Raw genomic sequence first — 72,089 nt, 5'->3', positions numbered from 1 at the left:
TTTATTTATTTTAAATGTTATATACATTTTTCTACAAGTTTTCTATACCTTACATAATACATAACATTTGTTTAGAAGCCATTTCTTTCCAGCCAAGTAAATACATATGGGACCAGTGAGATTTCAATAGTGGCACAAAAAAAAAAATCTAAATTAGTCACACTGGTGTACAGGGCACTGCATCAATAAGGAGTGCTACAGAGGACCATTGAATGGGAGCCCATTTGCCTCTTAATCCATATGAATAATTAATGATAATTATCATGCTTCCGTTATTATATGTGATAACAATATATCCTTAAGGTGAATAAATTCAATCTGTTTTCATCCGGAAACTGCAGTTCATAATACTGGCAAAAATATTGATATAATTATTCGCAATAATGGTCAGGAAAAGCTTTAACAGTGAAATGGAAATTCAGAAATGTGGAGGAATGAGGATACATTTCACTGTATCATATAATAATTGCTTTGTCCTTGTGTTAGAGTACATTGTTACACATTTATTAGAATTTGCGAGATATAATAGCAACAGTTTTATCATGTTCTTTTATGAGAATAAAACAACTCAGTAGTGAAGCTGCTACTAAGCTAGTGACTACATATGTTTACATAGACACTGATCAGCAATAACATTAAACACCATATTATAATATGGTTCTATAACCACAATATTGTGCATATACCTTTATGCCACCAAAGCAGCCTTGACCAATTGAGTGGGGAACTCCATAACCTCTGAAGGAGTGCTTGTGGTATCTGTCATCAAGATGTTAGCAGCAGAGTCATGTAAGTTGCAAGGTGGGTTCTATATGGATTGGGGGCCACAGAAGTTCAACTGATATCTGGGGAATTTAGAGATCTAGCAAACACCTTGAACTGTTTATCATGTTCATCAAACTATTGGTGAAAGAGGCACTGCCATGGAGGGGTGTACTAAGTGTTGTGAACAGTGTTTAGGTTGGTGTTAAATAGTGAAAAAAAAAAAAATTGATGCCAGGACCCAAGATTTCTCAGCAGAACAGTGCCTAGAATATTAGGCAGTACTGGGTTGTCTTCTTCTAAAAGTGCTTTCTTATTCCATTTCTTCCCCATGATGTAAAAGAAAACATATTTCATCCAACCAGGGTGCCTTCTGCCATAGCTCCATGATCCAGTTTTGATATTCACATTCTCACCATAGGCTTTTACAGCAGTAAACAGGGATCTGAATGGATACGCTAAACAATTTGAGGTTACACAGCTCCATAAGCACATGTGTTTGGACCCCCTACTATTATAGTTAGAGATGAGCGAATTTTTTAAAAATTCAAATCGGCCGATTTGCCGAATCTCCTGAAAATTTGCTGCAAATTGCTATTAAAAACGGCTATTTCTGAGCAATAGAGAGCCTCAATAGGGATGTAGAACACTTTTCTTTGTCGAGATGCATAGGGAGTGTGCTGTGTTAGTGAAATAATACTGTTATTCAGTATGACATGCAGATTGTTTTGGAAATGTCCTTCATGCAATGAGAACGTATTGACAAGCGGTACCTTACATTTAGTACTTTTTATCTGGCTTTAATGTATCAAAATTATTTATTTAAATTCTATTACATTAATTTAACATTTTACAAGTCACTTTTCATCAATTATAAAACAAAAATGTTTTTAACCCCTTAAGGACTCCGCAAATTTTATTTGTACATTTTCTTTTGTCTTCTAAAAATCATAACTCTTTTATATTTTCATCCACAGACGAGTGTAAGGGCTTGTTTTTTTTGCGTGGCCAGTTGTTCTTTGTAATGGCATTACTCGTTTTACCATAAAATGTATGGCGCAACAGAAAAAAATACTATTTGTGTGGGGAAATTGAAAAGAAAACCGCAATTTTGCTAATGTTTGAGGAGACCATATAGTGGCTGAATGACATAGCATGGAGGTGGCGGCAGCATGAGGAGAGCATATAGTGGCTGAATGACATAGCCTGGAGGTGGCAGAAGCATGTGGAGACCATATAGGGGCTAAATGACACAGCGTGGAGGTGCAGAGGTATAGGAGAAAAAAGCTGCGATGGCGCGCCCAAGGAAATAACCCGAAGTCGTGGGCATTGGTGAAAAATAAATAAATAATTAATTCTTACAGTATAAGAAATCAAAGAAAATAATAAATATAAAGCAAGACGCGTTTCGGGAGTCACAGCTCCCTTTTTCAGTTGCAGGTGTCAAACAGCAACCACCTGCAATTGAAAAAGGGAGCTGTGACTCCCGAAACGCGTCTTGCTTTATATTTATTATTTTCTTTGATTTCTTATGCTGTAAGAATAAATGTATTTATTTTTCACCAATACCCACGACTTCGGGTTATTTCCTTGGGAGCGCCATAGCAGCTTTTTTCTCCTATACCTCTGCATTACTCTACGGACTCTACTTTGGGCTCCGTCCTCACGCTACTGGCCTGCACACCAAGCTACCATCAACGGCAAGGAATACGCTACCCCCAACTGGGTACCCACCTACACCGGCTAAAGACCTACACCGCACCCGGCGCTACCTCCGCTTTTTTCCTCCATTTACAGCGTGGAGGTGGCGGCAGCATGAGGAGACCATATAGTGGCTGAATGACACAGCATGGAGGTGGCGGCAGTATGAGGAGAGCATATAGTTGCTGAATGACATAGCCTGGAGATGGCGGAAGCATGAGGAGACCATATAGTGGCTTAGTGACACAGCCTGGAGGTGGCAGAATCATGAGGAGACCATATAGTCGCTGAATGACACCACGTGGAGGTAGCGGCAACATGAGGAGACCATATAGTGTCTGAATGACACAGCGTGGAGGTGGCGGCAGCATGAGGAGACCATACAGTGGCTGAATGACACAGAGTGGAGTTGGCGGCAACATGAGGAGACCATATAGTGGCTGAGTGACACAGCCTGGAGGTGACGGAAGCATGGGGAGACCATAGAGTGACTAAATGACACAGCATGGAGGTGTGGAAGTATGAGGAGACCATATAGTGGCTGAATGACACAGCCTGGGTGTGGCATCAGCATGAGAACATATGGTGGCAGAATGAGAGCCTGGTGGTGACATCAGCATGAGGAGAACATATGGTGGCAGAATGAGACAGCCTTGAGGTGGCATCAGCATGAGGAGAACATATGGTGGCAGAATGAGACCGCCTGAAGGTGGCATCAACATGAAAAGAACATATGGTGTAAGAATGAGACAGCCTGGAGGTGGCATGAGCATGAGGAGAACATATGGTGGCAGAATGACACAGCCTGAAGGTGGCATCAGCAGCATCAGGATTCCTGAAAGTGACCCAGTGACAGAGTGGGGCGGTGGTTGGCAATACCAGTACCCAGTGATGAAGGTGGGTGAAAGAAGGAGAACTTGGCATCAGATGTGTACATCAGGCGGGTGGCAGGATCAGAATAGTAGCTGACTAGGCAGAAGGCAGGTAGGCAGAAGAAAACGGTCTCGTTTGTCAAAGTGTTGGTGTGCACAAGTAAGTATTGAGGATATGCATTACGTAAAACTTAACTTTTAATATTATTCTTAGGATAAAATATATGGACCCTAACAAAAGGAAAGGTGTGCACAAAACACCATGTGCCACCTACACCACCAAGTATTGATGTGATGCAAAGACCTCTAAAAGGGAACAACGTTTTGTCCATTGTAGCGGGGAGGGGTGGAAAAACTTCCCCTGTAAGGCCCTACTCTCGCATTATTAATTCCCTTCTTGGCAACTGTTACTCTCCCTAAAAAGGGTGGCCCTACACAGGAACCTCTCCCTATTTCCACCTAATAACACTGCAATTTCCCAGGGATACTTGGTGGTGTAGGTGGCTCTTGGTGTTTTTTGCACACCTTTTACAATTGACCATACGTTGTTCCCTTCCACATTTTAGATGTCTCTGCATCACATTAATACTTGGGGGTGTAGATGGCACATGGTGTTTTTTGCACACCTTTCCTTTTCTTAGATATAAAAAAAAATTTGGGTCCATATATTTTATGCTAAGAAAAGTTAAGATTTAGCTAATGCATATACTCAATACTTACTTGTGGTCTGATGCGGATGAATTTCTGTAACTGGGGAGCAGCACCTTAACCCCTTATTTCCGTCTGTGGCCGGCTCCCGACCTGTGAAGCGCGCTCAGAAGCTGAGCGCGCTTCGCACCTGCGGGGACCCGTGGCTAATACCGGACATCGCTGATTGGGCTGATGTCTGGTATTAACCCATGAGACAACACAATCAAAGTTGATCACGGTGTCTAAAATGGGAGAATATGCTGCCAGTTAGCTCAGCGGAGCTGTTCGGGGCGTCCCCAACAGCTGAGAGGACAGCTGGAGGCTAACTACCTGGCTCCACGCTGTCTAATCAGCGTTTTATTGCTCCAAGCCTGAGATCCAGGTTTAAGCAATCAAGCACAGATAACACTCATCAATGCTATGCTATGGCATATGTAATGCATGTTTTACCTATGCAGGCTATAATATTGCAAAAAAAAAAAAAAAAAAAAGTGTAAAAAAAAGAGTTCATAGATGTGATTTAACCCCTTCCTAATAAAAGTTTGAATCACCCCCCTTTATCCATTAAAAAAAAAAAATTGTAAAAAAATAAAATCAACATATGTGGTATCACCGCGTGCGTAAATGTCCAAACTATAAAAATGTTGAGTAAATTAAACCAAAATCCAAAATAGCATATTTTTGGTCACTTTTAATACCATATAACAATGAATAAAATGCAATCAAAAAGTCTGATCTAAACAAAAATGGTACCGATAAAAACTTCAGATCACGGCGCACAACAAGGTGGAGAGACAGAAGTCAACCCGCTGCCGAATGGGCACAATTCGGCAGTCACTATTTGGCAGTCACAAGTGAGCATGCATCGTGTCATTTGTGCAAGTGACTCGGAGAGACTCCCTGCCTCCATCTCCACTGCATACTGCTACGGTGTGTAGCTACACAGCCTGCTACTGCTCCTCCTCTCCTGTGAGATGAATAGAAAAACCACCCATCTCGCGAAACCTAAACTGTTGTCCACTGTGCCCCTCCCCCTCCTCCTCCAGTTCATGTGGCCGCGGGATGTAGGCGCCATGTCTCCAGTTTGTAAGAAATGAAGCAGTGGAACAATGTTGTTTATCCCGTAATCCTGGCAACTGACTAATAATGTGGCTTTCTCAAAGGGCCGGAGCAAACGGCATGTGTCACGTATGAGCAGCCACTGGTTGACATTGAAGTTACAGAGGGGAGTCCCCCTATCCACTTGGATCATCAAGAAATCGGTTATGGCTTTTTTCTGTTCGTATAGTCGTTCCAACATATGGAGGGTGGAATTCCAATGTGTGGAAACGTTGCAAATCAGACTATGTTGGGGGATGCCATTCTGACGCTGCATCTCAAGGAGGGTGTGCTTTGCTGTGTTCGAGAGGCTGAAGTGCATGCAATCTTCCTTCCCATTGTTAGGATGTCTTGCAGATGGGGGGAACACTTCAGGAGCCGCTTGACAACCAGATTGAACATGTGTGCCATGCAGGGCGCATGTCTCAGGCTTCCTTGTCGCAGCACAGTCAAGATGTTCTTCCCGTTCTCAGTCACGTTGGTTCCCATTTCCAGTTTTCATGGAGTAAGCCATGATTCTATTTCTTGATGAATGGCTTTTATCAGTTCCTCCCCTGTGTGACTCCGTTCACCAAGGCAAACCATGTGAAGAACAGCATGCCTCTGCCGTTCCCTTCACACATGGTATGCTTGAGGGGCACTGAGATTTGTCCTTGCAGTGGAGGCTGAGAACACCGTGGAGGATGAGGCGGAGCCGCACAATGTCACAGGACCAACGGCCTGAGAGCATGGAGGCTTAGTCGGGGTGACCTGTCCAAGTTGTCGCTGTGCAGGAACCACATTCACCCCGTGGGCCATAAAAGACATGTATTGTCCCTGACCATAGCTACAGCACCACACCTTTTCGCTGCCGTGCACTTTGGTACACACCAACAGGCTATAGGACTGGCCAACCTTCTGTTCCCCATAATTGTGCAGGGCTAGTACTTCCTTTTTCACAAAGAAATGATGGCTTGGGACTCTCCACTTCGGCTCGGCACAAGCCATCAGTTCTCTGAAAGGTGCAGAGTCCATTACTTGAAAAGGGGAGGGACTGCAGCACCAGCAACTTGGACAGGAGCATACTGTTGTCTCTTGGACATGGCTTCGCTTATGGATTGCTGGCGGAATGACTGACTTGAAGTAGAAGGAGAAGGAACATCTGGACCGACAGAAGATGGGTATGACAGACAGCTCCCCTTGGCTGAGGTGGTGGAGCCTTGGCTGACTGAAACAGGTAGCAGCATGCCACTGGGTGATGCAGCAAGCTAGACCACCACGTCAGAGCCATAGTTTTCCCAGGCCGCTTTATGGAGATGCTGCAAATGTTGACGCAGGGTAGAGATGAGCAAATTTTAGAAAATTCGATTCGGTTGATTCGACAAATTTTTTGAAAAAATTAGATTGGATCTGAATAAGTTCATGCTTCTAAACTGGGCGGTTCCCGTGACACGTGTCATCAGAGAGAAAGAAAAGAACTCAACTTCATACGCTCATTACTTCTATTAAAAATCTTAATCCTTTCAGTAGTTATGAGCTATAACTACTGAAAGGATTAAGATTTTTAATAGAAGTAATTTACAAATCTGTTTAACTTTCTGGAGCCAGTTGATATATAAAATATAGTTTTTTCCTGGATAACCCCTTTAATGCAGGTACTTCAGCTCCCAGCATGGAGCTGAGTGTGCTCCGTGTTGGGAACAGTAGTACCCTCAGTTAAGCAAAGATCACAGAGGGTGTCACTCCTGACACCCACTGAAATCGTCAGGTATAATGTATAGATGCGGGGCACACACACACTTTATTGAACACATAATAAAAAACATTACTAATAAAAGGTTTAACAAAATGTATTCAAAAAAATATATTGTTTTTACATTTAACCCCTTAAGGACGCAGCCCATTTGGGCCTTAACGACGCAGACAATTAGATTTTTAGATTTTCGTTTTTCCTCCTCGCCTTCAAAAAATCATTACTCTTTTATATTTTCATCAACAGACTATTATGATGGCTTGTTTTTTGCGTGACCAGTTGTCCGTTGTAATGCCATCACTCACTTTACCATTAAATGTATGGCACAACCAAAAAAATACTATTTTTGTGGTGAAATTAACCCCTTCAGGACCAAGCCCATTTTGGCCTTAAGGACAGGAGCGTTTTTTGCACATCTGACCACTGTCACTTTAAACATTAATAACTCTGGGATGCTTTTAGTTATCATTCTGATTCCGAGATTGTTTTTTCGTGACATATTCTACTTTAACATAGTGGTAAATTTTTGTCGATACTTGCATCCTTTCTTGGTGAAAAATCCGTAAATTTGATGAAAAATTTTTAAATTTTGCATTTTTCTAACTTTGAAGCTTTCTGCTTGTAAGGAAAATGGATATTACGAATACATTTTTTTTTTGGTTCACATATACAATATGTCTACTTTATGTTTGCATCATAAAATTGATGAGTTTTTACTTTTGGAAGACACCAGAGGGCTTCAAAGTTCAGCAGAAATTTTCCGATTTTTCACAAAATTTTCAAACTCGATATTTTTCAGGGACCAGTTCAGGTATGAAGTGGATTTGAAGGGTCTTCATATTAGAAATATATGAATAACCCCATTATAAAAACTACACCCCCCAAAGTATTCAAAATGACATTCAGTCAGTGTTTTAACCCTTTAGGTGTTTCACACGAATAGCAGCAAAGTGAAGGAGAAAATTCACTATCTTCATTTTTTACACTCGCATTTTCTTGTAGACCCAATTTTTGAATTTTTACAAGGGGTAAAAGGAGAAAATTTTTACTTATATTTGTAGCCCAATTTCTCTCGAGTAAGCACATACCTCATATGTCTATGTAAAGTGTTCGGCGGGCGCAGTAGAGGGCTCAGAATGGAAGGAGCGACAAGGGGATTTTGAAGAGTACGTTTTTCTGAAATGGTTTTTGGGGGGCATGTTGCATTTAGGAAGCCCTTCTGGTGCCAGAACAGCTAAAAACCCCCACATGGCATACCATTTTGGAAACTAGACCCCTTGGGGAATGTAACATGGGATAAAGTGAGCCTTTATACCCCACAGGTGTTTCACGACTTTTGCAAATGTAAAACAAAATAATAATTTTTACCTAAAATGCTTGTTTTCCCAAAAATTTAACATTTTTAAAAAGAGTAATAGCAGAAAATACCCCTAAAAATTTGAAGCCCAATTTCTCCTGATTCAGAAAACACCCCATATGGAGGTGAAAAGTGCTCTGCTGGCGCACTACAGGTCTCAGAAGAGGAGTAGTCACATTTGGCTTTTTGCCGCCCACATAAATTGGTCCCAGTTTAAAAATTTAAATAGAAAATAAAAATTTCATTAAATACATTTTTTTACTTCAAAAACTCAATGAAATTGTAGCCTTAGAGTAATAACAAAATGGAGTGAATGAAGAAATTTGTTATTTCGAATCAAGTGGAAATTCGGATTCGGTCAGAAACGAATTTTTCATGAAATTCGGATTCATCCGTTTCGCTCATCTCTAACGCAGGGCCGTGGTGCCAACATTGGGACCCTGGCCACGCTTCACCTTCTGCCGACACTTCTTGCATGTGGCCAGGTTAACATCTCCAGGATGCTTGATGAAAAACTGCCACACCGCCGAGTAGCTGATTTTTCCACCAACAGTTCGCACTGATTGACTTTTACTGCCGCCGACTCCAGGAACCACTGTTCCACTACCTCCTCGGGAGGTAGGCTGCTGCAAAGCAGGTGGTCTACCCCGGGCACGTTTGGCTCCAGACTTCCCACTTCTGCCACCATGCTGACTGCCAACCATGCTATCACCCTGCTGGCTCAGCTGCTGCCTCACGGGCAACCTGCAACCCTCTTCTCCTGATGTGATGAAGCCCCTTGTGCACCTGGCTCCCAAATGCGAGCGGCTTCATCATCATCAAGTTGTGTCTGCACATTACTGATGTCCTCCTCAGGTTCCTCAACAGTGTCTGCTTCAGGAGCCTGAACATTACCTCCCACGCCACTCTCCTCATCACTACTTGCCTGCCTAGTGGAGGAAGCGGCGGATGTCTCCTTCACTTTTTGGCTAGGCAGTAGCTGCTGACTGTCCTCTAGTAGATCGTCCTTCCTAAATAATGGAGCTGAACCCACAGCATAAGATACTTCTGTGGGGGAGGGAACATCATAGGAGAGAGGCAATGGGAGGACAGGGACTGCTCCCGGGTCATGCCAACTGAGGATTGTATCTGAGGAACCCACCGACTGTTCACTGGGGGTGTCAGATGTCACTTGTGATGAACTGGATGACCGAGTTAACCAATAAATGATGACAGATGGGTTGCTGGTCGAGACACGACCGCTAGCTGATATTGGGACCTCAGGCCTCTCGCTGCGACTTCTGCTGCCACTCGCCCTTAGTCTGCTGCAACCTCTGCCTGATAAATTCAGGCCTCTGCCCCACCTCTGTACACGTTCTGGCACTACTCTGCCTAACATACTTATACACCAGCTGAGTGCTGATATGTTACACTTATGAGAGGAGAACAACATTCTCCACTACGCTTAAAACTGTATTTGGCTAAAAAAGCAGGTGTGTAGTTTTGACTGGCCTTTCAGATTATTTAGGCCCTTATGACTTTAACAGGAATAAAATTGTACACCACGTAGGTGTACGTACAGTTTACACTTATGAGAGGAGGACTATGCGCTCTGCTACAAACTGTGTAAGACTACAAAAAAGTGTTTAGCTTGGGGTGGCCTTTCACAGTAACTAGGCCCAAATGATTTTAACAGGAAAAATATAAAGGACACTATGTAGGTGTACATACAGTTTACACTTATGAGAGGAGGACTATGCGCTCTGCTACAAACTGTGTAAGACTACAAAAAAAGTGTTTAGCTTGGGGTGGCCTTTCACAGTAACTAGGCCCAAATTATTTTAACAGGAAAAATATAAAGGACACTATGTAGGTGTACATACAGTTTACACTTATGAGAGGAGGACTATGGGCTCCAAAACTGTATTAGACTACAAAAACAAGTGTTAAGCTTTGGCTGGCCTTTCACAGTATCTAGGCCCAAATTAGTTTAACAGGAAAAATATAAAGGACACCACGTGGGTGTACGTACAGTTTACACTTATAAGAGGAGGACTATGTGCTCCACTACAAACTGAATAAGGCTACAAAAAAAGTGTGTAGCTTTGGCTGGCCTTTCACAGTAACTAGGCCTAAATTATTTTAACAGGAAAAATATAAAGGACACCACGTAGGTGTACGTACAGATTACACTTACGAGAGGAGGACTATATGCTCCACTACGCTTAAAACTGTATTAGACTACAGAAACAAGTGTGTAGCTTTGGCTGGCCTTTCACAGTAAGTAGGCCCAAATTATTTTAACAAGAAAAATCTAAAGGACACCAGGTAGGTGTACGTACAGTTTACACTTATGAGAGAAGGACTATACGCTCTGCTACAAACTGTATAAGGCTACAAAAAAAAGTGTGTAGCTTTGGCTGGCCTTTCACAGTAACTAGGTCCATATTAGTTTAACAGGAAAAATATAAAGGACACCACGTAGGTGTACGTACAGTTTACACTTATGAGAGGAGGACAATACGCTCCGATACAAACTGCATAAGGCTACAATAAAAAGTCTGTAGCTTTGGCTGGCCTTTCACAGTAACTAGGCCCAAATTATTTTAACAGCAAAAATATAAAGGACACCACATAGTTTACACTTATGAGAGAAGGACTATGTGCTCCACTATGCTTAATACTGTATTAGACTACAGAAACAAGTGTGTAGCTTTGGCTGGTCTTTCACAGTAAGTAGGCTCAAATTAGTTTGACAGGAAAAAAAAAAAAACGTACACCACCTATTAATGCACAGGTTCCACTTATGAGAGGACAATACGCTCGCTACGCAACCTGTATTAGGCACTGAAATCAGATGACTATGGCTTTTCATGCTATCTAGGGATGAGCAAATCGAATCTGACAAATCCGAATTCGTTACGAATTTCAGGGAAAATTCGATTTGCAACGAATGCGAATATCGCCGTGATTCGTTTCGCGTAAATAGCTTCATTAAACTCCATGTAGTGCGGTCCAGGCTCAAAGGCATCTAAAATGTCAGATCCACGTGTGAGGACATGGTTGGCAGTCAGCATGGTGGCAGCAGTGGAAAGTCTGGCGCCAAAGGTTTCCGGGGTAGACCACATGCTTTGCAGCAGCCTACTTTGCCGGGAGGTAGTGAAATGGGGGTTCCTGGAGTTGGCGGCAGTAGCAGTCAATCAGTGCAGACTGTTGATGGGAAAATCAGCTACTCGGTGGTGTGGCAGTTTTTCATCAAGCATACGGAGGAGGTTAGCCTGGCCACTTGCAAGATGTGTCGGCAGAAGGTGAAGCGTGGCCAGGATCCCAATGTTGGCACCACGGCCCTGTATCAACATATGCAGTGTCACCATAAAGCGGCTTGGGAGAATGGTGGCTCCAATGTGGTGGTCCAACCTGCTGCATCACCCAGTGGCACATCGCTCCCTGTTTCGGCCAGTCAAGGCTCCACCATCTCAGCTGAAAGGAGCTGTGTGTCATACACATCTTCTGTCGCTTCAGATTTTCCTGCTCCTCCTACTTGGAGTCAGTCATTTTGCCAGTAATCATCGGCGAATGTCCATGTCCAAGAGACAACCGTATGTGCCCACTCATACAACGGCACAGAGGCTGAATGTGCTCCTGTCTCAGTTGCTGGTTCTGCAGTTCCCCCTTTTCAAGTGGTGGACTCTGCACCTTTCAGAGAACTGATGGCTTGTGCCGAGCCGAAGTGGAGAGTCCCAAGCCGTCATATCATTGCGAAAAAAAGCAGCACCTGCCTTGCATAATTTTGTGGAACAGAAGGTGGTCCAGTCCTTGAGCCTGTCAGTGTGTAACAAAGTGCATGGCAGTGCCGACGTGTGGAGCTGTAACAATGGTAAGGGAAAATATATGTCCTTTACGGCCCACTGGGTGAATGTGGTTCCTGCACAGCCACAACGGCAACTTGGACAGGACACGACGCTTCCTCCTCCACGCTCTCAGGCCATTGGTCCTGTGACAATGTGCGCAACCGCCTACTCATCCTCCACCGTGTCCTCAGCCTCAACTGCAGCATACCATGTGTGCACGGCATGGCAGTGTCACGCTGTTCTTCACATTGTTTGCCTTGGGGAACGGAGTCACACAGGGGAGGAACTGATAAAAGTCATTCATAAAGAAATCAAATCACGGCTTACTCCACAAAAACTGGAAATGGGAACCATGGTGACCGACAACGAGAAGAACATCTTCTCTGTGCTGCGACAAGGAAGCCTGAGACATGTGCCATGCATGGCACACATGTTCAATCTGGTTGTCAAGTGATTCCTGAAGTGTTCCCCCCATCTGCAAGACCTCATAACAATGGGAAGGAAACTTTGCATGCACTTCAGCCACTCGTACATCGCAAAGCACACGCACCTTGAGCTGCAACGTCAGAACGGCATCCCCCAACATAGTTTGATTTGCGACATTTCCACACGTTGGAATTCCACCCTTCATGTGTTGGACCAACTATACGAACAGAGAAAAGCCATCACCAATTTCTTGATGATCCAAGCTGATAGGGGAACCCCCCTGTATAACTTCAATGTCAACAAGTGACAGCTTATACGTGACATCTGCCATTTGCTCATACCGTTTGAGGAAGTCACATTATTAGTCAGTCGCCAGGATTACGGGATGAACAAAGTCATTCCACTGCTTCATCTACTACAACACGTGTCGGAAACGATGGCTCGTCAGGGCACTGGAGACGTGGCGCCTACCATTCATGGCCACATGAGCCCTGTGGCGAGGTGGAGGAGTGGGAGGGGCACAGTAGAGCACAGTTTAGGTCTCGTGAGATGGGCAGTTTTTCTAGTCATCTGAGAGGAGAGGAGGAGCAGGAGCAGCTAGAGGAGCTAGAGGATTATGAGGAAGGCGAGACAGAGGACCCAGACACACCGTGGAAGTATGCAGTGGAGATGGAGGCAGGGAGTCCCTCCGAGTCCCTTGCACTAATGGCGCGATGCATGATCACTTGCTTGTGTAATGACCGCAGAATTGTAACCGTTCGGCAGCGGGATTACTTCTGGCTCTCCGCCTTATTGGACCCTCGCTACCGGCACAAAATGGGGGGCTTTTTTACACCCACTGAGAGGGAGGGCAAACTTACCTACTACAGAGACATCCTATCTGTGCCATCGTCCATCCTCTCGCAGGTCTGACTCGGGGGCCCCTCTGCGCTCACCTTCCACTGCCATGGCTGCTGGGGAGGGGTGGGGTGGCAGGAGTAGTACAAACTTCATCAGCAGCAGTGAAGCAGCACTCATAAGCAGCAGGTAGACCTGGAACAGGACCTGAACCAGCAGGTGGTGGCATACCTTGACATGACCATGCCAACACAGCTTGAAGATCTGCTGGACTTCCGAGCAGCCAAACTTGATTTTTGGCTGCAACTAGCAGAGTTTGCCCTGGAAAAGCTGTCCTGCCCGTCCAGTAGTGCACCATCAGAATGGGTGTTTAGTGCGGCGGGGGCCATAGTAACCCCAAGGAGAACTCGCCTGTCCACGAAAAATGTGGAGAGACTAACTTTTGTGAAGATGAATCAGGCATGGATCAGCCGGGATTTTCACCCACCAATGCCTGATGCATCAGAGTAGATTGACCATGGTGCCACACCAACACTTCACATGTATGGATAGTGCTAAACATATTTAAGGTGCTGCTCCTTAGTTACAGACATTCCTCCACATCAGACCACAAGTAAGTATTGAGGATATGCATTAGCTAAAACGTAACTTTTCTTACGATAAAATATGTACTCAAATTTTTTTTTAAATCAAACAAAATGAAAGGTGCGTAAAAAACACCATGTGCCACCTAACACCTAATATTGATGTGATGCAAAGACCTCTAAAAGGTGGAAGGGAACAACGTATGGTCCATTGTAACTTGTGGGGTAAAAACTTCCCCTGTAAGACCCTACTCTCGCATAATTAATTCCCTTCTTGGCAAGTGTTACTCTCCCTAAAAAGGGTGGCCCCACACAGGAACCTCTCCCTAGTTCCTCCTACAAACACTGCCATTTTCCAGGGTTTTTTGGTGAATATAGAGAGAGTTTCCTGTGTGGGGCCACCCTTTTTAGGGTGAGTAACTCTTGCCAAGAAGGGAATTCATCTGGCGACAGTAGGGCCTTACAGGTGAAGTTTTTACCCCCACCTGCTACAATGGACAATATCTTGTTCCCTTCTATCTTTTTGAGGAAAGTGTTATTTGTCTTAAAAAGGGCGGCCCCAAACAGGAACCAATCCCTATTTCCACCTAAAAACCCTGGGAAATGGCAGTGGTTGTAGATGGAATTAAAGAGAGGTTCCTTTGTGGGGCCACCCTTTTTAGAACGAGTAACACTTGCCAAGAAGGTAATTAATAATGCGAGAGTAGGGCCTTACAGGGGAAGTTTTTACCCCCACCGGTTACAATGGACCATACATTGTTACCTTCCACCTCTTAGAGGCGTTTGCATCACATCGAAACTTGGTGGTGTAGGTGGCACATGATGGTTTTTGCACAACTTTCCTTTTGTTTGATTTAAAAAAAAATATTTTGGGGTCCATATGTTTTATCCTAAGCATTTTTTTTAAAAGTTAAGTTTTATGTAATGCATATCCTCAATACTTACTTGTGCACACTAACACTTTTAGAAAAGAGACAGTTTTCTTCTGCCTACCTGCCTCAGCTACTATTCTGATCCTGCCAACTGCCTGATGCCACACATCTGATGCCAAGTTCTCCTTTTTTCACCCACATTTGTCACCGGGTACTGATATTGCCACCCACCGCACCACTCTGTCACACTTTCAGGACTCCTGATGCTGCTGCCACCTGCAGGCTTTCTCATTCTGCCACCATATGTTCTCCTTGTGCTGATGCCAGCTCCAGGCTGTGTCTTTCAGCCACTATATGGTCTCCTCATGCTGCCGCCAACTCCAGGCTTTGTCATTCAGCCACTATATGTTCTCCTCATGCTGCCGCAAACTCCAGGCTGTGTCATTAAGCCACTGTATGCTGCTGCCAACTCCAGGCTGTGTCATTCAGCCACTATGTGGTCTCCTCATGCTAACGCCAACTCCAGGGAGTGTCATACAGCCATTATATGTTCTCCTCATGCTGCTGCCACCTCCAGGCTTTGTCATTCAGCCACTATATGGTCTCCTCATGCTGCCGCCACCTCCACGCTGTGTCATTCAGCCACTATATGGTCTCCTGATGCTGCCGCCTCCTACACGCTAAGTCATTCAGCCACTATATGGTTTCCCCATGCTTCCACCACCTCGAGGCTGTGTCATTCAGCCACAATATGTTCTCCTCATGCTGCCGCAAACTCCAGGCTGTGTCATTCAGCCACTATATGCTGCCGCCAACTCCAGGCTGTGTCATTCAGCCACTATGTGGTCTCCTCATGCTGCCGCCAACTCCAGGCGTTGTCATTTAGCCACTATATATTCTCTTCATGCTGCCGCCACCTCCACGCTGTGTAATTCAGCCACTATGTGGTCTCCTCATGCTTCCGCCACTTCCAGACTGTGTCATTCAGCCACTATATGGTCTCCTCATGCTGCCGCCACCTCTACGCTGTTTCATTCAACCCCTATATGTTCTCCTCATGCTATAAATTTTCCTGCATGTAGTTATAACTTTTTTTCAAAAATAATACAAAATCAAACCAATATAAGTGGGGTATCATTTTAACTGTATGGACCTGCAGAATAAAGATAAAGTGTCATTTCTACCAAAAAATGCACTGTGTAGAAACGGAAGCCCCCAAAATTACAAAATGGCATTTTTTTCTTCAATTTTGTCGCACAATTAATTTTTTTTTCTGTTTTGCGTTGATTTTTATTCTACTGCAATGTAGAATTGGTGGCACAAAAAATAAAACATAATATGAAATTTTAGGTGCAAAATTGAAAGAGTTATGATTTTTAGATGGTAATGAGGAAAATATGAAAATGCAAAAATGGAAAAACCCTGAATCCTTAAGGGGTTACATTCGTATGGAACCAACTTTTTTGGAAAATTAGGCGACTCAACCAAATCAAATTTTTAAAACATTCGCTCATCTGTAGTGCTCACCCTAACTGTCCCCTGTTAGCTTTAGAGTTGTTGTACACACTAGTGCTGCAGCGCAGAGTCGCTGTGTTAAACCAAGTTCCAGAAATATGCAGTAAGAGCCGGCTTCCATTAAGTACATCCAAGCAGATAAAACTGATGTCCAGCAATAGATGATCCAATAAAAAACTTGCCTTTATTGGAGATTCACAATTTCATAGAACAAGACACAGATAGATAAAAACTTCTGACACATTTCACGCAGTATTGCGCTTAGTCATAGAATCATTCCATTTACAAAAAACTTGTTAAAATACATACAAAATTCTGTCACATGACTCAGTTAAAATAGACAGCTGGAAAACACACTCTGAATCTCTTCTAAATACAATGAATTCTTCATTCCTTAGTGTTAATTATGTACCGCATGCAAATTTAATCACTTAGATAGGTATGTTCACATTACTCTTGCATTAGAAGGAAAATTGGAGAAATATCCTGGTGATATTTTCATACACAATAAATGCTTAATACACTGCAATAATATCCAACCTTTGATTAAGTCCCTGTGGATGGACTGTGTTTAGTGAAAACATCCAAAATTTTTCCCTATCTAATAGAAGTCTTCTTCCATCCCCCTCTTCTGGGTTTTTTATTGATTTTCTCAATGCCTTTTACACTAAGAAAATCCGTGTTTCCCCCATGCACTTCTATAAAGTCCCGGGTTAACACTGAAACACCCACCTTCAGACCTTTGGTGTCTGAGATGTGCTTTATCATGCGCACCTTCAATTCGTTGCTAGTGGATCCCACATATTGTAAGCGGCATTCTGTACATGAAGCCAGGTAAATTATGTTTGTAGAGCAGCAATTTATGTAGTTTTTAATGTGATATGTTTTGTTAGTAGTGTTAGTAATGTTAGTAGGATCAGGAAAAAGCTAATATATTGAACAAATTCTTCTCCACTGTATTCACCAAGGAAAATGAAATGCCTGGTGAAATACAGTGAGATAAGGTAAACTCTCCAGTACAGGTCACCTGTCTAACCCAGGAAGAAGTACAGTGCCACCTACAAAAAATCTAAGTAGACAAATCACCAGGTCCAGATGGCATTCACCCCCGTGTTTTAAAGGAATTAAATGTGGTGCCAATATTTTAAAAGGGGTCAAAAGGTGACCCCAGGAATTATAGACCTGTTAGTTTAACCTCTGTTGTATGTAAATTGTTTGAGGATTTTCTAAGGGATGCTATTTAGAGTATCTTGATAAAAATAAATGTATGACTCCATATCAGCATGGCTTCATGAGGGATCGGTCCCTGTCAAACTAACCTGATCAGCTTTTATGAGGAGGTGAGCTCCAGACTGGACGTCTGGATGTCGGATATCTGCATTTTTCCAAAGCATTTGATACGGTCCCACATAAAAGGTTGGTGCATAAAATGAGAAGGATTGGGCTGGGGGAGAATGTGTGTAAGTGGGTAAGTAACTGGCTCAGTGATAGGAAACAGAGGGTGGTTATTAATGGCACTTATTCTGATTGGGTGACTGTTACTAGTGGGGTACCACAGGGGTCCGTCTTGGGTCCTGTCCTATTTAATATATTCAATAATGACCTTGTAGAGGGGTTGAATAGTAAAGTAGCAATCTTTGCATATGATGCTATACTCTGTAAAGCGGTAAACACAATAGAGGACAGTGAACTGTTACAAATGGATCTGGATAGGTTGGAGGTTTGGGCTGGGAAGTGGCAGATGAGGTTCAACACTGATAAATGTAAAGTAATGCACATGGGGAGTAAAAATCAGGGCTGGGATTATGTATTAAATGTGAGAAAACTTGGGACAACTGACGTGGAAAAGGATTTGGGAGTCTTAGTAAATTTTAAATTTAGCTGAAGTGACCAGTTACGGGCAGCTGCTGCCAAGGCAAATAAAATCATGGGGTGCATCAATGGAAGTATAGATGCCCACGACAAGGAAATAATTCTACCGCTGTACAAATCACTAGTAAGACCACACATAGAATACTGTTTACAGTACTGGGCACCAGTGTATAAGAAAGATATAGTGGAGCTGGAGAGGGTTCAAAGACGGGCAACCAGGGTAATATGGGGAATGGGAAGACTACAGTACCCAGAAATATTATCAGTATTAGGGTTATTTAGTTTAGAAAAAAGAAGGCTTAGGGGAGACCTAAAAACTATGTATAAATATATCAGGGGACAGTACAGAGATCTCTCCCATGATCTATTTATTCCCAGGAATGTATCTATAACAAGGGGGCATCCTCTACGTCTAGAGGAAAGAAGGTTTCTACACCAGCACAGATGGGGGTTCCTTACTGTAAGAGCAGAGAGACTGTGGAATTCTCTGCCTCAGGAGGTGGTCATGGTGAACTCTGTAAAAGAGTTCAAAAAGGGGTCTGGATGCATTTTTGGAGAATAATAACATTACAGGTTATGGATACTAGATTTATAGGGACAGAACGTCGATCCAGGGATTTATTCTGACTGCCATATTTGGAGTCGGGAAGGACCTCTAGTATGAGGGTTTTTTGCCTTCCTCTGGATTAACTCAGTAGGGACTCATTAGAGTTATAGGTTGAACTTGATGGACTCTGGTCTTTTTTAAACCTTTTGGACTATTTTATGAACTATGTTACTATGATGTGAATTCACTTGTCTTTTCCATGTACTTGCATGTTAAGCATCTAGTGTGTCCACATCCCACATTTCCTGTATATTTCAACCAAGGTGCATTTTTTTTGATCAATTTGGTTACTATTCTTTTTACTGTTATACATGCTAGGTGATAACATTCACCCAAATGTCGGACCTCTTCTAGGTACAATGTTCACACCAGATGCAACTATTTCCCTTAACATGGTATCCACCTGCAAGACTGGCAAATATTTTAATATAATTTGTTTTATTGCTGCAAACTGTGTACTATATGCCGTTACAAATGCTGGTTTCCTCCTCATATTATCTCTAGCCACCCCTGCACTTTTTTCTTTCTTTTTACCATCAACTAAATCTTTACCATTTACTTTGTTCATCACACTATCCAACTTCCTTTTAGTATATCCCCTTTCCTTTAATCTATCATTAAGATGTTCAGCCTTGTACAAATGTGTCTATTAATGTACATTTCCTTTTTAGCCTACACAGTTCCCCATATGGAATGTTCTGGGTGACGTGTTTAGGATGACATGATGCAGCCATCAACATGGAATTAGTAGATGTCTCTTTCCTAGATGGATTTGAAATAAGTCCATCTCCTTGGCGGCCAGTGTTATATCTAGAAAATTAATAGTTTTACTGTTAAAGTGTGATGTGAATTTGAGGTTCAAACTGTTACCATTTATGTATTGCACAAATAAATAAAATTGTTGCCTTGTACCCTTCCATATAAGGAGCAGGTCATCTATGAAACGGCCTATCCATTGGATGCAATCAAAGAATGGATTGTTGGAAGTAAAAATTAATTTAATTTCCCAGAAAATCATAAAAATATTTGTTAATGACGGGGAATATTTAGCCCCCATTGGAGCTCCCCTGGTCTGAAGGAAATATTCTTCATCAATGATGAAGTGCATGGGGGAAACACAGATTTTCTCAGTGTCAAAGGCATTGAGAAAATCAAGAAAAAACTCAGAGGAGGGGGATAGAAGAAGACTTCTTCTGAATAGGGAAACACTTTGGATGTTTGCACTAAAAGCTTGGATATTATTACAGTGTATTAAGCATTTATTGCATATGAAAACATCACCAGGATATTTCTCCAATTTTCCTTCTAATGCAAGAATAATGTGAACATACCTATCTAAGTGAATAAATGTGCATGCGGTACATAACTAACACTAAGGAATGAAGAATTCATTGCATTTAGAAGAAATCCAGAACGTATTTTGTAGCTGTCTATTTTAACTGAGTCATGTGACTGAATTTTGTATGTATTTTAACAAGTTTTTTGTACATGTAATCATGACTAAGCGCAATACTGTGTGAAACACGTAAGACGTTTTCCTGTCTGTGTGTCTTGTTCTATGAAATTGTGAATCTCCAATAAAGGCAAGTTTTTTATCGGATCATCTAGTGCTGGATATCAGTTTTCTCTGGTTAGAGTCGCTGTGTAGTACAGCCCAGTACAGTATTATTATGCACTGATAGCAGGTGACAATGGCTTTTATTGCTCAGCCTAACTGGCCCCTGTTAGCTTTAGAGTTGTAGTACACACTAGTGCTACAGTACAGTACAGCCCAGTACAGTATTATTATGCACTAATAGCAGGTGACAATGGATTTTAGTGCTCAGCCTAACTGGCCCCTATTAGCTTTAGAGTTGCTGTACACTCCACTGCAGCAGTACAGAGTCGCTGTGTAGTACTGCCCAGTACAGTATTATTATGCACTAATAGCAGGTGACAATGGATTTTAGTGCTCAGCCTAACTGGCCCCTATAAGCTTTAGAGTTGCTTTACACCCCACTGCAGCAGTACAGAGTCGCTGTGTAGTACACCTAAAAGTGTTCTTTATCTCTCTATCTCACTCCCTTTTCTGTCAGTGCTTTTCTGTAGTGATTTGGGCTTGTGGTGAATCACTGCTGTGAAGCAGTTTTTCTGTGCCACACACACACTGCTCTATCTGTCTCGCAATAAAACGCTCTCTCTGACATAAAACGCTGGAATGTCTGGCCGCAAGATGGCTGCCGATTATATAGGGCTGTGACATCACAGAGCTGGCTGGCTGCTGATAGGCTGCATGCTGCATGTGATTCAGGGTCATCCCACCTACCCGGCCTCCCGCATTCCCAAAGTTCCTTGCCCCATGTCCTCACATGTGGATCCGCCATTTTAGATGCCCTGGAGCCTGGACCGCACTAAATTTAGTTTAATGAAGTGATTTGTTTCATCGAATTGCGTCGATATTCAAATTCGTTGCAAATCAATTTGTTTGCCTTAAATTCGTAACAAATTTGGATTTGTCAGATTCGATTTGCTTATATATATATATATATATATATATATATATATATATATATATGTAAATATATATATATATATATATATATATACATATAGTCATTGTTAACATATCTAACAATTTATTCTATAGTATCTCTGGTGTAGCATAACACCAGAGGGTCTAGTGTTGCCATTTTAAGTGAATCAATGGGTCTCAGGCTTTGTAACCACTTTACTGTTTGTCCTCCTTTGAACCACTTTTGGCAGGCACTAACCAATTACGTACATATCATGATCTAGGGGTGTAGCTAAAGGCTCATGGGCTCTGGTGCAAAAGTTCACATTTGGCCCACATTAACTCCCCCTGGGCATCTTCTTTTCACAGCAACTGGCTGCAACCTGTCCACATCTTCCAGTGGCCCATTTTGTCCCTAAGAACCAGGCCAATTTTAAATTTTGTGTTTTTGTTTTTATCTCCTCTCCTTTCAAAATCCATCTCTCTATTATTTTTTCACCTACAGACCCAAGGGCTATTTTTAGCATGGCCAATTGTAATTAAAATCTTCCATTTTACCATAATATGTACCATGAAACGAAAACATTTATATTGTGGGCAGAATTTACAAGAAAACTGCAATTTTGCAGGGGGTTTGGATTCTATGCAGTGCATATCATGGTAAAAACAATACCCAATTTATATAGTTTTTCTATTATTGTGCTACTTTAAAAAAATGCTAACATTTTTTTTACAAAATCTGTAAGAAAATTGTCCTTTTCTGACCCCTATAATTTTTTTTTCTGTATACGGGCATGTGTGAGGGCTCATTATTTGTGTTGTGATCGGTACCATTTTTGATTTTTATCATTTTTTTTCGATATATGATGTGATTAAAAATCTGTAATTTTCGTGTTTATCTTTTAACGTTTATGCCATTTACTGTGTGGGATCATACACATTTATATTTTAATAGTGTGAAAATTTACACACGTGGCCATACCAAATATGTAATTTTTTTCTTTTTTTATGGGCAAAGAAGGGGGGGGGGGGGTATATCATTTTTGAAACTTTTTAATATTTTTTCTTTTTTTTACACTTTTTAAGTTCCCAAAGGGAGATTGTATTCCCTGCATAATGCTATGACTATGACATAGCATTATACAGTATGATCGGCTATCCACTGATCTAGCCTGGTTAAGCCAGGCTACCACAGTGAATTGGCTATTGGCATCAGGAGGCAGCTAAGGCGACCCTCCTTTGCCATCTTAGTCACGATCATGTCAAAGGGGTTCCGTGAGTCCATCTGAGTTACCGTCGATGGTGGTCTAGACGCTGTGATCGGCATTGATCAAGGCCTCTAAAATGTTAATGTCCTGCAGCAGTGGGATTGCCACTGCCTGTCATTAGCAGTGAGTGTCCAGCTACTGACAGTAGCCAACACTCACTGTTTTCAAGCAAGCGCACCTCCTGCGCTCGCTTCAAAGCTGCTTAAGGATTCAGGGCGTACAGGTTCGCCCTTGGTCCTTAAAGGGGTACTACACTGGAATTTTTTTTTTTAATCAACTGGTGCTACTTCTTTTACTTCTATTTAAGAATCTTAATCCTCTCAGTACTTATTAGCTGCTGTATGGTCCAGAGGAAGTTCTTTTCTTTTAGAATTTCCTTTCTGTCTGACCACAGTGCTCTCTGCTGACACCTCTTTCCATTTTAGGAACTGTTCAGAGTAGGAGCAAATCCCCACAGCAAACTTATCCTGCTCCGGACTGTTCCTAAAATGGACAGAGGTGACAGCAGAGAGCACTGTGGTCAGACAGAAAGGAAATTCATAAAGAAAAGAACTTCTTGTGGATCATATATCAGCTGATAAGTACTAGAAGGATTAGGATTTTTAAATAGAAGTAATTTACAAATCTGTTTAACTTTCTGGAGTACCCCTTTAAGTACCAGGACGCAAGGACATACCTGTATGCCCTTTGTCCTTAACCCCTTAAGGACCAGGCCATTTTACACCTGAGGACCAGAGCGTTTTTTGCACATCTGACCACTGTCACTTTAAACATTAATAACTCTGGAATGCTTTTACTTATCATTCTGATTCCGAGATTGTTTTTTCGTGACATATTCTACTTTAACATAGTGGTAAAATTTTATGGTAACTTGCATCCTTTCTTGGTGAAAAATCCCAAAATTTGATGAAAAATTTGAAAAATTTGCATTTTTCTAACTTTGAAGCTCTCTGCTTGTAAGGAAAATGGATATTCCAAATAAAAAAAAAAATTTAATCACATATACAATATGTCTACTTTATGTTTGCATCATAAAATTGATGAGTTTTTACTTTTGGAAGACATCAAAGGGCTTCAAAGTTCAGCAGCAATTTTCCAATTTTTCACAAAATTTTCAAACTCAATATTTTTCAGGGACCAGTTCAGGTTTGAAGTGGATTTGAAGGGTCTTCATATTAGAAATGCCCCACAAATGACCCCATTATAAAAACTGCACCCCCCAAAGTATTCAAAATGACATTCAGTCAGCGTTTTAACCCTTTAGGTGTTTCACAGGAATAGCAGCAAAGTGAAGGAGAAAATTCACAATCTTCATTTTTTACACTCGCATGTTCTTGTAGACCCAATTTTTTTATTTTTACAAGGGGTAAAAGGAGAAAATTTATACTTATATTTGTAGCCCAATTTCTCTCGAGTAAGGACATACCTCATATGTCTATGTAAATTGTTCGGCGGGCACAGTAGAGGGCTCAGAAGCGAAGGAGCGACAAGGGGATTTTGGAGAGTACGTTTTTCTGAAATGGTTTTTGGGGGGCATGTTGCATTTAGGAAGCCCCTATGGTGCCAGAACAGCAAAAAAAAAAACACATGCCATACCATTTTGGAAACTAGACCCCTTGAGGAACGTAACAAGGAATAAAGTGAGCCTTAATACCCCACAGGGGTTTCACGACTTTTGCATATGTAAAAAAAAAAAAAAAAGATTTTCACAAAAATGTGTGTTTCCCCCCAAATTTCACATTTTTGCAAGGGTTAATAGCAGAAAAGACCCCCCAAAATTTGTAACCCCATCTCTTCTGAGTATGGAAATACCCCATGTGTGGACGTCAAGTGCTCTGCTGGCGCACTACAATGCTCAGAAGAGAAGGAGCACCATTGAGCTTTTGGGAAAAAAATTGTTTGGAATGGAAGTCAGGGACCATGTGCGTTTACAAAGCCCCCCATGGTGCCAGAACAGTGGAACCCCCCACATGTGACCCTATTTTGGAAACTACACCCCTTACAGAATTTAATAAGGGGTGCAGTGAGTATTTACACCCCACTGGCGTTTGACAGATCTTTGGAACAGTGGGCTGTGCAAATGAAAAATTAAATTTTTCATTTTCACGGACCACTGTTCCAAAAATCTGTCAGACACCTGTGGGGTGTAAATGATCATTGTACACCTTATTACATTCCGTGAGGGGTGTAGTTTCCAAAATGGGATCACATGTGGGTATTTATTTTTTTGGGGTTTATGTCAGAACCGCTGTAAAATCAGCCACCCCTGTGCAAATCACCAATTTAGACCTCAAATGTACACGGTGCGCTCTCACTCCTGAGCCTTGTTATGCGCCCGCAGAGCATTTTACGCCCACATATGGGGTATTTCCGTACTCAGGAGAAATTGCGTTACAAATTTTGGGGGTCTTTTTTTCCTTTTAACGCTTGTGAAAATAAAAAGTAAAGGGCAACACCGGCATGTTAGTGTAAATTTTTTTATTTTTTTACACTAACAAGCTGGTGTAGCCCCAACTTTTCCTTTTCATAAGGGGTAAAAGGAGAAAAAGCCCCCCAAAATTTGTAGTGCAATTTCTCCCGAGTACGGCGATACCCCATATGTGGCCCTAAACTGTTTCCTTGAAATACGACAGGGCTCCGAAGTGAGAGCGCCATGCGCATTTGAGGATTGAATTAGGGATTGCACAGGGGTGGACATAGGGGTATTCTATGCCAGTGATTCCCAATCAGGGTGCCTCCAGCTGTTGCTAAACTCCCAGCATGCCTGGACAGTCAGTGGCTGTCCGGAAATGCTGGGAGTTGTTGTTTTGCAACAGCTGGAAGCTCCGTTTTGGAAACACTGCCATACAATACGGTTTTCATTTTTATTGGGGGGACAGTGTAAGGGGTGTATATGTAGTGTTTTACTCTTTATTAGGTGTTAGTGTAGTGTAGTTTTTTTAGGGTACATTCGCACTGGCGGGTTACGGTGAGTTTCTCGCTAGAAGTTTGAGCTGCGCGAAAAATTTGCCGCAGCCCAAACTTGAAGCAGGAAACTTACTGTAAGCCTGCCCGTGTGAATGTACCCTGTACGTTCACCTGGGGGGGCAAACCTCCAGCTGTTTCAAAATTCCCAGCATGTACTGACAGACCGTGCATGCTGGGAGTTGTACTTTTGCAACAGCTGGAGGCACACTGGTTGGAAAACCTTCAGTTAGGTTCTGTTACCTAAATCAGTATTTTCTAACCAGTGTGCCTTCAGCTGTTGCAAAACTACAACTCTCAGCATATACTGATCGCCGAAGGGCATGCTGGGAGATGTAGTTATGCAATAGCTGGAGGTACGCAACTACAACTCCCAGCATGCCGAGACAGCTGATTGCTGTTTGGACATGCTGGGATTTGCAGTTTTGCAACATCTGGAGGGCTACAGTTTTAGAGAACACTGCAAAGTGATCTCCAAACTGTGGACCTCCAGCTGTTGCAAAACTACAATTCCCAGCATGCCCTGACAGCAAACAGTTGTTTGAGCATGCTAGGAGTTGTAGTTTTGCAAGATCTGGAGGGCTACAGTTTAGGGACCACTATATAGTGGTCTCAAACTGTAGCCCTCCAGCTGGTGCAAAACTACATATTCCAGCATGCCCAAACAGCTGTCTGGGCATGCTGGGAGTTGTAGTTTTGCAACATCTGGAGGGCTACAGTTAGAGACCACTGTATAATGGTCTCAAACTGTACCCTCCAGATGTTGCTAGGCAACTCACCGGCTTCCGTCGGATCCAGCCGCACGTCATCGCCGCCCGCCGATCTCCGTCGCCTGCAGCCTCCGACGCCCGCCCGGATCGGTAAGTGGATCTTCGGCGCCGGTCCCCGTCACTTTCCCCGTCCTGCCCCGCCTATTGTGGGAGGGCAGGACGGGGAAAACGAAAGTAAACCCTCCCGCCCCCGATCTGCTATTGGTGGTCGCGTCTAGACCACCAATAGCAGGGATAGGAGGGGTGGCAACCCTGCCACCTCACTCCTATCGCTTCAGGGGGATCGTGGGTGTCTTAGACACCCGCGATCCCCCTTACATTCCGGGTCACCGGGTCACTATAGACCCGTAATGACTCGGAATCGCGCAAATCGCAAGTGTGAATTCACTTGCGATTTGCCGCGATCGCCGACATGGGGGGGTCTGATGACCCCCCTGGGCATTTGCACGGGATGCCTGCTGAATGATTTCAGCAGGCATCCCGCTCCGATCCCCGCCCGGCACACGGCGGGGACTAAAACTGCCCATGACGTAAATGTACGTCCCTGGTCCTTAAGACCCAGGGTGTCGGGACGTACCGTTACGTCATGGGTCCTGTAGGGGTTAATAAGTTAAGCCTTTGTAGCTAGTAAGTGTCGGTTTACCTAGTGATTTAAAATAGTTGGTGAATTTATGAAAGTAAATATGCCAGTTTTCTGGAGAATAAAAATTGCCCAAATGTGTGCTCATTTGTAACCTTTCATGGGTTTTAACAGTGCAAAGGTACTGCTCTATCCCCATATCCTGGCTTCTGTGCTGCAGACCGGCAGGGTGGCGTTCCCTTCCACGTGCAAACAGTAGAAAACGGAAGACATCCAGCACCAGGAAGGCAGGTAAAACCGTGTTTATTGAGGTACAAAAATAACAAACAGCATATAGAGGAGCGTAGAGCCTACGCGTTTCAGGCTAAAGAGCCCTTAGTCATTGCCATGACTAAGGGCTCTTTAGCCTGAAAAGCGTAGGCTCTACGCTCCTCTATATGCTGTTTGTTATTTTTGTACCTCAATAAACGCGGTTTTACCTGCCTTCCTGGTGCTGGATATCTTCCGTTTTCTACTTTCATGGGTTTTATGTCAGTTCTAAACTTTTAAACAAATATGCTAAGTAAGAATGAATGGCTCACCACCTTTACTACAGTTTACATCGGAGAACTGTTTGCGCGTTATAGCTGAACAACAACTCTTAGGGTACGTTCACATGTACGCAGATTTGATGTGCAGGATTTGGTGCACAGAATTTTCTGCTGCAGATTTCAATGTAAACTAAATGACTGAGCACAGCTTCTAATTGGCAGTTACAAATCCTGCGCAGTATCCTGCATGTGTGAACGTACCATTAAGTGATATACATTTTAGTCTATGGCGCACAAGCAGCCAGAGATACTGCAACTTTCTTATGAGGCTTGGGCCTCCTAAAGTAAGAATTCTTAGTGGTCTAAGTCAGTGAGGGGGGGGGGGGGATAATGTCAGTATACTTGGTGGCCTAGGGCAGTAAGAGGGTTAATGTAATGTCCATTAGTAGTCTAGGGAACTGTAAGGATTAATACCAGTTAACCTGGCCATCGATGTCATTGAGGGACTTAACGTAAGGATCCCTAGTGGTCTAGGGCAGTAAAGCAGTTATTGCCAAAATCACTGGTGGTCTAGGGCAGTGAATGGCTTAACCTCTTCAGGACACATGTCGTACCGGTACATCATGGGACCCTGGTACTTAAGGACCCATGACGTATATATGTACGGGTGTGGGAATTCCGGTCCCTGCTGCGCAGCGGGCAGGGATCGAACCAGGGTGACTGCTGATATCGATCAGCAGGCACCCCGAGCAAATGCCCAGGGGGGTTATCAGACCCCCCCATGTCGTCGATCGGCGCACATCACAAGTGAATTCACACTTGCGATTTGCATCTTTTCCGGTGATGCGGGTCACAGGTGACCCGTTGACCCGGAGATACATGGTGGTCGGGGGTGTAGGATACACCCCCAATCACCTCCTGTATCTATGGGGAGGTGGCGATTTCGTCACCCCCCCAGGATCGCTGCCGGCAGGGGAGGGGTTAACGGCATCCTCCTGCATCTCCCGCGGCTGGCTGAGTTCAGTCAGCAGTCAGAGCTGCTGGAGGAAACCAGGGACCCCCCCCTCTGCCCCCACAGAAGAAAAGAAGCCCCCCCATAGATCAGGGAAAGAACACAGCCCAGGGAAAGGTAGGGTAAAAATTTAAATAAAAAGTTAAAAAAGTAAAAAAAAATCCCCCCCCCTGACCCCCTAATAGGTGCCCAAGGGTCCTCTGCAGTTTTTTCAGTGAGACCCGGGTCCTCTTAGGGGTTAAGGGCGCTGCGATTTGCCCCCATTTTTTTTGCCCCCTATATAACGGTGTGTGATTTTTTATCATACACCGTTATAAAAAAGTCACACCAAATACACAACACTACATACTACCCCCCCCCCCCCCCCACACACAACCTCCCCCCCCCCCTTCGTCACCGTAGAAAAATAGCGATGGCTCGCCGGGCATTTTCGGTAGTGGAGGCATACGCTTTTCTTGCCTCCGACTCCGAATCTGTCAGCAAGGACGATGAAGATCCTACATTCCTGTATTCTTCATCGTCCTCCTCATCATCTAGTACTGATGATGAATCACCTGTACGGCGGCGGAGACGCCGCCAGGCGAGGCCACGCACCCACCATGATAGTGGCCCAGTGGCCGGCACTAGTACAAGCGACAATGCCGCTGGTACTAGGAGTCCGACCCCCCAGACAAGAGTACCGGAGTCCCCTTTCAGTGAACCTGTTTGGTTCATCGCCCACCACCCTGATTCTTTTTTTTTCGCCAGGCCCAATGAATGGTGCGCCATTGATGCAGCAGAAATGAGGACATTTTGGGGCCTCATGCTGCATATGGGCCTGGTCAAAAAGCCAAGTGTCAGGCAGTACTGGAGCGGGGACATCCTATACAAGACCCCGCTTTACAGTATGGCCGTGACATGGAAGCGGTTCGAGGCCATTCGGAAATGCCTTCATTATGCAGATAATGAGGCATGTCCACCCCAAAGTGATCCCACCTATGACCGGCTTTACAAAGTGAGGCCGGTCATCGATCACTTTGGGGCCAAATTTTTGGAGGCCTATGTACCGCTCAGGGAGCTCTCGGTAGATGAGTCTCTTATCAGTTTTAAGGGGAGACTCATGTTCCGCCAGTAAATTCTCTCGAAGCGGGCGCGGTATGGCGTGAAGCTCTATGAACTTTGTGAGAGTACCTCTGGATACACTTACAAGTTTAGAGTGTATGAGGGACGAGATTCCCGTATTGAACCCCGAGATTGTTCCCCCACTCTGGGTGTTAGCGGGAAAATCGTTTGGGAGCTTGTGCACCCATTGCTGGATAAGGGTTACTAAGTGTACGTGGACAACTTTTATACCAGCATCCCTCTGTTCACACCTTGCCGCCAGATCCACGTCCGCTTGTGGGACCGTGTGGAAAGGAGAGGCCTCCCTCTAAATTTGATCCAGACACCTATGCCCAAGGGTGAGTCCCGTGCCCTTACCCATGAAAACCTGTTGCTGGTCAGGTATAAGGATAAGAGGGATGTCCTTATGCTGACCACTATTCATGGTAACGGCAGCTCACCTGTCCCTGTGCGAGGTACCACAACACCGGTCCTCAAGCCCGATTGTATTCTGGACTACAATTGGTATATGGGGGGAGTTGATCTTTCTGATCAAGTCCTCAAGCCATACATGGCCATGCGGAAAACACGGGCATGGTACAAAAAAGTTGCGGTCTACATGGTACAGGTTGCCATGTACAACGCTTTTGTACTGTCCCAGTACGCTGGCAACACAGGGACATTCCTCCAGTTCCAAGAAGAAGTCCTAAAGGTCCTGATCTTTGGCGACCGGGAAAGAGCAGGCCGGAGTTCTGAACGAACTGGAGTTTTAGGTGCCAGGATTGTCCCAGGCCAAGACTTTCCAGGTGAAGTCCCCCACACTGGAAAGAAGGGACGATCCCAGAAAAGATGCAGAGTGTGTCACAAGAGGGGCATACGGAAGAACACCACCACTCAATGTGACACTTGCCCCGATCAGCCAGGCCTCTGCATTAAAAACTGCTTCAGGGAGTATCACACTTCCATGCAGTACTACATTTTCCCTATTCATTTTAATTTCCCACAATTTGACCTCAATGTACCAAGTCCAGAGTACATTCCAAATTTTAACCCCATAAACCACTAAATTGCCCAAAATAATGTTTCATCTAAAAAAAAAATAAAAAAATTATAAGACCTCTGGGGGTATTTTTTCACTATCATTGGGGACTTTTTATGTTGCATCAAATGCGCTCACTGTACCCCTTGTTATGTTCCTTGAGAGGTGTAGTTTCCAAAATGGTATGCCATGTGTTTTATTTTTTGCTGCCCTGGCACCATAGGGGCTTCCTAAATGGTACATGCCCCCCCAAAAAAAACAATTTCAGCAATTTTTGCTTTGCAAAAGCCAAATGTGACTCCTTCTCTTCTGAGCATTGTAGTGCGCCAGCAGTGCACTTGACCTCCACATATGTGGTGTTTCCATACTCAGAAGAGATGGGGTTACAAATTTTGGGGGGAATTTTCTCCTATTACCCCTTGTAAAAATGTAAAATTTGGGGGAAAACCAGCATTTTAGTGAAAAAAAAATTCATTTACACATCCAACTTTAACAAACAGTCGTGAAACACCTGTGGGGTGTTAAGGCTCACTGTACCCCTTGTTACATTCATTGAGGGGTGAAGTTTACAAAATAGTATGCCATGTGTTTTTTTTGCTGTCCTGGCACCATAGGGGCTTCCAAAATGGGACATGCCCCCCCCAAAAAAACATTTCAGCAAATTTTGCTTTGCAAAAGCCAAATGTGACTCCTTCTCTTCTGAGCATTGTAGTGTGCCAGCAGTACACTTGACCTCCACATATGTGATGTTTCCATACTCAAAAGAGAAGGGGTTACAAATTTGGGGGGGGGGGTATTTTCTCCTATTACCCCTTGTAAAAATGTAAAATTTGTGGGAAAACCAGCATTTTAGTGAGAAAAAAAAAATTAATTTACACATCCAACTTTAACGAAAAGTCGTGAAACATCTGTGGGGTGTTAAGGCTCACTGGACCCCTTGTTACGTGCCTTGAGGGGTGTAGTTTCCAAAATAATATGCCATGTGTTTTTTTTTTTTTTTTTTTGCTGTCCTGGCACCATAGGGGCTTCCTAAATGGGACATGCCCCCAAAAACCATTTCAGCAAATTTTGCTTTGCAAAAGCCAAATGTGGCTCCTTCTCTTCTGAGCATTGTAGTGTGCCAGTAGTGCACTTGACCTCCACATATGTGGTGTTTCCATACTCAGAAGAGATGGGGTTACAAATTTTGGGGGGCGTTTTCTCCTATTACCCCTTGTAAAAATGTAAAATTTGGGCGAAAACCAGCATTTTAGTGGAAAAAATAAATAATTTACACATCCAACTTTAACGAAAAGTCGTGAAACACCTGTGGGGTGTTAAGACTCACTGGACCCCTTGTTACGTGCCTTGAGGGGTGTAGTTTCCAAAATAGTATGGCATGTGTTTTTTTGCTGTTCTGGCACCATAGGGGCTTCCTAAATGCGACATGACCCCCAAAAACCACTTCAGAAACTTACTCTCCAAAATCCCACTGTCGCTCCTTCCCTTCTGAGCCCTCTACTACGCCCGTCGAACATATGACATACACATATGAGCTATTTCCTTACTCGAGAGAAATTGGGCTACACATTTTAAGAAGATTTCTCACCTTTTACCCCTTGTAAAAATTCAATAACTGGGTCTACAAGAACATGCGAGTGTAAAAAATGAAGATTTTGAATTTTCTCCTTCAATTTGCTGCTATTCCTGTGAAACACCTAAAGGGTTAACAAACCTTTTGAATGTCATTTTGAATACTTTGAGGGGTGCAGTTTTTATAATGGGGTCATTTGTGGGGTATTTCTAATCTGAAGGCCCTTCAAATCCACTTCAAATCAGAACTGGTCCCTGAAAAATTTCGATTTTGAAAATTTTGTGAAAAATTTTAAAATTGCTGCTGTACTTTGAAGCCCTCTGATGTCTTCCAAAAGTAAAAACATGTCAACTTTATGATGCAATCATAAAGTAGACATGTTGTATATGTGAATCAATATATAATTTATTTGGAATATTCATTTTCCTTATAAGCAGAGAGCTTCAAAGTAAAAAAAAAATGCTAAATTTTAAAATTTTTCATCAAATTTGGGAATTTTTTCACCAAGAAATGATGCAAGGATCGACAAAATTTTACCACTAACATAAAGTAGAATATGTCACAAAAAAACAATCTCAGAATCAGAATGAAAGGTAAAAGCATCCCAGTGTTATTAATGCTTAAAATGAAAGTGGTCAAATGTTCAAAAAATGGCTGGGTCCTACAGTGAAAATTGGCTGGGTCCTTAAGGGGTTAATGTCTATATACTTGGTGGTCTCAGGTAGTGAGGAAATTAGGCTAAGTATGCTTGGGGATCTAGGACAATCTAATTTTAATTTTAGCATCCCTCATAGTGAGTAGTGGATGGGTAAAAGCTATATACCTTGGGTACAAGTGTTGCTTACCTTTCCAGGCTCCAACATCGCCTTGGCTGTATCTTCCAGTTTCCTTTGTGAATTGATCATAGAGATGGATGCAGAAAAGGAATAGAAAGGAATATGCATTGGTAAATACAAGTAGAGATTGTGAATCAGAACAGTTCTGTCCAATCAATCAAGGAGAGATTCAGCATTAATGTGGTAGTGGTGGTGGTGGTGGTGGGGGGGATAGGGGCCTTGTCACAACTAAGACTGCTGCAACCCCTATAGCGACACAGTCTAAGACATGAGACAATTTATGGTCTGGCAAAGTGTATATTATAAACACCATGGAATGTTAGATGCTATGTTGCTCTTTCAGCATTATCTTATCATGTCCAAAGACCTTGCCCTCCCTTTGTCTGCCTATACTATATGCTGACTAGATGGATATTATGAAGATTAGTTAACTGCTCAAAACACTTAAGAGGAAACTTAGAATACACATCTGATAAATGTCTATAATGTGTAATTGACTGAGAAAAAAATAATGTATCAACAGTCTATGGAAACCAAAATCTTTAACCATTTAGAGATTGGATTCCAAATCATACTGAAAATCAAAGTAAAAACTGATCCAATCTGTTTGAGTTTTATTTTGACGACTAAGGGCTCATTTACATTGCTCTCGTGCTCTGGCATTTACATTGCCGTTGTGAGCTTATTTCCCCCCCCCCCAATAAACTCAGGTAAATTACAGAATCCCTGACGTACCCCATTCAAATCAATGGGATCCCTTGGGACCCGATGATGACCCAGTGGAGTCTCTAATGGGACAGAGCACAACATCAATATAAACTTAGCCTAATCTGAGTCAGCAGTGTGTATGGCCCCTGTGTGTCTGTACACATTCCATAGGCTGGTACTGCATCCTATCAACATCTGAGCTGCAATGCCAGACATAGCCAATGGATGAGAGAGGAGCTATTTCTGGAAAAATATTGTCTTTTTTGGTTAAATCTCATAGAGCCAATTTTAGCTCCACGATAAAGTGCATGAATGAATGGAAACATTATAGCAAACCCTTCATGTCCCAGTGTCATTCGAATATAAGAGTAAGATTTTTTTGCATCTATATCCATTTGTTTATATTGTGGTCAAAGCAAAATGCTGAAGGATTCTGTAGCTGCTTTATAAATGCAAATGTAAGTAACCCAAAACATTTCCAAGGAAAATGTTACAGTTTTATTACAGCTATTAATAGCAGGACAAGCAACTACAGTTTGATTCAGAACGAGTACATTAGTTGCATTTTATGTGATGGGTCTTTTCAGGGCTAGATGCCATCTTTCCTCTCCCGAAACACTTTGTGATGCCTGCATGAATTGCTAAATTCATTTATTATGCTTACATGACAATGAAGCTATTGTAAAGATAATGGCTGCTATGCATCCACTTTGAGCCTTGTAATGAGTGGTGCTTTGTGTTGAAAGAAGTTTAAGTTTCCGTTATGCTTGTTTTATTTGGATTTGTTGATAAAAGTTTAAGCACGGGGACGTGATTAAATACATACGATCAAATATTGGTTTATGTTTAATATTCCGCTCAACATTACTTTCACCTAGCCTTGACGATCCTGTAAAGCTTTCAAAATAAAACGACTAAACTACTTCCTTAGCACTTTGCTGGAGATGTTTTCTAACATCCACCGAACCTAAACTTTTTTGCAAGGAGATCATTTCTATATAGCCAAGATGATTGTCGATAAGCATTGTCATAACAACAGAACCGATCTCTGAGGTGGGTGGGAGCTGCAGCCTGCCGGTCGTCATCATTTGGGGTCATCCATCTAGTCATGGATGGTCCAGATTGTGGCTTCTATGGACTATTGTCTTTATTATTTCGTAAAGATCTTCTCATAGAATCATATTTTTGGAGGGATAAGGTATGAAGGAGAGGGAATGGGGCATGTTGAGTAGGACACTACCAGCTATATATCAGAAGACAGACACCTATAAGTGGGACTGTCTCTTTAGGGGCAATTATTTTCATTTTAGGCAGGGAAAGTGGCAGGGAAAGTGCAGGGGCATAGTATGCTCAGGCAAAAGGGAAATAGCAGAACATATTCTGGCACTTACAGTATTTCCTTTTCTTCTTTTGGAATGATGTTTTAATGACATTATCTGCAAGATGCCAAGCAGCTACTTAGAGAAATAAATACATGGTTGATTGCTCTTCTTGTCTGCCCATCCATGACCAGGAAAGTGGGCACAGTAAGGGGTGCTGATGTTTTTTTTTTAGTAAGACACTATTTTAACTAATCACTTTCTCTTGCTTGTTTGCAGGGAAAAATAACTGTAACTCCAGACTCTATACTGCAATTCAAGTCTTGTGGTACTTCTCAGCTGCTGTATGCCCTGGAGGAAGCTATTTAGTTCTTTTCACAGTAAACCCCAAAAGCTAACGTCTTCTGCTCTGGACCGTTCCTGACATAGCCAGAGGTGGTAGCAGGGAGCACTGGACTACATTACTTTCTCCAGGGTATATATACGCTAAAAGTACTGGAAGTACTGGCTTTATTTTTTTTAAATACGTAATTTCTAACTTTCTGGCACTAGTTGATTTAAAAACATTTTTTTTTCTCCAGAACACACCTTTAAACTGAGTGAGAAATATATACACAGATAGAGAGATGGATAGATAGATAGATAGATTTTGGGGATATTTCATATGCTCTTGATAGGAATATGGATACAGGATTTCGGAAAAAATCTCCACTGTAATATTTATTTAATTATGTTCTCTTTGGACCAGAGAGCACATTTACAGAGCCAATAGCACTTTCTTTAGGAATCACAAATTTAATATAGAAAATGAAAAAGAAGAATTTAACTTTGGGAAAAACTATAATAATGAAAAATAATATCACCAAAGCAGGTATGATGGCTAAAACTGGAAAGAGTAGGTTAAAACACTTAAGTAAGGGAAAAATTTTGGGCTACTAATGTGAACACTGAATGCGGACATTTTGGAAATGGTATGACCTGCAGGCTTGGGGCATTTTCAGCTTCACTTGTGTAGTGAATGAAGTGTAGAATAGTGATACTAAAAGAACATTAGTGTTTCTGTACACATGGAAAGTAGCCTTGACTATTATGGTAATGTACCATAGTGATTTTTGTAAAATTAAGTTCATAAAGTGGATATCTGTGTACATTGGGCTCCTATAAAAGAATTTGTAATTCTCAAAAAGAAAAAGAAACTAAACGTCTGTGTATAGGAAGCTTTGCGTCAGAAAATATAGCATTAACACAATACAGAAAATATGAAGATGAATCAAATATGTACACTATAAGCACTCATGCAAGTGGGGTAAAACACCATTCTGTTAGACTTAAAGTGGATTTCCAGGCACTTTACAATCATGGCTTATCCTCATGATAGACCATCAATGTCTCATCAGCAGGGTTACGACACCCAGCACCTCAGCTGATCATCAGACTCCCCATGATCCTATACCCGGTGCCCCGGCTCCCCCCACTCCATGCATGGAGCTGTGTTTACCACCAGACAGAGTAGCGGTGAACTTGCTTGCTCCATACATCTCTATGGGAGAGCTGGAGCTACATGAGCGTTGTATCTTTGTCTTTCCCAGCAGTCGGACCTCCCATGATCAGAGTTTCCCTTTGAAGTGCATGGAAGCTGATCTGCAGTAACCTGGCGCCTCCACTACACAATGAACAGCACACAACTTTTTACCCTGTTTATTGTGAAGATGCCGAAGCTGCAGCTCTCCCCAACAGCTGATCTGACATTGATGGTCTGTCCTGAGGAAACATCTTTAAACGGGGTACTCCAGTGGAAAACTGTTGCCAGAAAGTTGAACAGATTTGGAAATGACTTCTATTAAAAAATCTACCCTTCCAGAACTTTTTAGCAGCTGTATGCTACAGAGGTAATGGTTTTCTTTTTTTTCTTTTTTTGTCTTGTCCACAGTGCTCTCTGCTGACATCAGATGCCCGTATCAGGAACTGTCCAGAGCAGCATAGGTTTGCTATGGGGATTTTCTCCTGCTCTGGACAGTTCCTGATACAGGCATCAAGTGTCAGCAGAGAGCACTGTGGACTAGACAAAAAAGAAATTCAAAAATAAACAATTTTCTATGTAGCATACAGCTGCTAAAAAGTACTGGAAGGGTAAAGATTTTTTAATAGAAGTAATTTACAAATCTGTTTAACTTTCTGGCACCAGTTGATTTAAAAAAAAATGTTTTCCACCAGAGTACCCCTTTAAGGCCCCTTTCACACTGCTTTTGCTCCCTGTCAAGAACGGGCGTTAAATTTTCTCTCTTTTTTTTTTTTACTTTAATGGCCATTCTCGTGACAGGGAGCAATGGACAACAACGGGTCCTGGCGTCTCCCATTTACTTTTATGGGGCTGACGAAGGCCGTTGCTTTTTTATGGGAATAGCGGAAGACATATGCGGCTCTTGTAATAATTTTTCTCCCGTTATTCTCCCAGGTTCCATTGACTCACGTCACACTGCCGTGTCATAATGGCGGCGTGAAAGTAGCCTAAGAAGTCAGTTGGGGGTATGGACTGTCAGATTTTTTGTAGAAATACAGAGATAAATGTAACAAAATACACAGATGAATAAATAGACAGAGATAATTTTACTGACTTAAAGAAAGCTTTTACATTGAAAATGCAGTCCAATCAAGTTAAAGACCAGAAGAGGTTAAGCAAATTGTTACATGAATTAATCAAATGTGTAAGCCATTTTTTTTCTTTGCAAGAAAAAGTTTCAAATTATTGCACAACATCCTCCACCCCCATCCTTCCCCAACAATTTCCATGCTTCTCACATCGGGGGTAGATGGGGATTAGTAGGCATGGCCTGCCATGGCCACTGGTTTTACTACAACATATACCAACATATACCACATATTCATGTAAATCTCTGCTCATTCTGGACTAAGTAGTAATGTGGGTGGTCCTACTCAGTGACTGACAGATCAGCTCTCTTTATATGTACACTTATACACAGATAGCTGACACTGTGTAAGACCACCCACATGTCTACTAAGCCTAGAATACACAGAGATTTTTCTAAAAAAAAATTACAAGTTATCCGGGAACTTTTCTTTCAAAACAATATGTTAATCTGCTCAGCTCCTCCTGCTCTATAATATGATGCCTGCCAACGGGACTGCATTTTCAATGTGACAGATTTCCTTTAAAGGAGAAATGCGGTGCAAAACTTTAACTTCCTCTGTGCCCGGGCTGAAAAAAAAACAAAAACGAACTTTAACTCACCTTCCTACATTTCCCTGTTGCGCCTTCCTATGTTTCTCGTTCCTCCAGCGCAGCTGGGCTCCCTGCTTCTTAGGCTCCGAATGTCACACTGCAGTCAGGGTATTGCCGGCTGCAGCGATGTCCCGCCTCGGCCGGTGATAGGCTGAGCGCATTGTCATGTAGGAAGCCCGGGCAGCAGGGAGAAGGCAGGGCCCGAGCTCCTTACATGACAGTGTTCTTAGCCTATCACCGGCCGAGGCGGGACATCGCAGTGGCCGGCGATACCCTGACTGCAGTGTGACGTTCGGAGCCTAAGATGCAGGGAACCGAGCAGCTGATATCGGCGAAACGGAACGCTAATATCGGCAAAACGGGGGGACGTAGGAAGGTCAGTAGCACCTTTAGGTTGCGTGACCATGGCCCTACAGGGTTGTTGCGGTCTGCCCCCAGCATTTTATGGGGGCCACCGACCTTTTCTTTTCTTTTTTCTAAACGTGGGGCTGGGCCCTCTTAGCTATTAAAAAGCGGTCTGCCACCGTTAGCTAAAGCCCACCCACCGCTGATCAGTCCCATAGTAGCTTTTAAGGGGATTAAATCCCCTTTTTTATTTTATTTTTTGCACCTACAGGCGTGCCACCAGTACCAGGCCTGTGTTATGTGTGCGGCCTGCCCCACCGCTGTCAGTGATTTATCACTGATCAGCGTTTTTTTGGGATTCAGGCAGGTGCTTTTTTTCTGGTTTTAATCATTTTGTTATTTTATTTTTCAGTTTTTTTGTGTGTGGGTCTGTGTACGTGCCACCCCCACTGACTTCTGCGTCCCCTGCTCCCACCAAGCGCTAATCAGTGTGTACACCACTGATTAGGTAAACGCTTTTTTGGCGGGCGCAGGGATTTTTGCGCTAGAAGTAATTATTTTTAAAGTTTTGTTTTCTTTTTTCTAGTTTTATTTTATATTTTTATATTTTTGTTCTTAGGGCGGGTTAGTTTGTAGTTTAGGGGACGTCCTCTACCAGACCCAGCTCTACAGTATGGCCATGACACGTCCCTGGGTCGAGGCAATTCGGAAATGTTTGCATTATGCTGATAATGCGGCATGTCCCCCCCAAAATTTTGGGAGGCCTATGTCCTATGGCGGGTGGGAGATTGCTATTGATGAGTCTCTCATTAGCTTTAAGGGGAGACTCAGCTTCCGGCAATAAATCCCAAACAATGAGTGCGGTATGGCGTAAAGATGTATTAAGTTTGCGAGAGTACCTCAGGGTTCACTTGCAGATTCACGGTCGCTTGTGGGACAGTCTGGAAGAATCAAAGAGACCATCGGCACCATCCCCTACACGCTCCTATCCCCCGGGGTGAGTCCCATGCCTTTTCCCATGAAAACCTGTTGCTGGTACGGTATAAGGACAAGAGGCATGTCCTTATGCTCACCACAATTCATGGGAGCGGCAGCACCCGTGTCCCTGTGCGAGGTACCGTGGGAGCGGTCCTCAAGCCTGATTGTATTCTGGACTACAATCAGTATATGGGGGAGTTGATCTCTCTGATCAAGTCCTCAAGCCATATGATGCCATGCGGAAAACACAGACATGGTACAAAAAAGTTACGGTCTACTTGATACAAGTTGCCATGTATAACTCTTTTGTACTGTCCCAGTACGCTGGCAACACAGGGACATTCCTGAAGTTCTAAAGGCCCTCCTCTTTGGTGATCGCCAAAGAGAGGGTGAGAGCACCTCTGGAACTTCAGTTCCCCAAGTCGTCCCCGGCCAACACTTTCCAGTTGAGGTCCCCCACACTGGAAAGAAGGGACGATCCCCAAAAAATTCAGAGTGTGTCACAGGAGGAGGATTCAGAAGGACACCACCACTCAGTGTGGCACTTGCCCCGATCATCCGGGCCTCTGAAAAACTGCTTCAGGAGTATCACACTTCCATGAAGCACTACATTTTTTAGGGTTTGGGGCGGGCATAATTTTTACTTTCGGCTATACTCTGGGTCATCATTCTGGGAAAATAATTGACATATCAGTATTAAAATTGCAATTTTCATTGCCTCCCCCCCCCATAGTACACTTCATCCATTCCTGGAAATTAGGGAACACCCGTCTGTTCCAAATCTCCCCTTCACCCCTATACACTTCCCTAGGGGTGTACTGTTTGTAATAGGCTCACATGTGGGTGTTCCTTTCTTGTATTTTCCTCTGAATGTAGGTAACCTTAAGAAAATCGGCCTCAAATGCGAAGAGTTCTCACTCATGAGCTCTGTCGTATTTCAATTCAGAGACACATGTTAGTTGTTCCCAGAAAGATGAAGCAGAGCATAGATTGAAAATTGCAATTTTCAATACCTACCCTTCATTCATTCCTGGACAATAAATTTTGGAAACACCCGTGCGTTCAAAATGTCCTCTTTAGCCATATACCCATTCCTCAGGGTGGGTACTTTCTGTAATGGTGTCATATGTGGGTGTTTCATTTTTGTATTTTCCTCTGAATGTATGTGACCGTCAGCTACTGATATGCCATAGGCCTCAAATGCAAACAGACCTCTATGACTTCTGAGCCTTGTTGTGTGCCCGCCCAGCACATTACCCCATATGTGGATGTATTTCCATAATGAGGAGAAAAAGCTCTCCAAAATTTGTAACCCAATTTCTCCCATTACCCCTTGTAAAAAATGTAAAAAATTGAGTAACCGCAGTATTTTAGTGTAAAAAAATCAAGTTTTTCAATTTACGGCGCACTGTTCAAAAAACCTGTGAGGTGTAAGTACTCACTGTACTCCTTGTTACCTTCCTTTAGGGGTGTAGTTTCAAAATTGTGGTCACATGCCAGTGTTTTTTTTTAGATTTTATGTAAGAACCTCAACCATTGCAGTGCAAAGCACCACTTTAGGCCTCAAATCTCATCTGTGCTGTCTCACTCCTGAGCCCTGTTTTGCACCCGCATAATGCTTTACCGCCATATATGGGGTATATCCTTATTCTGGAGAAATTGGACTAAAAATTTTGTGGAGCTTTTTTTCTCTTACTACTTGTGAAAAAAATTTACCAGCAATTTAGTTTTAAAAATAAATGTTTTCACTTTTACGGCCCACTGTTCAAAAAACATGTGAGGTGTAAGCACTCACTATAACCTTTGTTACGTTCCTTGAGTGGTTTAGTTTCCAAAATGGTGTCACATGTATGGGGTTTCTGCTATTCTTGCACAATGGGGGCTTTGTAAAAGTACATGGCCCCAGACTTCAATTCCAACAAACTTTTCACTCCAAAAGCCCAATGGCGCTCCTTCTATTCTGAGCATTGCAGTGCACCCGCAGAGTACTTTACATCCACATATGGGTATTTTCTTTCTTAGGTGAAATTGCACTACAAATTTGTTGGGCCTTTTCTCCTATTACACCATATGAAAAAGAAAAATTTGGAGTAACACCATCATTGTAGTGTTCAAAATCAAATTTTTCACTTTTACGGACCAAAATAAAAAAAAACCTGTTAGATTTAAGTACTCACTGTAACCCTTGTTACGTTCCTGGAGGGGTGTAGTTTCCAAAATGGTATCTCATGTGAGGGGTTTCTGCTGTTCTGGCACCATGGGAGGTTGGAAAATGCACATGGCCCCCAACTTCAATTTCAGCAAAATTCTCTCTCCAAAAGTCCAGCAGAGCACTTAACGTCCACATATTGGGCGTTTTCTTAATCAGGAGAAATTTGGCTTCAAATTTTGGGGTCCATTTTCTCCTATTACACCATGTGAAAATGAAAAATTTAGAGTAACGCCATCATTTTTGTGTTAAAAATCTAATTTTTCACTTTTACGGCCCACTGTTAAAAAAACCTGTGAGGTGTAAGTACTCACTGTAACCCTTGTTACGTTCCTGGAGGGGTGTAGTTTCCAAAATGGTGTCTCATGTGGGGGGTTTCTGCTGTTCAGACACCTGGGAGATTTGTAAATGAACATGGCCCCGGACTTCAATTTCAGCAAAATTCTCTCTCCAAAAGTCCAATGGCGCTCCTTCTGTTCTGAGACCTGTAGTGCGCTAGCAGAGTACTTAACGTCCACATATGGGGCGTTTTCTTAATCGGAAGAAATTGGGCTTCAAATTTTGGGGTCCATTTTCTCCTATTACTTCTTGTGAAAAAGAAAAAATTGGGGTAACACCATCATTTTATTGTTAAAAATAAACTTTTACATTTTCACGTCCAACTTCAATGCAAAGTCATCAAACACTTGGGAGGTGTTAAGGCTCACTATATCCCTTTTTATGTACATTGAGGGGTGTAGCTTCCCCAATAGTGTGCCATGTGTTTTTTTTTTGCTGTTCTGGCACCCTGGGGACTTGCGAAATGCAACATGCCCCCCAAAAACCATTTCAGCAAAATTCTCTTTCAAAAAGCCAAATTTAGCTCCTTCTCTTCTGAGCATTGTAGTGCGCCAGCAGAGCACTTAACGTCCACATATGGGGCATTTTCTTAATCAGAAGAAATTGGGCTTCAGATTTTGGGGTCCATTTTCTCCTATTAACCCTTGTGAAAAAGAAAAATTTGGGGTAACACCATCATTTTAGTGTTAAAAATCTAATTTTCAATTTTCACGTCCAACTTCAACGCAAAATTGTCAAACAACTGTAAGGTGTTAAGGCTCACTATATCCCTTGTTACCTTCCTTGAGAGGTGTAGTTTTCAAAATAGTATGCCATGTGTTTTTGTTTGCTGTTCTGGCATCCTGGGGACTTGCTAAATGCAACATGCCCCCCAAAAACCATTTTAGCTAAATTCTCTTTCAAAAACCACATTTTGCTTCTTCTCTTCTAAGCAATGTAGTACTCCAGCAGAACACTTAATGTCCACATATGGGGCATTTTCTTAATCCAGAGAAATTGAGCTTCAAATTTTGGGATCAATTTTCACCTATTACCCCTTGTGAAAAAGAAAAAATTCGGGTAACACCATCATTTTAGTGTTAAAAATCTAATTTTCCATTTTCACGTCCAACTTTAACGCAAAGTCGTCAAACACTTGTGAGATGTTAAGGCTCACTATATCCCTTGTTACATTCCTTGAGGGGTGTAGTTTCAAAAATAGTATGCCATGTGGGGTTTTCTTTGCTGTTCTGGCACCATGGGGGCTTCCTAAATGCAATATGTCCCCCAAAACCATGACAGCAAAATTTGTTTTAAAAAATCCCACAGTTTCTCTTTCCCTCTTGAGCCATGTTGTGAGCCTGCAGAGCACTTTGTGTCAACATATGAGGTATTTTCCACACATTTTGCGGGTTTTTTTCTCTCCTTATACCACTTTTAAAAATGAAAAAAATGCTGCTACAAGAACATGTTAGTGTAAAAAATGCAGATTTTGATTTTTCTCCTCCACTTTGCTGCTATTCTTGTGAGACACCTAAAGTGTGTCATTTTGAATACTTTGTGGCATGTATTTTCTATAACGGGGTCATTTATGAGGTATTTCTCACAGAAAGGCCCCTCAAATCCACTTCAAACTTAACTGGTCCCTAAAAAATTCTGATTTTAAAATTTTCGTAAAAATTTAGAAAATTGCTGCTATACTTTTGAAGCCCTCTTATGTCTTCAAAAAGTAAAAATATGTCAACTTTCTGATGCCATCATAAAGTAGACATATTTTATTTGTGAATCAATATATAATTTATTTAGAATATAAATTTTCCTTACAAGCAGAGAGTTTCAAATGTAGAAAAATGCTACATTTTCTAAATTTTCATGACATTTTGAGATTTTTCACCAAGAAAGGATGCAAGTAACAACAAAAATTTACTACTATGTTAAAGTAGAATACGTCACGAAAAAACAATCTCGGAATCAGAATAAAAGTTAAAAGCATCCCAGAGTTAATAATGCATAAAGTGACAGTGGTCAGAATTGCAAAAAAGGGCTGCGTCCTTAACCCCTTCACGACTCAGCGTTTTTCAGTTTTTGCATTTTAATTTTTCCCTCATCACCTTCTAAAAATCATAACGCTTTCAATTTTGCACATAAAATTCTATATGATGGCTTATTTTTTGTTCCACCGATTCTACTTTGAAGTGACATTAGTCATTTTACCAAAAAATCCACAGTGAAACGGAACAAAAATTCATTGTGCGACAAAATTGAAGAAAATATTTCATTTTGTAACTTTTGGGGGCTTCCGTTTCTACGCAGTGCATTTTTTGGATAAAGACACCTTATCTTTATTCTGTAGGTCCATACAGTTAAATTGATACCCTACTTATATAAGTTTGATTTTGTAATACTTCTGAAAAAAATCATTACTACATTCAGGAAAATTTTTACGCTAAAAATTGTCATCTTCTGACCCCTATAACTTTTTTTCCCGTACGGGCCGGTATGAGGGCTCATTTTTTGCGCTGTCTTCTGAAGTTTTTATTGGTATTATTGTATTGATCTGACTTTTTAATCGCTTTTTATTCATTTTTTTATTATATAAAAAGTGACCAAAATTACGCTATTTTGGACTTTGGAATTTTTTTGCGTGTACGCCATTGACCGTGCGGTTTAAATAACGATATATTTTTATAGTTCGGACTTACGCACGCGGCGATACCACATATGTTTACTTTTATTTTTATTTACACAGTTTTTTTTATGGGAAAAGGGGGGTGATTCAAACTTTTATTAGGGAAGGGGTTAATTGACCTTTATTAACTTTTTTTTTACACTTTTTTTTTCAGTGCTATAGCTTCCATAGGGGGCTATAACACTGCACACTCTGATCTTTTACCATGATCCCTGCTAAGCCATAGCTTTGCATGGATCAGCGAGATAGGGGCTCAATTGCTCAAGCCTGTAGCTCAGGCTTGGAGCAATGAAACGCCGATCGGACACGACGGAGCAAGGTAAGGGGACCTCGGCTCACGTCCCAGCAGATCGGGACATGATAATTTTATCACGATAGTCCCGATCAGCCCGACTGAGCTGCCGGGAAGCGTTTACTTACATTTTCAGCGTGGCGATCAACTTTGATCACCGCGTCTGAAGGGTTGATAGTGCACGGCACAACTATCGGTGCCGCACACTGTTAGCCCAGGGTCCCGGCTATGAATAGCAGCTGGGACTGACCCGGTGTGATGCGGTTTCACGGCATGACCCGTTTTAAACACCGGGATCGGGGCAGGGCGTACAGGTACGCCCTGCGTCCTTAAGAGGTTAAGGTGAAAAAGGGAGTCTTTAAGGGGTTAAGGGCATCATTACTACTGGTATAAATTGTGTATTTTTACAGAATAAGTATAATTTATTCTGATCTTCTGAGTTTTATTTTGTTTTATATCTCATTAATGGGGTACTTCACCCCAGACATCTTATGCCATATCCAAAGAATAAGGAATAAGATATCTGATCTCCCTGCTGCACCCGGCATTCGTAAATATGTTTGAGAAGGGGGTAAGGAAAAAAAAAAAAAAGAAACCTCTCTTACCTTCCTCACTCTAGCACCACCCCTGGAATCACTGAACTCTGGTTCTTGGAGTCTGTCACTTCCAGATTTGGTGACGTGACAACACATCAGCAGCGATGTTCCGCCTTACCCTTTGACTGGAGGAGCGGCCGTGTGATATCACATCACCAAACCTGGAAGCACTGGACACTGAGAACCAATTTCAGTGATTCCAGGAGTGATGTTGGAACATCATAAAAATATGATCCCCTTTTAGTTCTATCATATCTCTTCATTATTATGTTAATTTAAGTTGGTGAACATATTCTAATCATCTTAAAAAAAGGCAATAGAAAAATGCAAGCAGATTTGTATAAAACAGCACTCTGGAAGCAAACATCTAACTGGTAAATGTGGAGAATTACAAATAAATAAAATAAATCTTGTCTCAAATATGAAAAATTTGAACCATAGTAAATACATAGTTCCCTAATTGTCTAATAGCCAATATATAGTTCCCAATTGTCCTAGAAAAGGTGGAATGTTTTTCTATCTATTTTCTTATGCAAGGTAATTTGAAATGTTGATATTGTTCTGCTAGCTAAGACAATCTACTTCTGTCTATTTTATCAAGATGCAGAATAACCATGTTTAGCCTTTCTGCACTGAAATCATTAGATCACATTCATTTTAATGCTTAGCACATCTTCATTAGTTTTTCTGCAGCTCTATTGTTACTGCAGGAGCAGCGGTGATACAATCATTCTTACATAAGTGATTTATGTAGTAATAAGAACAACGTTTAAACAAACTAATTATACTAGTTTCAAAGATGTCGTAAAATAAAGATATACTGCATTCCTTTGATTTACTGTATTTTTTTAACTAAAAAAACAAAAAAGGTTTGTGTATCTAATAAGCCAAATGAAACAACATGACAGATTAGTGTATGTATAATGCTGTGTTCATATTGTGAGATTGGTCTTCATTAAATATTTACTTAAAGGGTCACTCCAGTTTAGGAAAATCTATCCCCAATCGTAAGGAAAGAGGATAAGTGTCTGATTGCTGAGGGTCTGACCGCTAGCACTCCCCCCCCCTGATCTTCTGCATTACACTACGACTCTCTTCGTTCATGGAGCTGGGATCGGCACCCGCCTTCCATGCAACTCTATGGGGTGGCCGAAGGGCTGTATTCATGTATCCCTGGCTCTCCAATAGAGATCCATGGAGAGGGGTCATGTCGACCACTGCTTCTGACTAATCCGACCAACTCTCCATTTTACTCATAAAACCCGAAAAAGGGGCTGGTCGCTGGGGAAAGGGGGTTTGTCTCTGACATTTTCAAAAAATCCCAACATATTTACTAATGTTTCCACTGAAAATGTGGTGAATTTGAGCTCTGGGAAAACCCCACAGCTCTCAACATTTGTAAAGGAAGCAAAATGTAAGGAAAAAGTGCAAAACATAGGAAAACATAAGTAAACACCATGAAAAAATACTTGTAGATAATTAAAACCCACAAAGAAAACTACATTCCGCTCTTAGTAAATCAGGGTCATTATCTGTGAGACAATTTTTTCTTATTAATGTATCTAAAAATTGTATGTGAATACAAAGGAGATCTTTAAATGACTATGAAGAAATCATATAATAATGAACAACGTGCAGGAGGAGGGGGCCAACTCACTAAACCTTAGCATTGGGTCTGCCAAAGTGTTAAAATGGCCCTTCTTTAGATAAGCTTAAAATATTCACTGAGAACATTACAAAAAATATTAAATTAGAAATAAAATTTAGCTTTTATTTGTATTATTAAATATTAATTGTAAATGATGAACAAGGGAGAGCGAAGATAAAGCCTTAAAAGGAACATGCCATCAGAAAATAACCGATTGTTTAAATCAGGTTTTATGTTAAATGTATTTTTTAAGAATTCTTGGAAATGTTTTTACTTATTTTCAATTTTATTATTTACAGTATATTATAAAATATTCTAGAAATAGTGCAGTTGTTATTCTGGTCATTTAGACTCATAATACGCTGATACTTTTTGTTCCGTACAGATCACTTTCCAGCAGTGTCCACCTTATTATCACAGACACCAGGATGACCTCTGGACAGATCACAGAGCATGGCCGGAAAACATTCCCATTCACAAGTCTCTGTCCATGGGACTTGCTGTAAAACATATCTGTAAACAGCTCAGGTAAGATAGCTGTCCCCATAATAATAAAATTGCCATTAGAAAACAGAAAAAAATTTGATTCGACTTTTTTCCCCACTAGCGGACCTGATGCTTTGATCCCTTGATTGCTCATATAATTCTTTAGAATACTTAGAATTCAAAGCATTACTGCCTGTCAGTGTTAGGGTACGTTCAAACAATGGAGTTTTCGTGTTGAATTCTGCTGAATAATTTTGATGGAAATTCTGCCGTAAATTAATGCAAATTGATTTGAAAGGGATTCCGCAGTCCCATTCAGACAACAGAATTTCCCCAGTGGGCATTCTGCCATGGAAATTATGCTTTCTAATCTTATATATCGCCGAATTCCATGGCGGAATGCCATTTAAATGGAGCTTGAATTTCAGTTGAATTCTGTGCCTGATAACAAAGAATTCTGCCACAATTCTGCCGCAATTTCTGTGGAAATTTGGGTGAATTCTGAAATTCCAAAATTTGATTCAGCAAGCTTTGCTGAGCGGAATTTCCTCAGAATTGCTGAATTTCCGTTGTGTGAACATACCCTTATGCTTGTGGCATACTGTGGGTTCTTGGCTGCTATTGTGATCCCCTGGAGCCCCTCTAACTTACAAACTCCTGAAACACCAGTCCTGTCTGTTGCAGCAGGATCGCAGAAGCACAGTGGGCATGCTGTTATGTCCTGTTGTGGTTACAACAGCTCAATTTGGATGTAATAGTATGTAATTTTATGAGAAAGGGTTAAAAGGTTTGTACAGCTAATGTTATGTCTAAATGTAGCCAAAAAAAATGTGTACTCGCCACTTCCCTTATCCCCCTGCTGTCCCTTTTTTGTTTTTCCGCTGTTGAGCACTTCCTGGTCTCTGTTTCAGCACATGCAAGTGCCCACTCAAGCTCTTTATGTGTGTTACGACAGAGACCAGGAAGTGCTGAGCAGAAGGACTGGACATTGTTGTAATTACAGTGGGGTTTGGGGCAGGTGAGTACACTTTTTAATTTTTATTGTGTATAAACCAACCAGGCCACATCTACAAACAACAAGTCCCCCAGACAACCCTTTAAGAGCTACTTTCTGCAAAAAAAAAAAAAATATTGTATTTTACTTTCTCAATTTCACTTTTTGAAAATCTTCTGCTGATCTCTACAAGGCCACAGCCTGTCCTGACCATTGTACCATGGCATCCAAGAAGCTCTGACATGATCTACATAGATATTTACATTAGTTACCATGGACAGCTTTCAGATACAACCTATACGACCACCTATAATACCCAATTTAGGCATGTTGAACATTGGGAAGATCAAAGACTGTGGAGTAAATTCCGAAAAGCTTATTTTCCTGTAAGAATTTACAATTTAAACACATTTAGTTTTTTTTTGCCATGTCCAAATGTGATATCTACATAAATGTCAAAAAGTACAAGAGTGAATAATACAAATATATCACACAATAAACATATTGTACAGTGGCAAGTTTTATTATACAGGGATTCAAAGATTGTCTTTAAAATATTACACCAAACCTTAGGTTCATATTTCATACAGTATATTCTCGTGGCAAATTTTCAATATTTATTAACTCCCTATCTATGTAATGCATTAGTTGTAATTTTGTAATCCTGATCCTTTCTATGTTCATTTTTTTTGTGTGTGTGTTTAAATAGAAACTAATAGACAACACAGAGGCACTACAGGTTCACTATCAAAGTCTACAGCCTGTCAAAGAGAAATAGCCCTGGTAGATTATAAAGGATTGAAAATCTATTGCTTTCAGTGGGATTTTTTATGCTTTAATAAATGTGGTGTCTTTCATGTTCCAGTTTGCCCCAGATTTACAGCCAGGAGATTTTGATGAATGGACCCCTAATGACTTTGCTTTCTATCCTGATGCTCTGTAGGGAAATTGACCAAGATGCAGATATGGTAGTGTGGATGAACTCTGAAGATTGACACAGATTGGAAAGGATTTCTATTCAGGCAGACAGTGCATTCAAATCTTTAGTGGCATAACTTAGCTGTATACCATGCTATATTCAACATATACACATTCATTCTCTAATCTATTTGAAATACAACGTATTGATTTTAATGGGGAAAAAAGAGTGAAGAAAAAAAAATTATGCATTTTCTATACTTATTCACACACAGGGGAAATCAGAATGCAGAAGAATATTCTATTAGTGCCTACATTATAGCCTATAGAAGTGGAAAAACAATATTCTTCATTCACACAATGAGGTGTCATATATGGTTCCAGTTGCATTTATTTTTCTACATCATAATAACTAATTCATTAATCTGAAAAAAACTAGGCTGTGATGTCTACTGCATATATTATTTGTATGTATGCATTTAGTGATGAGCGAACCGAATCTGACGAATCTGAATTCGTTACGCATTTCTTGAAAAATTTGATTCGTAATGAATCCGAATATCACCACGATTTGATCGCGCGAATCGATTCATTAAACTCCATTTAGTGTGATCCAGGCTCCAGGGGCCGAGTATCTAAAATGGCAGATCCACATGTGAGGACATGGGGCAAGGAATCCTGGGAAGGCAAGGTGGGAAGGTGGGTAGGCAGTATGACCCTGAATCACATGCAGCAGGTCACAGCCCTATATAATTGGCGGCCAGTCACATCAGCGTTCTATTACAGAGAGAGAGAGGGACAGACAACAGTGTGTGTGTGGCACAGAAAAGCATTTTTACAGCAGCCATTCACCTCCCAGTAACATCAGCATTCTATTGCAGAGAGAGAGGGACAGCGAGCAGTGTGTGTTGCACAGAAAAGCATTTTTACAGCAGCGATTCACCTCCCAGTCACATCAGCGTTCTATTGCAGAGAGGGACAGAGAGTAGTGTGTTGCACAGAAAAGCTTTTTTACAGCAGTGATTCACCTAAAGCACAAATCCAGCCTAGAAGCACTGATAGGGAAGGGAGTGAGATTGAGAGAGAAAGTGCAATTTTGGGTGTAGTACACAGCGACTGTGTGCTGCAGCACTGGTGTGTACAACAACTGAAAAGCTAATAGTAGCCAGCCAGTTAGGTTGAGCAGAGCACTAAAACTGTATTGTTCTCTATTAGGCGTAACCTGTGCATACATCTAAGTGGTGTACCATTTTGTTACTGTTAAATTCTTAAGGGACTAGATACTGTGAAAGTCCAGGCAAAAGTACACACCTGCTGGTGTTGTAGACAAATATTGTTTTAAGCGTACTGGAGCTCATTGTCCTCCCCTGGTAAGTGCATACCACATACGTACATCTAAGCGGTGTACCATTTTGTTCCTGTTAAAGTCTTAAGGGCATAGATGCTGTGAAAGGCCAGCCAAAAGTACACACCTGCTGCTGTTGTAGGCTAATAAGCATAGTGGAGCGTATTGTACTCCCCTCATATACACACTAAGTATGTCAGACAGAGACATGCCAAGATGTGCACAAAGGAGTGTCAGAGGCCTAAAATCATCAGGCAGAGGTCGCAGCAGACTAGGGGCGAATGGCAGCAGGAGTCACAGCGAGAAGCCTGAGCTCCCGGTATCAGCTAGCGGTCATGTCTCGACCAGTAACCCATCTGCCATCATTGATTGGCTAACATGGTCATCCCCTTAATCACAAATGACATCTGACACCCCCAGTCAACAGTCAGTGGGTTCCTCAGACAAAACCCTCAGTTGGCATGGCCCTGGAGCAGTCCCTGTCCTCCCATTGCCTCTGTCTTATGCTGTTCCCACCCCCATATAAATATTTTATGCTGTGGGTTCAGCTCCACTATTTAGTGAGGACGATCTACTAGAGGACAGTCAGCAGCTACTGCTCAGCCAAGAAGTGGAGGGGACATCTGCCGCTTCCTCCGCTAGGCAGGCAAGTAGTGATGAGGGGAGTTGCGTGGGAGGTGGTGTTGCTAGTGTTCAGGCTCCTGTAGCAAACACGGTTAAGGAACCTGAGGAGGACATCAGTGACGTGCAGACATTTGTGGATGATGATGAAGCCGATTGCACTTGGGAGCTGGGTGCAGAAGGGGCTTCATCATCATCAGGAGAAGAGGGTTGCAGGTTTCCCATGAGGCAGCAGCTGAGCCAGTAAGGTGGTAGCATGGTTGTCAGTCAACATGGTGGCAGAAGTGGAAAGTCTGGAGCCAAACATGCCCGGGTAGGCCACCTGCATCGCGGCAGCCTACCTTCCAAGGAGGTAGTGGAACAGCGGTTCCTGGAGTCGGCGACAGTAGCAGTCAATCAGTGCGGACTGTTGGTGGGAAAATCAGCTACTCGGTGGAGTGGCAGTTTTTTTTATCAAGCCTCCGGAGGAGGGGAACTTGGCCACATGCAAGATGTTTCGGCAGAAGATGAAGCATAGCCAGGGTCCCAATGTTGGCACCACGGCCCTGCGTCAACATATGCAGCATCACCATAAAGCGGCCTGGGAGAACTGTGGCTCCGATTAAGTGGTCCAGCCTGCTGCATCACCCAGTGGCATGCTGCTCCCTGTTTCTGCCAGCCAAGGCTCTACCACCTCAGCCAAAGGGAGCTGTTTGTAATACCCATCTTCTGTCACTCTAGATGCTCCTACTCCTCCTACTTCGAGTGAGTCATTCCGCCAACAATCCATCGGCGAAGCCATTTCCAAGAGACAACAATATACACCCACTCATCCAACGGTGCAGAAGGTGAATGTGCTCCTGTCCAAGTTGCTGGTGCCGCAGTCCCTCCCTTTTCAAGTGGTGGACTCTGCACCTTTCAGCCAAGCCGAGGTGGATTGTCCCAAGCCGTTATTTCTTTGGGAAGAAGGCAGTACCAGCCTTGCACAATTTTGTGGAACATAAGGTGGGCCAGTCCTTGAGCCTGTCGGCATGTATCAAAATGCATGGCAGCGCCGACGTGTGGAGTTGTAACTACGGTCAGGGACAATACATGTCCTTTACGGCCCACTGGGTGAACGTGGTTCCTGCACAGCCACAACAGCAACTTGGACAGGTCACTCTGCTTCTGCCTTCACACTCTCAGGTCATTGGTCCTGTGACAGTGTGCGACTCCGCCTCCTCATCCTCCACCATGTCCTCAGCCTCCACTGCACGGACAAGTGTCACGCTGTTCTTCCCATGGTTTGCCTTGGCGAACGGAGTCACACAGGGGAGGAACTGCTAAAAGTCATTCATCAAGGAATCGATCATGGCTTACTCCACGAAAACTGGAAATGGGAACCATGGCGACAACGGGAGCCTGCGCTGCGACAAGGAAGCCTGAGAAATGCGCCCTGCATGACACATGTGTTCAATCTGGTTGTCAAGCGGTTTCTGAATAGTGTTGGGCGCGAATATTCGCATTTCTAAATTTTATCCCGAATATGGCAAATTTGCGAATATTGCAAATATATTCGCTATATATTCGAAATTGCAAATATTCGCGATAAAAATTTTAACCAATAGTAAAATTGCCCACCAGTTCACAGTTTTCTTCCTCAAATATGCGAATACACTAACCCCCGACATGCGATGGCCCCAACATATGATCAAATCCTCACCAGAAAGCGAGGCCCGGACACCGGAGAACATGCGGAAAAAGCCGTAGGATCCTGAAGAAGACTCCGGAGCAGCGGGACAGTATCGGGAGCCCCTGGGACAGCATCGGGAGTGGTGAGGACATGGTCCGGAGCGGCGGGGACAGGTGAGTATAACTTCCTATACTTTACATTGCAAGAATCTCTCAACATACGATGGATTCGACAAATGATGGATCGTTTGGAACGAATTACCATCGTATGTTGAGGGACTACTGTATTCCCATATGCGAATATGCGAATATAACTAATACGAGAAATTCGCGAATATAGGACGAATATTCGTCTATATATTCGCGAAATATCGCAAATTCGAATATGGGCAATGCCGCTCATCACTATTTCTGAAGTGTTCCACCCATCTGCAAAACATCCTAACAAATGGAAAGGAAACTTTGCATGCACTTCAGCCTCTCATACCCCGCAAAGCACACCATCCTTGAGCTGCAGCATCAGAAGGGTATTCCGCAACATAATCTGATTTGCGACGTTTCCACACATTGGAATTCCACCCTCCATATGTTGGATCGACTATATGAACAGAGGAAAGCCATCACCAATTTCCAAGCGGATAGGGGGGCTCCCCTGTATAACTTCAATGTCAACCAGTGGCAACTCATAAGTGACACCTGCCATTTGCTCAGGCCCTTTTGAGGAAGCCACCTTATTAATCGATCGCCAGGATTACGGGATGAACAATGTCAGGGCACTGGAGACGTGGCGCCTACATCTAACGGCCGCATGAGCCTTGTGGGGGCTGAACTGGAGGAGGAGGAGGGGGAGGGGCACAGTGGAGCACAGTTTAGGTTTCATGAGATGGACAGTTTTTCTAGTCATCTGACTGGAGAGAAGGAGCACGAACAGCTACAGGAGCTAGAGGGTTATGGGGAAGGCGAGACAGAGGACCCAGACACAGAGTGGCAGTATGCAGTGGAGATGGAGGCAGGGAGTTTCTCAGAGACACTTGCACAAATGGCACGATGCATGCTCACTTGCTTGCGTAATGACCGCCGAATTGTCACCATTCGGCAGCGGTATGACTTCTGGCTCTCCACCTTATTGGACCCACACAAAATGGGGGCACAAAATGGGGGCCTTTTTCACACCAACTGAGAGGGAGGACAAACTGACCTACTACAGGGACATCCTACGTAGTCAGTTGGCCTATGCTTATCTGCGTCATCGTCCATCCTCTTGCATGTCTGACTTGGAGGCCCTTTGCTCTCACCTTCCACTGCCATGGCTGCTGGGGATGGGTGGGTTGGCAGGACTAGTAACAGCTCCATCAGCAGCAGCCTGAGTCTACAGTCACTGATGAGTAGTTTTCTTCACCCGTATAGTGAAGCAACTCATCAGCAGCAGGTAGACCTGGAGCAGGACCTGAACCAGCAGCTGGTGGCATACCTTGACATGACCATGCCAACACACTTTGAAGATCCGCTGGACTTCTGGGTAGCCAAACTTGATTTGTGGCCACAACTAGCAGAGTTTGCCCTGGAAAAGCTATCCTGCCTGGCCAGCAGAGGGCCATCAAAATGGGTGTTTAGTGCGGCGGGGGCCATAGTAACCCCAAGGAGAACTCGTCTGTCCACAAAAAATGTGGAGAGACTGACCTTTGTGAACATGAATCAGGCATGGATCAGCCAGGATTTCCACCCACTAATGCCTGATGCATCAGAGTAGATTGACCATGGTGCCACACAAACACTTCACAAATATGGATAGTGCTAAACATATTTAAGGTGCTGCTCCCCAGTTACAGACATTCCTCCGCATCAGACCACAAGTAAGTTTTGAGGATATGCATTAGATAACAATTAACTTTTCTTAGGATAAAATATATGTACCCAAATTTTTTTTTAAATCAAACAAAAGGTAAGGTGCGCAAAAAACACCATGTGCCACCTACAACAACAAGTATTGATGTGATGCAAGGACCTCTAGAAGGTGGAAGGGAACAACGTATGATCCATTGTAACCAGTGGGGGTAAAAAGTTCCCCTGTAAGGCCCTACTCTCGCAATATTAATTCCCTTCTTGACAAGTGTTACTCGCCCTAAAAAGGGAGGCCCCACACAGGAACCTCTCCCTATTTTCACCTAAAAATACTGCCATTTCACAGGGTGAAAATAGGGAGAGTTTTCTGTGTGGGGCTGCCCTTTTAAGGGCGAGTAACACTTGCCAAGAAGGGAATTAATAAGGTGAGAGTAGGGCCTTCCAGGTGAATTTTTTACCCCCACATGCTACAATGAACAATACGTTGTTCCCTTCCACCTTTTCTAGGAAAGTGTTACTCGTCTTAAAAAGGGTATCCCCACACAGGAACCTCTCCTTATTTCCACCTAAAAACCCTGGGAAATGGCAGTGTTTGCAGGTGGAAATAGGGAGAGGTTCCTGTGTGGAGGCTGCCCTTTTTAGGGCGAGTAACACTTGCCAAGGGAATTAATAGTGCGAGAGTATGGCCTTACAGGGGAAGTTATTACCCCCACCGGTTACAATGAACCATACGTTGTTCTTTTCCACCTTTTAGAGGTCTTTGCATCATATCAATACCTGGTGGTGTAGGTAGAAGATGGTGTTTTTTGCACACCTTTACTTTTGTGTGATTTAAAAAAATGTTTGGCTACATATATTTTCTTCTAAGAATATTATTAAAATTTGCATTTTACATAATGCATATCCTCAATACTTACTTGTGCACACTAATACTTTTACAAAAGAGACAGTTTTCTTCTGACTACCTGCCTCAGCTACTATTCTGATCCTTCAACCCACCTGATGCCACACATCACCCACCTTCATCACCGGGTACTGGTATTGCCACCCACCGCCCCACTTTATCACCGGGTCACTTTCAGAACTCCTGATACTGCTCATGCCCACTCCAGGCTGTCTCATACTGCCACCATATGTTCTCCTCATGCTTCTGCCAACTCCAGGCTTTGTCATTCAGCCACTATTTGGTCTCCTCATACTGCCGCCAACTCCAGGCTGTTATTCAGCCACTATATGGTCTCCCCATGCTGCCCCCAACTCCAGGCTGTGTCATTCAGCCACTATATGGTCTGCCCTTGCTGCCGCCAACTCCAGGCTGTGTCATTCAGCCACTAAATGGTCTCTTCATGCTACCGCCACCTCCACGCTGTGTCATTCAGCCACTATATGGTCTCCTCATGCTGCCGCCACCTCCAGGCTGTGTCATTCAGCCACTATATGGTCTCCTTATGCGCCACCAACTACAGGTAGTGTCATTCAGGCACTATATGCTCTCCTCATGCTGCCGCCACCTCCATGCTGTGTCATCCAGCCACTCTATGGTCTCCTCATGCTGCCACCCTCTCCACGCTGTGTCATTCAGGCACTATATGGTCTCCTCATGCTGCCACCAACTCCAGACTGTGTCATTCAGCCACTATATGGTCTCCTCATGCTGCCGCCAACTCTAGGCTGTGTCATTCAGCCACTATATGGTCTCCTCATGCTGCCACCAACTCCAGACTATGTCATTCAGCCACTATATGGTCTCCTCATGCTGCCACCAACTCCAGGCTGTGTCATTCAGCCACTAGATGGTTTCCTTATGCTGCCGCCAACTACAGGCAGTGTCATTCAGCCACTATATGGTCTCCGCATGCTTCCTCCACCTCCAGGCTGTGTCATTCAGCCACTATATGGTCTCCTCATGCTGCTGCCTACTCCATGCTGTGTCATTCAGCCACTATATGGTCTCCTTATGGTTCCGCCACCTCCAAGCTTTGTTACTGTACCGCCATGTTGTCTCCTCATGCTGCTGGCACATTAAATTAAACTTTTTAGGTTCATCTATTTGAAATCTTCAATTTAAATTCTAAAAAATATCTTTAATCTATATGGCCACTATATGGTCTCCTCATGCTTCCTCCACCTCCAGGCTGTGTCATTCAGCCACTATATGGTCTCCTCATGCTTACACCACCTCCAGGCTGTGTCATTCAGACACTATATGGTCTCCTCATGCTGCTGCCATCTTCACGTTGTGTCATTCAGCCACTATATGGTCTCCTCATGTTGCCGCCACCTCCACGCTGAAATTCAGCGACTATATGGTCTCCTCACACTGATGCAACCTCCAGGCTCTGTCATTGTGCTGCTCTGCAACAGTGATTTCAATAGTGACGCCTCTAATCTGCATGTCATACTGAATAACAGTGTTGTTTTACCAACCAAGCACACACCCTATGTATGTTACAGCAAGTCAAAATGTTCTACACCCCTATTGAGGCTCTCTGTAGGCCATTTTCAATACAGATTCACCCCGAATAAATTCACACTGAACCAAATTTTTTCAGAAAATTCGGTGAATCATCCGAATCAAATTTTACAAAAAATTTGCTCATCTCTACATACATTAATAAATATACAGTATATCCATATAGTGTGTGTGTATACGCTGTTATATGAGTGCTCAAATCCTCTACCAAAGGCTCTCTATTGTTTGGATAAATATTGAACTGTATCGTAATTCCATATTGGATCAATAACATAAGTACTCAGGCCACAGTTTTGTTTAGTCGCCATAATTAGATGCTAATGGTACCATAAGTTTTACTGCAAGCAAAAACAATAGATCGCAACTTTGACTTACACTAAAATCTTTGCTGCTAATCAGACCCATTATTTTCTGTCAAATAATGATGCATGCTTAATGATAAGGAGAAGAATGCTTCGCCAAGCTGCCGCTCGCTTCCTTCTCAGCCTTATTCTAGCTATGTACTGCTATTTACTTTTTAATTATTTTTCTCATTTTAAAAGTACTTTACCCTCACGAACGCCAATCTGTGAGAGAAGTTTAAAGTTATCAACCGAAAAATGATATCCCCTGATATCCCCAGATGGATGGCAATGATTTTATATAATGTAGTTTTTTTTTAAGGATAGGCTACTCCTTTAGTGAATTTAACAATACATATGAATAACAATCCCTTAATATAGTCAATACTTGAATAAATCGCTTTAGTCAGTGTAGGTGTAACTATAATAACTCCTTTGTGTGAATATTTCTTTATTAAAGTAAAAGAGTGTAAATTACTTTGCTCATAGGAGGTAAATTATATGGTGTCTGGAAGTATTTCCTTTGGGCCGCCATCGGGGCAATACTGGGGGTACTGCCATGAGGGGCCTGGGTGGCTTTTTATTTTTAAGTCCCCGCTGACACTTCCCAAAGAGGCATTCACGCTGTATGGTGTTGACAGCTCCTCCCCTTTTCTACTTCTCTCTCTCTTCCATTACATGGAGGTTAGGGGGGGAGATGGAGTGATTTATAACACATCAACTGAAGCGAGACGCTGTTTTATGGCCAGAGCCAGCAGAAAATCCGAGGGTACTCCGTACTGAATAAATTGTATTGAGCATAGACTTTCTGAAAGTTTAGAGATAACTTCTCAAATTGCAGTCTGGCTATGCACAGGCAGCTTTAAAGGAATTATTATCATTTTTATTCTTTGTTTTGTAGAGCTCATCCTGGATAGTTGTCTTCTCCTCTACCAAATCTGTGCCCCCGGAGTGCCATTCTAAGGTCTGTATCCTCCTCAGTAAGTACAAAATGTAGAAGAATCGGATGGCACTCTCTCTTTATGCATAACGTTTTTTTATTCAACACAACAGATGCAGGTGCAGGTAAGGCCAACAGGCCATTTATCGCTAATTACACATCCTCAGTAATATCACAACACTGACATAACAAACACATCTTTAACTCAGTAATATCACGATAGAGAGGTAAGAGCACTGTGATGTCACAATTGAGAGGAAGAACACAGTGATTTCACAATAGAGAGATAATAAAATAGGTAAGAACACATCAATTTTATGATGTGATGAGCACAATGAATTCACAGCAGAGACGTAAGAGCACAGTAATTTCACAATAGGAAGATGAGAGCACAGTGATTTACCAATAGAGAGGGGAGGGCACAGTGACTTCACAATAGAGAGGGGAGAGCACAGTGACTTCACAATGGAAAGGGGAGGGCACAGTGACTTCACAATAGATAGGGGAGGGCACAGTGACTTCACAATAGAGAGGGGAGGGCACAGTGACATCACAATAGAGAGGGGAGGGCACAGTGACTTCACAATAGAGAGGGGAGGGCACAGTGACTTCACAATTGAGAGGGGAGGGCACAGTGACTTCACAATAGAGAGGGGAGGGCACAGTGACTTCACAATAGAGAGGTGAGAGCACAATGACTTCCCAATAGAGAGGTGAGAGCACATTAAATTCCCAATAGAGAGGTGAGGGCACAGTGACTTCACAATAGAAAGGTAATAAGCACAGTGGGGGAAATTTATCAATGTCGGTGTAGGTAGAATTTTTTTTGTAGATTGTTTTGTTTAGTCTAAATTTGGTGCAATTTCAATAAATGTACCAAACTTGTGTAAGGCACATGATAAATTTTGTGCAAAGTTCTAAATCTCCACACAGTTCTAATTGTACACCTGAGCTGCACCTCACAGGAAAAGTGGACACAGGGATTTTGTTCTATTGCTTTGAGGATTCCATTGAGGTTTTTTGTCCACAAGCAAAAACACCAGAAAAACTGTCCCAGCTTTTTCCTGCATTTTGTCAGTTTTTCTTGCGTTTTTTCTTGCAATTTTGCTCGTGCCTTCAGGGTACCACTCCATGGGTCGGATGCAGAGCACCCGGTGCACAGAGTGTAAGGAGGTGAGGAGTAATGTATAGCATATACAGGGTGCAGAGCATCACTACTAACCTCCACCGGCTGTATAGTATACAGGGGTGCATAGTGTACCCATGTATACTATACAGGAACCCAGCAAGGAAAGAGGTAACCCACGCTGCTGCTGAGTAGTTCTGTGTTAAGGCTTTGTGCGCTATCCTGTATATACAGCTGTCTATAGATGACTGTATATAATGGATACAGTAGACAGACGTAATCAATTGGAGGCTCCCTGTTTAGGAACATTAGGAACACCCCAGGGGAGAGTGCCAAAAATGTACTAATCTTTTCTTTGTTTTTTCTTCTTCTCATTTTAGATACTTCAATGCGGAGGACTAAGTCAGATTCGGTGGATTGCGATGATGAACAGCATTCTTTAAAATGTCAATAAAAGGGGGGGGGAGTGTTTTTTTAAATAAAATTTTTTTTTCAATGTGTTGTGTTTTTTATAATTGAATTTTCAGGCTTAGTAGTGGAAGCCTGAAAGACAGATTCCATTACTACGCTGGGGCTTAGCATTATCCCCAAAATTAGTTATCACTGATCCCCAATTATTACGCCGGTACCCACCGCCACAGGGGTTCCATGAGGAGCCGGTACCAACAGGCCTGGAGTGTCGAAAATGGCGCTCCTGGGCCTAAGTGGTAACAGGCTTTCGTTATTTAGGCTGGGGAGGGACAGTAACAATGGTCCTCGCCCACCCTGGTAACGTCAGGCTGTTGTTGCTTCGTTGGTATCTGGCTGATACTGAAAAAATGGGGGAACCACACACGTTTTTTTATTTATTTATTTACAAAAACAAAAAACTAAATGCATAGGGTTCCCCCTATTTTCAGTATCGGCCAGATACCAACCAAGCAGCAACAGCCTGACATTACCTTGGTGGGTTAGGACAATTGTTACTGGCCCTCCCCAGCCCAAATAATGCCAGCCTGTTACGGCCTAGGCCCATGTGCACCATTTTTGATGCTCTGGGCCTGTTGGTACCCGCTCTTCCTGTGGCTGTGAATACCGGGGTGATAATTGGAGGTTATCGCTAGCTGATTTTGGGGCTAATGCTAAGTCCCGGCTTAGTAAAGGATTCCGTCTATAAGACAGCTTTCACTACTAAGCCTGAAAATTCAATCATATAAAACATGACACATTGAAAAAAACATTTATTTAAAAAAACACTCCCCCACAAGCCCTCGTTAATCATTTTATTGAAATTAAAAAACACTGGTCATCGTCGCAGTCCACGTTTCTGGAATGAGAAGAAAACAAAAAAAGAAATATGGGTTAGTACATTTTTTGCACTCTCTTCTGGGGAGAGCGCATCTAATGCAGCCTGTTCCTAAACAGGGAGCCTCCAATTGTAGCTAAACTACAACTCCCATCATGGTAACTGTAGTTAATCAACAGCTGGAGTCTCCCTGTTTGGGAACACACTGTCAGAAAGGCTCTGTTCTCCTTATGCAAAATGCAAGATGAGAACAGAGTCAGGCCTGGACTGTGTAGCTCCACCCCCTAATGACATCATCACTAGGGGGCAGGGCGGTAATTGAGGAGTGAGACCCCCTTTCGATCTGTCAATCTGCCCTTGGACTACTACTCCCATCATGGGACAGAGTCTGTCCCATGATGAGAGTAGTTGTAGTACCGCAGCACTGAGGAATGGCAATTGCACATCCCTTGGCTGCGGGACTTTTAGGACTACTACTCCCATCATGGACAGACTCCATCCATGATGGGAGCTATAGTCCAGGGGCTGAGGAGCCATGCGGCTCCACTGTGCCCCCTGCCAGCTCCTGTATACACTGTCCGAATTCATAATCCCTGCCAGCGGAGACAGGAGCTCTTATTGGTGAATAACTTTTCACCAATCAGAGCTCCTGTCTCCCGGCGATGGGGATTATGAATTGTGACAGCGTATACAGTATTCCCCTCCGAGAGACGGAGGGGAGCGCAGTGGAGCCGCATGTGCTGCCGGCTTTTACTGTTAATAAATGCGGATCGCAGCTGGTCTCTGGAAAATGACCCGGTGCAATCTGTCCTTCAGCCCCTGGACTACAACTCCCATCATGGACAGAGTAGAACTCTCGGTAGAACACTTTCCTAGGTGTCCTTTTTGATGGTGTATTTTTGGGTTAAAAAAAACGTATTTGCACAAAAAAAAGCATCTAAACCATAAAACGCACATGACAAATTAGTATCCACTGTAAAAGGCATTCCACAATACACAAAAAAACAGAGTACTTGCTTTTTGCTCTATCAAAAAAGACGTACAAAAAAGACACAATGAAAGTCACTGCGCAAATTTTTGCTCAAAAAAATACACAAGAAAAAGGGGTAAACTCAATGATAAATCTCCCCCAGTGACTTCACAACAGAGAGGTAAGAGCACATTAATCCCTTAAGAATGCTGGGTTTTTCCGTTTTTGCACTTTCGTTTTTTCCTCATCACCTTCTAAAAATTATAATGCTTTCAATTTTGCAAGACCCTTATGAGGGCTTTTTTTTTTTTTCCGCCACCAATTCTACTTTATAATGACATCAACCATTTCACCACAAAATTTACGGCGAAACCAGAAAAAAATATTTGTGGGGCAAAATTGAAAAAAAAAAACACCATTTTGTAACTTTTGGGGCTTCCGATTCTATGCAGTGCACTTTTCGGTAAAAGTGACACCAAATCTTTATTCTGTAGCATTACGGTTACAAGGACACCTTATTTATATAGGTTTAATTTTATTTTACAACTTAAAACAAATTATAACCACATGCACCAAAATTGGTATGTGTAAAATTGTTATCTTCTGACCCCTATTACTTTTTTTTATTTTTCAATATATAGGAGTGTATAGGAATAATTTTTTCTGCCATGATCTGAAGTTTTTATTGGTACCATTTTTTTTATAGGACTTTTTGATCGCTTTTTATACATTTTTTTAGGGTATCCAAAGTGACCAAAAATACGCAATTTTGGACTTTTTACGTGCACAGCAATAAATGTGTAGGTTAATTAACACTATATTTTTATAGTTTGGACATTTACGCATATGGCGATACCACACATGTCTATTTTTAATATGTTTACATATTTTTCATATGGAATTTGGGAAAAGGGGGGTGATTCAAACTTTTAATATGGAAGGGGTTAATGGGTGTTTTTTTTTATAACTTTTTATTTAACTTTTTATTTTTACACTTTTAGCCCCTTAGGGGACTTTTAGGAGTAATCAGTAGATTCTTATACAGATCAATGTGCTTCCATAGAACCACATTGATCTGTGTACTCTGCACCTGATTGATAAAGCCTGGTTCAGTCAGGCTCTATCAATCACAGAGCCGGGACAGCAGGAGAGGTAGGTCCTCCGGCTACCTCCACTGTGGAATGCCCCCCGCTGCAGGGGGGTGATCAACCCCACTGGGTCACCAGAAATGGGTTAGATGTCCCTTTAGACAACTTTGACAGCAGCGATCTAAAGGGTTAATAGCCGGCCACGGTGATCGCCGCATGTCAGCTATTAAGAGAGGCCCCCAGCTACAGGTATAAGCTGGGGGCCAGCTGGTATGGAGCGGGCTTGAGTCAGGAGCCCGCACCATACACCTCTTGCTGTCTCAGGACGAGCAGGCTTGCCCTTAGACGGCAAACGGGTAATTTCATAATAGAGAGGTGTGATGAGCACAATGACTTCCCAACAAAGAGGTAAGAACACAGTAATTTCACAATAGAGAGGTGAGAGCACAGTGACTTCACAATAGAGAGGAGAGAGCACAGTGATTTCACAATAGAGAGGTGAGAGCACAGTGATTTCACAATAGAGAGGTAAAAGCACAGTGACTTCACAATAGAGAGGTGAGAGCACAAATACTTCACAATAGATAGGTGAGAGCACAGTGACTTCACAATAGAGAGGTGAGAGCCCAGTGACTTAACAATAGAGAGTTGAAAGCCCAATGACTTCCCAATAGAGAGGTGAGAGCACAGTGACTAAACAAAAGAGAGGTGAAAGCATGATGACTTCACAATAGAGAGGTGAGAGCACAATGACTTCACAATAGAAAGGTGAAAGCACAATGACTGCACAATAGAGAGGTGAGAGCACAGTGACTTAACATAGAGGTAAACGCACAGTGAGTTTACAATAGAGAGGTGAGGTAACAGTGACTTCACAATAGACAATAGAGAGGTGAAAGCACAATGACTTTACAATAGAGAAGTGAGAGCATAGTGACTTCACAACAGAGAGGTGAGAGCACAGTGACTTCACAATAGAGAGGTGAGAGCACAGTGACTTCATAATAGAGAGGTGAGAGCCCAGTGACTTCACAATAGAGAGGTGAGAGCACAATGACTTCACAATAGAGAGGTGAGAGCACAGTGACTTCACAATAGAGAGGTGAGAGCCCAGTGACTTCACAATAGAGAGGTGAGAGCACAATGACTTCACAAAAGAGAGGTGAGAGCACAGTGACTCCACAATAGAGAGGTAAGAGCCCAGTGACTTCACAATGGAGAGGAGAGAGCACAATTACTTCACAACAGAGAGGTGAGAGCACAGTGACTTCACAATAGAGAGGTGAGAGCCCAGTGACTTCACAATAGAGAGGTGAGAGCACAATGACTTCACAATAGAGAGGTGAGAGCCCAGTGACTTCACAATAGAGAGGTGAGTGCACAGTGTCTTCACAATAGAGAGGTGAAAGCACAATGGCTTCACAATAGAGAGGTGAACGCACAATGGCTTCACAATAGAGAGGTGAAAGCACAATGACTTCACAATAGATAGGTGAGAGCACAGTGACTTTACAATAGAGAGGTGAAAGCACAATGGCTTCACAATAGAGAGGTGAGAGCACAGTGACTTCACAATAGAGAGGTGAGAGCCCAGTGACTTCACAATAGAGAGGTGAGAGCACAATGATTTCACAATAGAGAGGTGAGAGCACAATGACTTCACAATAGAGAGGTGAGAGCACAGTGACTTCACAATAGAGAGGTGAGAGCCCAGTGACTTCACAATAGAGAGGTGAGTGCACAGTGTCTTCACAATAGAGAGGTGAAAGCACAATGGCTTCACAATAGAGAGGTGAACGCACAATGGCTTCACAATAGAGAGGTGAAAGCACAATGACTTCACAATAGATAGGTGAGAGCACAGTGACTTTACAATAGAGAGGTGAAAGCACAATGACTTCACAATAGATAGGTGAGAGCACAGTGACTTTACAATAGAGAGGTGAAAGCACAATGGCTTCACAATAGAGAGGTGAGAGCACAGTGACTTCACAATAGAGAGGTGAGAGCACAATGACTTCACAATAGAGAGGTGAGAGCACAGTGACTTTACAATAGAGAGGTGAGAGCACAGTGACTTCACAATAGAGAGGTGAGAGCAAAGTGACTTCACTTTTTCCATGGTATTTAATATTGTTTTATGTATTTGGTGATTTAACTTTTTTTACACATGCTCTGAGCTGTCAGGTTTTCCAGAGCACAAATCCACCACATTTTATGTGGCGACAGTGAATTGTAGTGTAGTGTAGTGTAGTGAATTTGTAGTTTTTTTTGGGAGACATGCCCCTTTTCCCTGATGACCACACCCCTTTTTCTGAGTTCTCTTAGTAAAGTAGAAAGTTAGTAGAGTTTTTGGTATTTTTTTCCAGAAATTCTGGCACATGATATTTGGGACACATAAAACCCTACACTCTGCTTGGAAAAGCCTTAGTAAATGAAACCCGATGTGTGCAACTCGGTGCCAATTGTTACATTACGTCCCATAATGGCCCGACTGAATGCAGAGAGGCGCCTTTAGCTGTCTGAACATGCTGGGAGTTGTAGTTATGAAGCAGCTGGAGGTACAATCGTTAGGAAACACTGAAGCACTGATGACAGAAGGGACCATGGTTGACATTACTGTAACAAAGACTCTTTGAAAAGAAGGGGTATTGTGAGTCATTTATTAAGATGGAGCACACCATGAAAGACATTTGGTCAACTGGCAATATGCACGACACCCTATTCCCTGTTGGAGCTTTTCTTTAATAGGTCTGTCATTCCGTTCAGGTTTCCATATTTTAACAATTTCCATGCCATTTGGTAAGAAGTGGTATACCTTTTACATTCATTTAAAAAAAAAAATGTACCTTAAAGTTTCCATTTCTTTCTTTCCCATAAAGCTCAGCTGTTATGAAAGTGCGCTACACCACAGAACAAGAGGACGTTTAGTGGGAAAAAGAAAGAAATGCATTTTCTTTTGCAGCCATCCCTGTTCTTGAATCATTCTCATTATTTCCAGACATATCATTGACAAGCATGGGATTCTGATTATGCAAATGATCAATTATGGCCAAGGGTGGGAATGATAAAGAATGACATAATTAAATAATGCAGCACACAAAAAGAGCCGCGCACAACTGCCGAATGCTCGGATTTGCTTTCTTTTTCTTTATTCAGCATTAACTATTCTAAATGGCCATAAAACTGCTTACTCGGGTGTAAACTCACAACAATTATAAAGCTGAAGAATCTCGCCCGAACTGAACAATAAATGATGTTCTTCAACCTTAATGCAAAAATGCTTATTTTTAGGAAAGACAGAGGAAAGGGTTTAAAATGACTGTACATGCAAAAATACATCTAAGTTCTGCTGGGAACCCTTTAATCATAAGCATTAAAGAGCAGCGCTTCAGAGAATCATAAGCTACATACTAAAGTATACATTTTTCCAGTCGCTTCATGTGCTGCTAGCTATTTTTCTCATAGGGCTGATGCTGATGTGAAATGACAATTGCACCTGTTGTCACCATCTTATGGTAATTAGCATAGTGCCCTAAGTAGAAGCAAGGCCATCACATCCAAACACAAGCCATTAACATATTGCATCTGTCATCATGAGGGGAAGCTAATGGAGCCGGAGATTTGCAACACACAACTGCATACCTTGGCTTCTCTAGCAGAACTCTCTATATTGGGGTCATTGGGGATAAAAAAAAAAATGCAAGCTGTAGTCAGTGAGGAGTGAAAAAAAATACATTTTACTAGAGGTTTACTTTCATGTATTATGCATGTCTTTCAAGGTCACTGCTTGATCACTTATAAGATTTTAATGAGATATCAAAGCAGAAAAGGATAACATGTAATTAATGTAAAATTATTGAAAAAATTACTATTTGTGTATGGTCAAAATTCGACATTTGACAAGAGTAAATAAGTCATGGGCAAAGTGGTTTCGCTGTTCCTCTGTCATTGTCTTCTTCTCAGTTATTTATAGGTTTCGTAGAACCTAAGATATGCACATTTATGAGCATTCGATGAATTCTTTCTACGTATGTTCACTTAAAGTCTAAATTCAAATAGAGAAAAAAACTGACATGCTCACACATCTACAACTTTCACAGTGACCCTAGGCTTCTCAGCAACATTTATTAAAGGGGTACTCCAGTAGAATTTTTTTTTCAAATCAACTGGTTCCAGAAAGTTAAACAGATTTGTAAATGACTTCTATTAAAAAATCTTAATCCTTCCAGTAGTTTTTAGGGGCTGTATAATACAGAGGAAATGCTTTTCTTTTAGGATTTCTCTGATGTCACGACCACAGTACCCTCTGCTGACCTCTGCTGTCCATTTTAGGAACTGTCCAGAGCAGCTTATGTTTACTATGGGGATTTTCTCCTGCTCTGGACAGTTCCTAAAATGGTTGTCAGAAAGCACTGTGGTCGTGACAGAAGAGAAATTCTAAAAGAAAAGCATTTCCTCTGTAGTATACAGCCGCTAAAAAGTACTGGAAGGATTAAGATTTTTTAATAGAAGTGATTTACAAATCTGTTAACTTTTTGGCACCAGTTGATGTAAAAAAAAAAAAGTTTTCCACTGGTACCAATTTAAAGTAACAAATTGTTGGTGTACTTGATGATTATGTCAAGCCTGCTAGCCACGTCAGGGCCACCTGTAAGTAGCGGGTCCCTAACATGCCTAACATAAAATGGCGATGCCCAACGGGACCCTGGGTCTCTAAACTTTGGACCTCTATCTGTTGCAAAACTACAACTCTCAGCATGCTGGGAGTTGTAATTTTGCAACAGCTAGAGGTCCACAATTTGGAGATCACTGACATAGCAGATAAAAGATCTGTGATCTATATAGTGCCTAAATCCCTTACGTGCCACATTTTGTCAGTGGAAATCTCTGGCACAATGCTCACACAAGAGAATTATCTTTTTATATAAAATTAAATTCTCCCTATCTCTCCGGTTTATGCACAGGTCCTCACAAATGCTATCATTTTTTATATTTGTGCATGCAAGGGTACTGTCACAAATATTCTGTGATCCATCTCAATAAAATAGACACAATTGATGCCACAAGGGCATCAGTTGTCTATGGTCCAATGGCCAGTTTGGCTGGGTTCACATATATCAGTTGTCCGGCACTGATGCTAGAACCTCCAGTTAAGGTGGTGGATAAATCTGAACTGTCCCATTCAAATGAATGGGATCAGTTCGATCACCATTTTTCCTCCAGTGCTTTTCGGAGGGAAACTGAGCCAGTTCACCAGATATATGTGTGGTAGCCTGGGGGTGTAGGGTATATGGGGTTGCAGCTTTTATGCAACATTAAACAGGAACAGTCTTTGTGCAAGAGTCTATTACGATCCTGACAGTTGGTTGGGACCTCGTGAGTTCTGAGCTTAGAAAAGGAATAAGTGCTGTTCGCTGGATTTAGGGGATTGAGTTTAGGTCCAGCAGTCATAATAGCTTTAGCGGGGATTGATATCGTAACTCACGATTAGATTCAGGCTGAGGCTGGCAGGCTTCAGGCCTAAGCTTGTCTTTGTAAGTTGCATGGATTACTTCTCTCTCTCCACTAGTCCGGAACCCAAGAGATATGCTACTTGCTTTGCAGCTCAGGAGCAAGAGAGGTACCCTTTAAGGCCAGCTCCCTTATATGGGCAGGGGCTGGCCTTAAAGGGTACCTCTCATCAAAAAAACTTTTGATATATTATAGATTAATGTATGCAGAATAACTTTACAATTGCATGTTATTAAAAAATAAGCTTCTTTCTATTTAATTTTCCACTTTGAAGAAATGAGCACTAGGGGTCTCCCTACCAGTCCTGGCAACAAGCATTTCAGACTCATGCTGGAGTCCTAAACACTACAAGCTGCCAGTCTGCTTTGTTCACAAAGGAGAACACTCAGAGCTGCTAGCCTGCTTTGTTCACAGCCTGTTTGGCTGTGAACAAAGCAGGCTGGCAGCTCTGAGTGTTTAGGACTCCAGCATGAGTCAGAAATGCTTGCTGACAGGACTGATCGGGAAAAATACAATAGAAAGAAGCATATTTTTCATTAACATGCTATTGGAAAGTTATTCAACATTCATTAATCTAAAATATATCAAAAGTTTATTTGATGAGAGGTACCCTTTAAGCTCATTGGTCCATACCATCTGTCATTCACTTTACAAGGAACTATGGTCTAACCATGTGACCACACATGAGACCTCCAAAGGTCCTTCAACACACCTTACTAGAATTAACATGAGTCATGTGACCTAAGGTCCTGTGACACTATATAGCTAATTAAATATACAACTATTTATACATATAAACATCACAGAATTGCATAAGAAAGAGGCGACTAGGGGCTATACCACCAGGAGGATGCTACTGGAACAAAGTAACTCTGACTTTGGGGACCACCCCACAAGGTACGGTATACTATACGGCACCGGGACACCACATATGTGACAGCACCCTCATTATTGGAGCTATTTAAATATAGTTTTAAATAGATTGCCCCCTTTTTCCATTTTGTAAGGTTTGGTACACTCATTGCTTATAGATTGTATATATTGTATATATAGCCCAAAATCCGTGACTTATTTTCACCACATAAGTCACCCATTGCATTGCATAGAATAAAATCTGTGGTGAAAATAATGTGGTACATCTGCAACAGATAGGACATGCTGCAGATCTGAAACGCCACAATAATATACCCGAAAACCACCTGAATCTGTATGTGGTGAATGTGGTTCTCTAAGACCACATATTTTGTTAACTATTTTCAGTGCACATTCCATGACTAAAATTCCTGAATAATTATACAATGTGTGAATCCACTACCAGGCTGACAAACAAATAATTTTATATATATCATATCACCAATAATTTGAATATCGAAATCTGATTCCTTCATTAGGACATGACAAGGAAGCTGTCACCAAAATTGGTCCCCACCAATAGCCACATTAGTAATATTAGGGTTGTTTGGTGGTCTGAGTTTAATTTAGTTGAATTGTGGGTATTGTGGTTGAAATACAACACTATAATGTACAGAATTACATCTAGAAAACTATTAGAATTCACCTCTGATTACAAAAGTTACACTAGCAGGTTTTATGCTTTTATTTAACTTCGTACTCTTTAGATGCTTCTCCACCCTTCAAATATTTATAATATATACTTTATATATATAATATATTTTATATACTTGTTTAAATTGAATAAGTCATCGGGTGGTCCCCGGCAGCTTTTCCCCACCCCACCAGCCTTGAATGATCTCTGTTTGAATATAGGGAGAGATCTATCAGTCAGGGTCGGTGGGGCAGGGAGAAACTGCCAGGAACCGTCTGATGACTTAAAGGGGTACTCCATCCCTAGACATCTTATCCCCCCTCCCATAGACTTGCATTGAGGGGATGGGGCGTGGGGGCGGAGTCGTGACGTCACTGACTTACGTTCCCGTGGTTGAGACCCAGACCCTCCAGCGCTTCCAGACAAGAAACAGGTGGGTGCCGCATGCAATATAGTGGGGGTCCCCAGTGGCGGTACCCCCGCAATCAGACATCTTATCCCATATCCTTTGGATAGGGGATAAGATGTCTAGGGGTTAAGTGCCCCTTTAAGTTTCAGGCCGAATGAAAGAGATGACACATACAAAATATCTGATAAAATTGTACAAAGCATATCCCTGTATAGTATACTCTGTTGTATTAAAATAATTATGAACATTTAATAGTATATAAAATATAACACAATATATATATATACACACAATACACAATATATACACACGCATTGTGCCTAACCAGAAAGGTGTAAAACTACAACCTCTGTAAATATGGCATGAACTATCTTAGTGATCCATGATGATGCTATTCTACTATAATGTATATAATGTTGTATTAAGTATTAGGTAAGATTAAAATTAACCCCTTCAAACCCTCAGGCCTTATCTACAGAGATTTTCATGACCACAATCCCATTGTTGAGCTTGTTATCCATTTTATATATGCCAATATCATTCCTAACCTTTAAAAATAGTTACTCAGCTCCTAACCTGGAATACTGATGTAGGGAAATATACAAATATATACCCATTTGTTTATCAATTGCAGTATTTCACCTCATTTGACAGGATACAGATTGTGGTATTATGAGATAAAATACTTTAAAATGCATGGAAACACCAGCTTTCCATTTAGAAAAGGTTAAGTTCCCCTAAGCTATAGAAGAAAAACACCATCTGAACACCCAGTAAAGCAGTAAACATTGGTGGCAAGTGACAGAAATTGATCTTTCTTTTCTTTGCCTGTCATGTCTCCAAATTTTATTTCTACTATAGCTGGTATAGCAAGAAAGATAAAGTGTACATGCAGGACTATGGCCTGAGGGCTGTGGTAGTGGAATCGCTGACTTTTCTTCAATTAGTGGTCCTCCTTACCTGATTGTGGGAGACATGTATATAACTAGGGAATGCAAAGCCTGCCAGGTATTGATCAGCCATAATGTGAAGTCAAATCCTAATAAAAGAGCATAGTGATCAAGCAGTCCTCATTGGAAACAGCCTGCCCTCCAAGTCAGGGGTCTCACAATACTGAAATGCTACAGTGAGATTGTCTGAGGTCCTTGGCCCTAACTGCTATAGGCTTTATTGATAGAAATGTGTACTGGACTGATGATGCCTAGTAATTGACAGGTACAGAACAGGACTGAAAAAATGTCACAAATACACAATAATGTGGTGTATCCGTTACAGAACAATATGACATTTAATGCTGTGA

Source organism: Hyla sarda, chromosome 2, assembly GCF_029499605.1.
Source record: "Hyla sarda isolate aHylSar1 chromosome 2, aHylSar1.hap1, whole genome shotgun sequence".
Classification (NCBI taxonomy): Eukaryota; Metazoa; Chordata; class Amphibia; order Anura; family Hylidae; genus Hyla; species Hyla sarda.
This window is presented reverse-complemented; position numbering follows the sequence as displayed.